The sequence below is a fragment of the Pyrus communis genome, chromosome 11 (genome assembly GCF_041283825.1).
Source record: "Pyrus communis isolate YQ-2024b chromosome 11, ASM4128382v1, whole genome shotgun sequence".
NCBI lineage: Eukaryota > Viridiplantae > Streptophyta > Magnoliopsida > Rosales > Rosaceae > Pyrus > Pyrus communis.
Window position 1 is genome coordinate 22,907,125 of NC_142575.1, and position 61,904 is coordinate 22,969,028.

General features: G+C 37.2%; 4 protein-coding genes, 1 long non-coding RNA gene and 1 pseudogene across 6 annotated transcripts; 1 reads left to right on the plus strand and 5 right to left on the minus strand.

Moving 5' to 3' along the window:
• Nucleotides 1–4,651: 4,651 nt before the first annotated feature.
• Nucleotides 4,652–5,482, minus strand: LOC137738669 (uncharacterized). The gene is made up of 3 exons (XM_088680408.1): nt 5,465–5,482; nt 5,300–5,380; nt 4,652–5,198 (listed from the first exon to the last, which is right to left on the minus strand). Exons 2-3 carry the CDS (start codon nt 5,351–5,353, stop codon nt 4,758–4,760), a joined length of 495 nt encoding a protein of 164 aa, XP_088536534.1. The 5' UTR covers nt 5,354–5,380; nt 5,465–5,482; the 3' UTR covers nt 4,652–4,757.
• An 18,679-nt stretch (nt 5,483–24,161) lies between these two features.
• On the minus strand, nt 24,162–25,304 carry LOC137741511 (heavy metal-associated isoprenylated plant protein 47-like). The gene is made up of 3 exons (XM_068481216.2): nt 25,041–25,304; nt 24,751–24,829; nt 24,162–24,603 (listed from the first exon to the last, which is right to left on the minus strand). Exons 1-3 carry the CDS (start codon nt 25,044–25,046, stop codon nt 24,464–24,466), a joined length of 225 nt encoding a protein of 74 aa, XP_068337317.1. The 5' UTR covers nt 25,047–25,304; the 3' UTR covers nt 24,162–24,463.
• Nucleotides 25,305–34,040: 8,736 nt separating this feature from the next.
• On the minus strand, nt 34,041–36,133 carry LOC148693105 (uncharacterized; annotated as a pseudogene).
• A 2,149-nt stretch (nt 36,134–38,282) lies between these two features.
• LOC137743633 (uncharacterized) lies at nt 38,283–41,433 on the minus strand. The gene is made up of 2 exons (XR_011069509.2): nt 41,282–41,433; nt 38,283–41,201 (listed from the first exon to the last, which is right to left on the minus strand). It is a non-coding gene; the product is annotated as an uncharacterized LOC137743633 (long non-coding RNA).
• A 1,139-nt stretch (nt 41,434–42,572) lies between these two features.
• On the minus strand, nt 42,573–46,179 carry LOC137743508 (Mitochondrial transcription termination factor family protein). Of its 2 annotated transcripts, none has more exons than XM_088678947.1 (5): nt 45,803–46,179; nt 45,131–45,322; nt 44,329–45,021; nt 43,791–44,202; nt 42,573–43,261 (listed from the first exon to the last, which is right to left on the minus strand). In XM_088678947.1, exons 1-4 carry the CDS (start codon nt 46,088–46,090, stop codon nt 43,885–43,887), a joined length of 1,491 nt encoding a protein of 496 aa, XP_088535073.1. In that variant the 5' UTR covers nt 46,091–46,179; the 3' UTR covers nt 42,573–43,261; nt 43,791–43,884. The 2 variants fall into 2 exon arrangements, with proteins under 2 accessions (XP_088535073.1, XP_068339512.1); XM_068483411.2 differs by having other exon boundaries at nt 43,487–44,202.
• A 7,936-nt stretch (nt 46,180–54,115) lies between these two features.
• Nucleotides 54,116–55,405, plus strand: LOC137743704 (uncharacterized). Its single transcript, XM_068483636.2, has 4 exons — nt 54,116–54,436; nt 54,539–54,588; nt 54,709–54,790; nt 55,091–55,405. The coding sequence occupies exons 1-4, from the start codon at nt 54,199–54,201 to the stop codon at nt 55,135–55,137; spliced, it is 417 nt and encodes a 138-aa protein (XP_068339737.1). The 5' UTR covers nt 54,116–54,198; the 3' UTR covers nt 55,138–55,405.
• Nucleotides 55,406–61,904: the final 6,499 nt, after the last annotated feature.

Below are 61,904 nucleotides of genomic sequence, written 5' to 3' on the forward strand. Positions count from 1 at the left end.
GGTATAACGCTTAGATGTCTAAGAGGGGCCTATGTGGTTTTTTTATTTATTTTTATAAATTTTATAAATTGTATCAGGATACATCAATTGCAAAATATAAATTATGAAGTACTAGAATAAGAAAAGGAGAAGCCGGCCGGTTGTGTTTTAGAGATTCTCTATGTAAGCTGTTCATCCGTTAAAAAAACCTCAACAAAGTTGAGTAGTAGTGAGGTTTTCTCAACGCTCCCTATCTTGAACGCCTACACAGAACCAAACTTTTTATGATATATTGCCCATGTTACAGATATTTCCCCTCTTTTCATCTAAGACGCTTCATTTTTCCGTCACCAAATGATATGTAGACGTGATTAAACGATACAGAATATGGTTGGGATTCATTTGTACACTGACCAGATCACACACTGGACTCGGAAAGGAACATAAGATACTGCTTCTGATCATCCTGGTACATATTATAATTACATTGTTAATGCTTCCTCAATATAACTAGTAGATCTAACTAGAACTATATATATATATATATATTTAACAATAACATTACAAAGCGATGAACCATCAGTACGTACAAGCAGCTTCACAGGCGAAGAGAAGTGTCGACATCTGAATCATCAAAATTGTCTGTTCTGCAGATGACTGGAACTGAACTTGAACCTACGTTCCCCATGTCCCGAGTCTCATCAGAAACCTGCAGATAACTAGATTGCTTGCTCTGCAAGTTAGGTTGGAGATACATTGAGTACAGGGGTTGGTGAGGAGGTGGCTTACTGTTGTGAGAAACTGTCAATCCAGATTGGAGAAACAACCCAGTTGGCTCGTAATATGCGGCCGGAGTACAAATCCTGTCTGATTCAGAAAGTATCTGCCTCAAGAGCTCTCTCTCCTGCCTAATCTCCTTTGCTCTCTGCAATTGTCGAAACCTCTCTTGCAATAAGACAATGGAAGAATGAACTGCTGTGCCATCTTTGCCTTGCCTAGCCATAAAGAGGGGCTGTAATTATATTTCAATTGCCTTTTGAGGTGACCTTGTGGGGGTTGTATACCTATATATATATCTAGTGCATGATGAGTAATTAGGAAAATGTTTATTTATTTATTTTATTGAAATTAGGCTGCCATCCATCAGATTCTAATGATGTGAACAAAGAAGAAGTATCTGCATCTTTGATGCAAAGTCCAAGAAGGCAAAGCTTTGTAGCTAAATATTCTCTTAAGTTGGGGTTGGTGAATGGGAGTATAGGCCGCAGTAAGCTTCGATAGGGAGAAAATGGTGGGGAAAAGAGTCCAAATGGTGTGTAAGGTAGCCTTTGGAAATCTTTTTGGAGGAATATATGGAGGGGGTGAAGCTTTGTCGGCTTGTCTCCAAGAGTTGATGTCGCTAGCTTTGGAGATGATGTTGCCTCTCTGGGTAAGGCTTTCGTGGGATCTTGTTATTATTCTTTTGGAAAATTATCTAACTGTTTATGGGTAAGGGGTCTTCCTCACGTACATACTACATTTTGATACGTGTGCAACTATTGATCCATTATGGGCTTACATAAACATAATTTCAATCTTATTTAGCAAAAAAACTGTTAATCACCCTTTTCCTGCTTTTGGCTTTAATGAGAAATCCTTTTTGAGAAGATAACTAGTACAAATGAGTGGGAATTAGAAACCCTTTTCCTAAACACAAGTGAAGTACAAGAAACATATGTTGCTTGGATGAAAAGTTTGATAAAGTTATTGTAAGATGAAAATTGGAATTGAGAAAAAATTGAGATAACAATTCACTTAAAATTTTAGTTGAAATGACAAATTAAGAAGAAAAACGAAGTGTAAATTCATATGACATTTCAAAACAAATTCTAAAAAATAATGTAGAGGATGAGGATGAAGAAAGTTGAGATTCTATCATTAAACTAATTGACAATATGAGAAATAGTCCAATTACTTATAAGCACATACAAGATTCTCTATCACATCAATATAGGGTTTATTCTTACCGGACGATAAATATGGGGGGCATGACATAATGACAACTGACAAGAGTCGAAGGAAATTTGATTGTTTTGTACCTTTTTATAGAAAGGAGAGAAAGAGAACCTACCAAAAGCACAATTAAAGCTAAACATGTCCCTCCAATTAGAGTGGGAAAGGCTCTTTTTTTCCCTCTTAACTTTCTGGTTTGTTTTCAAGTTGTTGGATGAAAATGCATCATGGTTGGTTCTAGTTTGATGCTTCTGTTTAACGCCACAAATCCATTTGTTAGTCGTTAAAGGGGTAAAACAAATGAAATAACTAAATAGCCAATATAATACAAGTGGAGCACGCCAAGAAAGCAAAGTTAGCTATACCTATGATTATATTTAAATGTAGGTAAATATATGCTATGATTTTGTATAGTATTTTAGTACATAAACATTATCTTGTACAATCTCAAGGTGACCAAACAGAAAAACATTCCTCCAATTTATTATGTAAAACTTTGCGAAGATGTATAAAAAGTTGCAAAACAACGCTTTTGAATGAGTTTTTCTTGACAATACAATATAGAGAAATATTATGGAGACTCCCTCAAACGCGATTCTCCATGAATGTTTTGTCATCTTATATTTTTAGCACAATGTTTTATAATGTTAGCACGATAATTGACGTTAAACTATGAGATAAAATAGAGTCCATAAAAAGTCCCACTTTGAGAGAGTCTCCTTAACATTTCTCTACAATATATTAGGGTTAGATTAATTAATAACATGAATACGCATGATCATTTGGGGTTGCAAAATGTTGTATTCGTTCAAAAATCAAACCCCACCAGTGAAATTGTTGTGTGCAAGTAAGGCTTAACACCTTGTGCAATTATTCACCACCAAAAATAAAACGCAGGCTGATAAACTTTTGCAGTTCGATCGACAATTTGTGTAGTAATGTAGAAAATCTAAAAAGTGCAAAACTCGAGTCCCTATCCCAATATCATTTGCATTAAGTTTTTTATCTTAAGAAATAGAAAAGAAGTAACCACTTGCGACCACCTGCAAACAAACAACGAAGAAACGGTAGAGGCGAATCTAGCTTCGTTCTTCACGACAGCAAGCTTCACACACAGTCAATTCGTTGGCTACACACACACACCTTCTTTTTTTCAATATCAATGACAACTAAACATACTGATCCAAACTAGGCAAACAAACAACAAAGAAGCGGGAGAGGCGAAGAAGGACATACAAACTAAGTAGATCAAACTCCGAAAGATCAAACCTGCTATGATACCAAGTTGAATAATAGAGTAACCAATTAGAAATAACAAACTAACAAACCTAATAACAAATCGATTACAAACATATTATTTTATTAATTGTAAATAAAGATTGCCATGATGACTACATAACTCGAAGGGACTAAATTGTGACAAACTTACTTCTCAAACTAAATTACAAGCTATATTAATAGTGACATAAACCTAAGAAAACCAAAAATACTCTAATAAAAAATCAAGTCGTATCTCTAATTAATTTGCTAAATAAACTAATAAATTCCAACAAATATAGCGGCACTAAATAGTGTATGAGTACTACACAATTACTATTGTGACAAACAAGTACTAATCATATAGTAATGAACAACAAAGCCTTAGAAGATAAACATGAGGAAATAATTAATACTAAAAATATGACTTCATCCCTTGAAATTTAATTTTTTTTTTACATAAAACCCGATATAAGTTTTTTACTTAAATAAAACTCATTGACTAGACTCCACATAAGCAAGTTCATTAATTATGTTTGACTTTACACATTTAAAATTTTTGGATGCCTAAAATACCCTTATTTGAATGCCTGAAGTAAACAATTAATTCCATATGGATTGTAAAGGGTAATTAATGATTTAGGGACTTGTTGGTTTGGATCATTTAATATCAATTATTAATCATTTTTCAATTGGCACAAAGTTTGTTGGTTCAATCTTTCCTCCTTCTTTTATTTTATTTTTTATTTTTTATCTCTTCCTTCCTCAAAAAGGAGACACTAGTAAAAAAACACTTTGCGCGACGTAGGTACTTTTGTCGCGCAAAGTAAAAAATCGTTGCCTAAGGGTTTGCGCGACGCAACCTTCGTCGCGCATTAATCGTCGCGCAAAGTCTGAGACGCTAGGGTTTGAGCGACGGCCCACGGGGCGTGCGTCGCGCAAAGTGGGTTTGCGCGATGGCCACGGCGTGCGTCGCGCAAAGTTGGTTTACGCGACCAACGGAGTGCGTCACGCAAATCCACTTTGCGCGACTACCGAAGTGCGTCGCGCAACTCACTTTGCGCGACGCACTTCGTTGGTCGTCGCGCAAACCCACTTTGCGTGACTAACAGAGTGTGTCGCGCAAACCCACTTTGCACTACCCACTTTGTGCGTCGCGCAAACCCACTTTGCGTGACTAACGAAGTGCGTCGCGCAAACCCACTTTGTGCGTCACGCAAACCCACTTTGCGTGACTAACGGAGTGCGTCGCGCAAACCCACTTTGCGCGACGTACGCATGAGTCACGCAAAGTGGGTTTGCGCGACGAAGCCATGTGTCATGCAAAGTGATTGGTCGTGCACAGTGGGGAGTAGTTTTGGTCAAACTTTTTTTTTTTTTAATTCATGATAAATATTGTAATTAAATTCGAAAGAATAATTAATTAACCAAGCAAAAGTATTTAATTATAAAATATATGAAAATGTACATACAAGATCCGAACAAAAAAGAAAAAACTAAAAGTGAACTAGGTTTAATACATCAAGCTACTAGGTATCAGCAGGACGAGGTGGCTCTGAGGTCGAAGGTGGACCAAGATGAAGTGCTGGTAGTGAGATTTGAAGGCCGGACATCTGTATGGCTTGTACAAGGTCTCTCCACGCCCCGGCATATGACCTCATCTCCTCGCCCTGGGCCCTCAGTTGCTCCTTCATCTGCTCGCCCTGGGCCTTTAGGGTTGTCACTTCCTCCTTCAATGCATCTACCTCTGCGTTTGATCTGGAAGAAGAGGCACCCGTTTCACGAATCTGTGCTTTCCCCATACACCGAACAACCTTGCCACGACGACGACCTAAGTTCTGATCCAGGACATCAGTCATGATCTGAAAACCTACATCCTCAGGTATCGTGACGTCCTCGATCGGGGTCTCCGGGGGAAGCTGCGATGTTGCTTCTTGGAGAACAGAAGTGCTCTTTTCCACCATAGTAGCCTATAATAATAAAGAAAAAACATATAATGTTTAATAACAAAATATAAATAATATTTGAATGATTCATACATATAAGAATAATAATAATTACATATACTTACATGAAACTGCTCAGTAATCTCCTGACCAGGTCGAACGTAAACGTCCTTGAGCATGTCGATTGCTGGGAACTTAGAACCCTCCTGAAGAAAAAAAACAGTAAGAAAATTTTATTAATCAATAATAATAATAAATTGTATAAAATTTCAAAGTTAATATACTTTTACCTCACGTCGTGTCTGAAGCCTATAGTTTTGGCACACTCGAACTCCAATTTACCATTACAATGTGTCCCTATTATATATATATATATATATATATATATATATATATATATATAGGTAAATCATAAAAATATATAAATTAGTGGGCATAAAAATATACAAAATGTAGGTAAATTGATAATTACGTACATAATTTACCTACTTTCTCTTAATGTACCTACTATTATATTATAGGTAAATTACCAACAGAATATGAGAATATTATTAGAATATATCGTAGGTAAATTGTTCAGAGAAAAAAAAATATCATAGGTAAATTGCCAAAAAGATATGAGAATATTTTTTGTATATACTGTGGTAAGTTACCTACAATATGGCAATATTATTTATATTATTGTTGACCCTAAAAACTACCAAGCCTATGTGGTGCGCAGCTTGAGTAATTAATAAGCTAACTATGTCATTTGGTTGTGTGTAGGGCGTGCCAACTCATCGGTCGAGTTTAGCCGGTGAGTAAAATATGTTGATGTGGCGTTGGACGCGCTGCTGACTTCTTGATCTTGCGACTACGGCCGAGGAAGGAAGACGTCTCGGCCTTCGGGTTGTAGAGCATGAAGACAGGGCTACTAGTTTTGCGAAGTTCAATACCAAATTCGGCTTTCAATGTGCCGAATGTAGTAACCTATAACACCTCACTTCGTCAAGAAGGCTAATGAGATGACCTCTGCCAATAAGAATTCGAAAATCCTTCTCAACTGAGACTTGGATAGATAACTAGTCGGCCTTGACGCAATGCTGTTTATCCAAACTGAAGGAGCTTCGCGGTCGGCTGATTCTACGGCAACAGTGCTGTTTATCCAAACTGAAGATGTCACTGGTTGCCTTCACAGTGTTGTTTATCCAAACTGAAGATGTGTTGGCGGAAAAAGAAAATAAAAATCTCAAGGTTGTTGAGAGGTTCGCGTAGAGTGAGAGTTTGTGCATAGCAGTTTGTGTGTTGAATTGGAGGGGGTCCTAATGTTGTCACTGCCTCTGTATTTATAATTCACCAGTAACCCTAGGATTGCCATCGTAAGTTATGAAATAATAGGAATATTCTCTCAAATATGCATGATCCCGCTTGGCGTGGCCTTGATGATTTCATAGAAACCAACCAAGACTCAAACTCTCAAAAGCCTAAGCCTACTTAGACTTCTTATTGCTAATTATCCCAAATATCCATGTTGAGTGAATTTGGCTCCATGAACAACCACATGCTGACCCACGATGCAAAAGCTTATACCAATATGCTAAATCATTTAGCATAATTAGCAAGATAATTGTTGCCATCTTATCACCACCACGTGTAGAATCATCTTTCAAGCACATCACCATTTTTACTTCACCTTTATCCCATTGTTCCACGTGGTTCTGCATGCGCATCCATTCAAATATGAAACACATGCAACTGACTAGATACCAAGCTGCACATAACTCTCCTTACTGCCACATTTATTGTAAAGGGTTAGCAAGCAGCCAGCTGTGCAATCTTTTTTAATTTCTCCATGATCCAATAAAACTTTTGATAATCTGCAAAAGAATCCCACGAGTATCTCTGCAAGCTTTAAGGATATTTTCCAAGATAATTACTATGATTAAAATTAATAGTAATTCCAAGAAAAATCTCTTAATTTCATAATCATCCGATGGCTTCGACCACTTGGGCAGAAATTGTAAAATCGGGTCCAAACAATTACATAAATTAGTAGAGACATTTTTACTATTATATATAAGAGAATAATTTACCTTGAAAAATAATGTTGTCAGGATTTAAGGTAATGCATTAGATTGTTGTAGAGATAAAAAAAAAATACTAAAAAACATGGAAGATTAATCAGATTTTAAAGCAAAATTGTAAATAATTTGTAATAGTAGGATACTTACATTATTCTTATGTGGCAATTTATTAGACGTTTGAGTTTTTATTGGATGTTTAATTATAAGTGGGTTTATGTTTAGAAAACATGAGTTGTGAGGACCAATATCTAAACAACCCTAATAAAAAAAAGTTCTCCCCTGCTCACAATTTTACCTGCTCACATATTGTGTGCACATGGGTTGTGCATGGCCCCTGGTTAATTTATGATGCCATGACGACACTCTAATAACAACAATCTGCTTCCTACCTAGGCCCCCTGCCTATGCGGACTAAGTGGATTTAAGTGGATATATTATATACCATATAAATAAAGTGCCTTTATATTTAAAAAATTATACTTGTGTTGAGAATTTGGGTTTATTATTATATAACACCTACGTGCAGATTACATTATACACAACTCTTCATGTATAGGTGGCAAAGGTTCTCATTCTCCTTTTGTCCTATCCAATGTGTAATTCTCATTCCCTTAAGTTCAATTACCACTAAATGAGAATTTGAACCACGTTATTGTTAGTCCATTGTGAGACTAATTCCACCCCTTCCCTTAGTGTACATAATATTGTTTATTCAATATATATATATATATATATATATATATATATATATATATATATATATATATATATATATAGAAGTGTTATAAATAGGTAAAAGTTAGAGAGATAACCTTTACTAGTGACAAGAGCGAAGCAGGTGTAAAATATCACACTATAATTGTAACACAAGGAATGATTAATAAAAGTGGGAGGAATAGATACTGATGTTAATTATCTTTCCTTTCTTTCTCTTTTCTATATCTATTGATAGCAATCAGAGTGCTCAATTTATAGAGCAACTCCATATTATTACATGTTGAAAATTTACAACACACCTTTTGAAAAATGACCTCCTTCATTTCCAAGTCCACATATCAACACTGCCAATGTTTTCATTCATCTGCCAATGTTGCAAATCCAATCTGTGTGGTTATTGAAAAAAATCTACCAAGGTTTTCAATATTACTGTGGGCATTCATTAACCCATTAGCATTTTCAACACTCCCCCTTGGATGCCCACATATCAACATCAGTTGCCTCATTAAAACCTTGCTTGGAAAAACCTAGTAGGAAAAAACCATAGCGAAGGAAAAAAGTACAACTTTACTTGGATTGCTATGCTTATGTTGCCTCGTTAAAACGTTGATAGGAAAAACCCAGTGGGAAAAATCCTAGTCAAATGAAAAAGAGTACAACATGCATGTATCATGGATGCTCCCTGGATATATATCTCCCCCTGATTCTGCATTCTCCAAATTTATCTGATTGGTAAGTCGACGTAATCCGATACTTTGCACTATCTTCTGAAACGTGCATTTTGGTAGAGATTTGGTGAACAAGTTTGCCAGATTTTCATTGGAACGGATTTGTTTGACTTCAATAACTTTAGCCTTCTGAAGCTCATGTGCACTGAAAAACTTGGGAGATATGTGTTTTGTCTTATCGCCCTTGATGAATCCTTCCTTCATTTGGGCAACACAGGCTGCATTATCTTCATGGATGACAGTTGGAATGTATGTCTTTGAAGGTAAACCACATGAATTCCGAGTATGATGAATCATTGATCTTAACCAAGAACATTCACGACTTGCTTCATGTAAATCAAGTATTTCTGAATGATTTGAAGATGTAGCAACTAATGTTTGCTTTGTTGAACACCATGAGATTGTTGTATCTTCATTCTTGAACACATATCCAATTTGTGAGCGGGCTTTATGGGGATCAGAGAGAAAACCAGCATCTGCATATCCAACAAGGATCTGGTCATTTGTGGATTTCTTTGAGTAGAAGAGACCCATGTCTGTTGTCCCACGAAGGTATCACAATACATCTTTGACTCCCTTTCAATGACGAATTGTTGGAGCAGAGCTATACCTTACTAACAAGTTGATTGAAAAAGCTAAATCTGATCTAGTACATTGTGCTAAATACAATAAAGCACCTATTGCACTCAAATATGGTACTTCTGGACCAAGGACCAGTTCATCATCTTCTTTTGGATGGAATTGATCTTTCTTAATGTCCAAAGAATGAACGACCATTGGCGTGCTGAGTGGATAAGCCTTGTCCATGCCAAATTGCTTTAGGATTTTTTCAATGTAAGTTGATTGGTGGACCAAAATTCCATTAGCACAATGCTTGATTTGCAAGCCGAGACAAAATTTTGTTTTTCCAAGGTCTTTCATTTCAAATTCGCTTTTCAGGTATTTAGCAGTTTTATTGAGCTCTTTAGGGGTTCTAACTAGGTTCATATCATCGACATATACTGTCACTATAGCAAATCCAGAATTGGATTTCTTAAGGGCAAATGACATTGTTGATATATCCTTCTTTAATCAGATACTCACTGAGACGATTATACCACATTCGTCCAGATAATTTCATCCTATACAATGATTGCCTTAATTTGATATACCGCATACCTCATGGTTTGTTAGTTGTTTCAAGCAACTTAAGTCATTCTGGGACTTTCATATATATGTTAGCATCTAATTCTCCATATAGTTACACGGTGATGACATCCATAAATCGCATGTCAAGTTTTTCTGAAACCACTAAACTTGTTAAGTAATGGAATGTAATTGCATCCATTACATGGGAGTATGTCTCCTCACAATCAATTCCAGGTCTTTGCGAAAAGCCTTGTGCAATGAATCGTGCTTTATATCTTGCAATCTCGTTTTTCTCATTGTGTTTCCTTGTGAATACCCATTTGTAACCTATGGGGTTTACACCAGGCGGGGTTTGGACTACTAGTCCAAAAACATTTCGCCTTTCCAAAGAATTTAATTATGCCTGGATTGCATCTTTCCACTTAGACCAATCTTGTCTCTGTTTGCATTCATCAACAGAGCGGGGCTCAAGATCATCACTTAATATGATTTCAGTGGCTACTGCGAATGCGAACATGTCGTCGATGATTATTTCATTCTGATCCCACAATTCATTAGTACAAGCATAATTTATGGAGATTTCTTTGCTTTCATGTACCTCTGATTCTTTAGGTACATGTGTCTCATCAAGGACATTTTCTTTTTCAGAAAGTACAAAATCATGAATTGTGGATGTGTTATTCATTTTTTCTTCTTGAATGATTTCATTTGGATTCAGTTGTGCCCTCGACTTTCTTTTTCGATGAGCTAAATCTTTTGAACCTAGAGGTCTACCATGCTTCAGGCGTGCAACAGATGAATCATTTGCTGCCACTTTATTTTGTCCAACAGGGACATCAATTCTTGCAGGTGCATTTGTAACTGGTATATGTGATTTTGTCACTTTTATAGCATCATTAAATACATCTGGCATTTGATTAGCAATACTTTGAAGATGAACGATCGTTTTCACTTCATTTTCACATTGAGTGCTACATGGATCAAAATGAGATAAGGTGGGAACAACCCATGTCAGCTCTTTCTGTTCTTCTGGAATGGTCTTTTCTCCCCCTAATGACGAAAATACTGTCTCATCAAAGTGACAATCAGCAAAACTAGCTGTAAACATATCACATGTCAAGGGTTCCAAATATCTAATGATAGATGGTGAATCAAAACTCACGTAAATTTCCAGTCGACTCTGAGGTCCCATTTTAGTGCGTTGTGATGGTGTAATAGGGACATAAACAACACAACCAAAAACTCATAAATGTGAAATGTTTGGCTGATGCCTAAACACATGTTGTATTGATGAGTATTGGTGGTTGGTTATAGGTCTCAATCGAACCAATGATGCAGCATTTAAGATGGCATGTCCCTATGTAAAAATTGGCAATTTTGTTTTCATAAGCAGAGTGTGGGCTAGTAACTGAAGTCGCGTGATCAATGTTTCTGCTAAACCATTTTGAGTATGGACATGAGGAACGGGGTGTTCAACATCAATGCTTAATGTCATGCAGTAATCATCAAAGGTTTGAGACGTAAATTCCCCAGCGTTATCAAGTCGGATTGACATAATGGGGTAATCTAGGAACTGTGCTCACAACTTAATTAGCTGAGCAAGAAGTCTCGCAAAAGCTACATTTCGAGTAGACAAGATATAAACATGTGACCATCGGGTAGATGCATCAACCAAAACCATAAAATATCGAAATGGTCCACACAATGGTTGAATAGGCCCACAAATATCCCCTTGAATTCTTTGTAGAAATGATGGGGATTTAGCATCAACCTTTAGTTGTGATGGTTTAATTACCAACTTCCCTTGAGAACAAGCCTTGCAAGGATTATCATTTGAGATAGCAACGTGTCTGCTCAATCATGGATGTCCATTAGAGTTGGTAATGATTCTACGCATCATGGTAGATCCTGGGTGACCCAGATGATCATGCCAAAACATGTAAACTTTTGAATCAATGAACTTCTGGTTCATGACAGTATGTGATTCAACTGTCTTTATGTATGTATAATACAATCCACTCGTCAAACCACACAACGTCTCCAATATACGCTTTTGGGTATCATTGGAGGTAATGCATAGATACTCTACATTTTCTGCACTTTTTGTTTCAATGTGGTATCCATTTAAACGTATGTCTTTAAAACTCAACAAATTTTGAGTAGATCAAGTATCGTACAATGCATTCTGTATGGTCAATATTGTTCCATTTAGTAACATAATCTGGGCTTTCCCTGAGCCTTCAATCACATCTGATTGCCCTAATATTATTGTTACCCTTACTTTTGTAAGCATCAATCTTGAGAAATACTTTCGATCTCGAAGTATTGTATGCGTGGTTGCGCTGTTTGCAAGACAAATATCTCCGCCATTTCTCATGTTTTGAGAATGATCATAGTTTTTATCCATGCTTTCTAAGTAAGGGAATCACAGTTAAAAGCAATTTATAACAGGAAATTTAAATGCCACTTTTATTGAATCTAAAATGCTAGTTTTTAAATTACAAGTTCAGCATAATAAAAGTACATCAAACATCAATGATTCAATCAGATCGGTATACTTCATTTCCCTTTTCCGCCATGAAGTCTGAGACCTCTAAGTGGGTTATGTTCAACTGCCCTGATAAGTCACACACTGGATCAGGTATATCCATTGGTTTAGCTTGGTCGAGAAAATTGGTCTCGACACCCTTCTCCTTGAGGGAAGCTTGATATAGATCCACTAGATGTTTTGGGGTACGACAGGTATGCGCCCAGTGTCTATCGCCACCACACATATGGCATGCTCCATCAGAGTTTCTAGGAGCATTGTTCATATGAGCTTTGCCTTTGTGGCGATTTCCATTTTTGAAGCTCGGGCCTGAATTATGCCTCGGAACCTAGTTGTGAAACTGGACACCATGATTATTGCCCTTCCCGTTCCACCGTCCTCACCTGTGGCCACGTCCACATTTATGATTATTACCATAAGAGGATGTGGCGTTCACTTCAAAGGAAGCAGGATTCACTTTTGGGAATAATGTAGATCCAGTAGGTCGGGACTGATGATTTTTCATCAGGAGCTCATTGTTTTGTTCAGCAACTAGGAGCACAGAGATCAGCTGGTTGTATTCAGTGAAGCCTCGCGCTCTATACTGTTGCTGGAGAAGCACGTTAGAGGTATGAAATGTGCTAAAAGTCTTTTCCACCATATCCTTCTCAGTAATGGTATCCCCACAAAGCTTCATTTAAGAGGTAATTCTGAACAACGCAGAATTGTACTCAGCCATTGACTTGAAATCATAGATCCTTAGGTGAGTCCGTTCATAGTGAGCCCTTGGAAGAATCACCGTTGTCTGGTGATTGTATCTGTTTCTCAATGCCTTCTAGAGAGCTAATAGATCTTCAACCGTTAAGTACTCACTCTTTAGTCCCTCATCAAGATGGCGATGAATAAAGATCATGGCCTTCGCCCGATCTTGAGAGGATGAGTTATTTTCTTCCCTAATGGTATCTCCAAGATTCCCTGCTTCCAGATGGATCTTGGTATCCAGTATCCAGGTAAGGTAATTTTTCCCAGTAATGTCTAGGGCAGCAAAATCAAGCTTTGCCAAGTTTGCCATTTTCTTTTCTTTCTGAAAGAAAAATGAGATGTGTAGGAACTTGCAATAATATGTATTTCTGGAGGTATGTAGTGTTAGAACTTCTAGTTCTTACAATTTTTTCATTTTGATCTTCAGGCCAAAATGATAAGCACTCGAAACTTCTGGCTCGAGATTTACATGATGAATGAGGAGGGTGATTGTACCGCACCATTCTCATTCAAATAACATAACATAGGATGAGCGATTATTCCGCACCACTCAAGTAACAGGAAAATTTAAATATGCAAAGCAGGGTGGTCGATTATACCGCACCACCTAAAATTGCAATGAAATTAAACAGCAGACAAATTTAAATACGCAGGGTAGGATGGGCGATTATACTGCTTCACCTAAAATTTGCAGTAAAATTAGATCTGTAGTCCAAGATAGGCGACGATACCGCACCAACATGGATTGCAGTAAGATTAAATTTGTAGTTCAAGATGGACGATTGTACCGCACCATCTTGGATGCAGTAAAATTAACATAAATAAACACTGGGTTAGTAATCAAGATCTACACCAAACAAGAAATCAAAGATATATGTAACTTTCGGTGAAGAGAAATGATTTCTTTCAGCGAAGAGAAATGAGGAATAGTTATATTTACAGAGTCGTACTGATAACGTGTTATTAATAGGTAAAAGTTAGAGAGATAACCTTTACTAATGACAGGAGCGAAGCAGGTGTAAAATATTACACTATAATTGTAACACAAGGGAATGATTAATAAAAGTGGGAGGAATAGATACTGATGTTATTTATGTTTCTTTTCTTTCTCTTTTCTATATCTATTGATAGCAATCGGAGTGCTCTATTTATAGAGCAACTCCATATTATTACATATTGAAAATTTACAACACACCTTTTGAAAAATGACCTCCTTCATTTCCAAGTCCACATATCAACATTGCCAACGTTTTCATTCATCTGCCAATGTTGCAAATCCAATCTGTGTGGGTATTAAAAAAATCTACCAAAGTTTTCAATATTACTGTGGGCATTCATTAACCCACTAGCATTTTCAACAAGAAGAATATAATTGAGGAGGGTTTCCAAATGGTTTCCTTCTTCAATCGCATATTCTTTCATTCATTTAGAAGTCACGACTTTCTTTCCGTAGATTGGCTTTTATCCAAGCTTCTAACGCTTCTTTCTCTAGATAGGTAACTTCATGTAGCTTATATATTATATATGTTGTATGAATTTTGCTCTGTTTTCTTTCATATAATATTTACAGGGGTCTAACTAACAACTTGGCAATGTTATTAGAATGTATTTAGTTTTTTAGTTTATTTTATTATTTATTTTATTTATTTTTTATACATTTGCCGTCATTGTTAACGGTGTAAATATACACTTGGTCATTTTTACTGTCATTATTGTATGATTGTATTCTTAGAGATGTGAACTGGTGCTAAATGAGAGTTAATGAAGTTAATTTTAGTAATATGTTTACGAAATTGGAGTAAAAGGAAAGATGTGGCAACCCATTGTTTTTTTTTATTTATTTATTTTTTATTTAGAAAGAATTCTAAACAACAATTGCACATTTATTTTTGTAAAAATCAAAATATCTGTTGATGCACAAAATCGGCGTGAACTTTGGTACAACAGAAACTGTCAAGCTTGTGACCTTCGCCAGATTGCTCCGGTCACCAGTGTGGATAAGTATATAAATGGATAGAGACAGGGAAGCAAACAACACAAGATCTACGTGGTTCACCCAGAATGGCTACGTCCATGGAGTAGAGGAGTTCTTATTAGTTGTGAAGGGTTTACACAAATACATAGGTTCAAGCTCTCATTTAGTGAGTTCTAGTGAATAGTTTAGTACAAATGACATTAGGGATTATTGTGAGAGAATGATCCCCTTTTATAGAAGAGAGTTTCTAGCTTTGTCCTGACATTGACACGTGTTGTGCTATGATTGGCCTCTGATATCGACACGTGTTGCGTTGTGATTGGTCTCTAATATCGACACTTGTCGTGTTGTGATTGGCCTCCTGGTTTGAAGGAAACTCTTGTGGATCCTTGATGGTATGCTATTGACCGGTGCTTAGTAGTTTCGAGATTGGTCAAGTATGGTACAAACAGTGCTCCTGTAAGTTCCCGAGTGAGGGAAGCTCCTCAGTTGGGGACTTGCAAGATCTAAGCCATTAAGTAATTGCGAAACTTCTAAGTATCGAAGTATGATAACATTTTCACTTACCTCTGCCTCATAGGTTGATGTGGCCTCTTCTCTGGAAGTACTTTTCCTTCATCCAGGAATGGTATCTTTAGCTGATGTTGATGCACAAAGTAATGCATCATTTTCATTTGAAGCTTACTTGTAGTTTCGGGCTTGGTCAAGTGCGATATGAACCCTATAGTAGGAGTCCCCTAAGTCTCTAAGCAAGGAGATCTATCCAAAAAGGTGATAGACAAGGTATCAATCAGTGTTCCAAGTAATCAGCCTTAGATCGGAAGCTTGATCTTGGGTTCTGGCTAATTGGTCTCCTTCTTCTTGTCTCTCATTTAGCACTAGGGACAAAGAAAAGGACAGGGAGAAGAGATGATATAAGATACTCTTGTTTTTGGAGAAGTAACGGATGAATCGGCACGTGCTTTGTTGTACTTGACTTTCCACAGGTGTATTCTTGAACTGGGCTGGAGGGTTTTCTGGTTTCCTTCAGAGCGAGTCGACTCCAAAATTTGAGGGTCAAAACAAAGCCGTCAAATCTGGAGTATGTTCGATCCTGATGATATGAGATACTTCTGCTGTTTGACAAAGTAGTGGATGTGGTATGACGAGGCTTTGTTTTTCGACGACGGTGCTAGCAAAAGGTTGTTGAGGCTTTTCGATCTCTTCAATTAGAGCAATGCTGCCGAGCTTGGATTTGACTTAAACTCCTCCGTCTGGATTGTGCAGTTCCACAGGAAGGGCGTTTGCTGTAGTGATCTGTTCTAGCTCGTCGTTGAACCTTCTGCTTCAATCTTTTGTATAACAGAAATGGTGTGTAACCTTTGCATTTAAATGGTCATTCAAAGCACTACTTCTCAGTGACTCATCCATGCTTGGCAGCTTCAGTGTAAAGAGCCAATATCGTACCAACTGTTCTGAGGTATTTGCCGAAGGAATTCATAACCTTGACAACAGTTGAGGATGAGTACTCGAGAGCAATGCTAGGCAAGCAACCAGGCAAAGGTTCCGGGCAATCAGTTTTAGATCGGAAATTTGATTTTAGGTTCCGATTGATTGCATTCTTTCTCCTTGTTCTGTAGGTAAGAGCAAGGGCAAGGGAAAAGACAGGGAAAAAGCATGATATGGGATACTTTTGCTTTCAACCCTGATGATATGAGATATTCTTGCTCTTATGTGGCTAATTGGTAGGGGTATTATCGAGGGGGAAGCAAACAGAGTATTTCGAGAGGCCATATTGGGAGTGCCCTTTCGGATGTGAGGAAGGGTTGAGCATTTTTTGCAAGTCTGCATGGCTGTTGAGGATGAAGGTCGACATATATAGGAATTCTTCCAATAACGAGTACCGATGCTATTCCTTTACCCTTCTCGGTCAGAGCAATGTAGTGGCTGCTGCAAGATTCACGTGTTTTAACTTTGTCAGAGCACTTTGAAAAAATGGCCCGTGGTATCCAAAAAGCTGATGTTGCGTGTGAACATTGTAGACAAATTTTATCTAAGGAAATCTGGCTCTCAAAGTTCGAAGAGCGGTGCCTTTTCAATTTTCGGAACAAACAATCTTACTGGGGATCTGGTTCTCGAGATTCGGAAAGCGGTGCCTCTTCGATTTTTGAGCAAGCAATCTTGTTGGGGATCTGGTTCTCGAGATTCGGAGAGTGGTGCCTCTTTGATCTCTGATCAAGCAATCTTGTTGGGAGTGCTTTCTCGGATTTGGAGAAAGGTTGGGCATTTTTGCCACGGAGCACGGAGGTTAACACACATAATGATTTTCCAGTTATCAAGCAGTGGTGCTGTTCTTTTACCCTTGTGGGTAATAGTAACATAGCTGGACCTTCAAAATTTACGTGTCTTAACTTTGTTAGAGTTCTTTGGCAAAGTTATTCTTGGTGTCTGAGGAACTGATGTCGCGTGTGAAGATTGCTAATAAATCTTACTCAGGAAAAGCCTATTTGATTTTGGACAAATGGCCCTGTTGCCTTTTCTTTTATAGGGGCACCAATTGTGTTCAAGAATTACGTTCAGAGAGTTACTGCTTGTAGGAATTCCTCCTTTATTTTCATACTTTTGAGATTTACTGTACCTTATTTTTTTCTTCATCATTTCTGAAAATGTTTGGCCCGTCCAACCGTCGTTTGGACTTGAATGCTATGGAAGAGGTAGCCATGTCTCCTTAAGATAACATATGGCACCCATCCTTCTTATCTCCTACTGGTCCCCTTACTATCGGGGACTCTGTGATGAAGAATGACATGACTGTTTCGTTGGTGGCTAAGAATTTTCTCATTCCCAAAGATAACAGACTACTTTCCAAACGGTCCGATGAGTTGGCTGTTAAGGGTTCTTTGGATCTCAGTGTTCAATGTGCGAGTTTAGTGTCTAATATGGCCCAACGCCTATTTGCTCTAACCTGCCAAGTTGAATCGTTGGCGGCTGAAGTGATAAGTTTCAAATAGAAGATCAAAAGGCTTAAGCACGAGAATAAACAGTTGCACATGCTCGCACATAGCTATGCTACAAACATGAAGAGAAAGCTTGACCAGTTACAGGAATTCGAGGGTTAGATTTTAAGTGATCATCAGAGGTTTATGAGTTTGTTCGAAAGGCATTTATTGCCTTTGTCCTCTGGGGCTGTACCACGTACTGAAGCTCCAAATGATCAACCTCCAGTGCCTCATCTTTTTGGGGTCCTGCCTAGTACTGAGGCTCCAAATGACCACCCTCCGGTGCCTTCTATTTTTGAGGCTTTGCCGAGTGCTAAGACTTTTCCTAAGCAACCTTTGTGAAGGACCCTTCTGTTTGTTTGTTTTGATTCATGTGTATGCATGTATTTGTAATTTATCGAGGATATCAATAAATAAGCTTTACTTCATTCAACATGTTGTGTTAAATACACTAAGGCATCATTCACTAAGTTCTTTGAATTTTTTCTTTTGTTGAAGTTTGAATGTTGAAACTTCGTGGGTGGATCCTGTAAGTTGAAACAGTGTTCCCTTAATTTCCTGAGTAAGGAAAACTTCTTGGTTAGGGACTTGAAAGATCTAAGTCACTGAGTAGTCGTGAACCTTTCGAGTATCGAAGTGCAGTAGCATATGGTAGGAGTCCCCCAAGTCTCCGGTTGAGGGAGTTGACGAAGGAGGTGTCTTGCTAGTAGCCAATTTTCCAAACAAAACTTCACCATTTTCCTTTCTAAGTGGTTCCCCAAACTCCTCCTTCATATATACTTGGTATGAAAGTTGTTAGGCCCAAAAAAGGGGAGGCCTAGGCCCCTTTCTTTCTTTTTTTTTTGTTTTTTTTTTTGTTTTTTTTTTTTGTTTTTTTTTTTGTTTTTTTTTTGTTTTTGTTTTTTTTTTTTTTTTTGTTAATTGGCGAAGCTTTGATGTTGAAGCTTTGTAGGTGAAGCTTTTGTGTTGAAACTTTGTAGGTGAAGCTTTGGTGTTGAAGCTTTTGTGTTGAAGCTTTGTAGGTGAAGCTTTTGTTAGGCACCATAAATTGATTTTGCTTCACACTATCTTGATCAAGAGTGTGTGAAGCTTTTGAGAATTGTAGTTGCTCTCCATTGATGAAGCTTTGTAAGTGAAGCTTTTGTTGGGCACTATAAATTGATTTTGCTTCACATTATCTTGATCAAGAGTCTGTGAAGCTTTTGAGAATTGTAGTTGCTCTCTATTGATGAAGCTTTGTTTGATGTTGAAGCTTTGTAGGTGAAGCTTTTATGTTGAAGATTTATGTTGGTCACCATAAATTGATTTTGCTTCACACTATCTTGATGAAGAGTGTGTGAGGCTTTTGACATTTGTTGTTGCCCTTCCATTGATGAAGTTGTTGTGTTCCCCCTCCTATTTTTTTTTTTTTTTTGGAGTGGGGGAACTGAAAATTTGAAGTTTGAAACTCTCTAGCTTGTGTTGAAGTTTGAAGACTTTCCATGTGAGGCTTTCCCATGGTTTGAATTTGAATTTTGCATTTCTTTGGTCCTGTGGAACTTCTATAAGAAGGATAAGTTTCCACTCCTTACCTTGCCTTCATTTTCTCATTTTGTAGTAATTTTTGAAGACAGAGTGTTCTTTAGTTGAGAGGGATTCCGACATTTCTTTGCACCATCTTCAGGTTGGTAGTCTTCTCCACTAGATCGCATGCTTTCATTCTTGTTGAATTGTTTGAGTGTTCTTAGAAGCAGACTTAGGATCCAAGAAGATTATGTTGGCATTTTTTTGTGGTAGACAATAACTTTTCTTATGGGGGCGTTGCTGGAAAGGGACTAGATACACCAGAGTTTGTTTATACCATCTACCTTTCACCAACAAGTTGTTTATCATGAAACCACTACTGCAGAATAAGGATTTGGGGAGATGGTGGAGGTTGAGTCACGGTCATTTCTCCCCATAGCTAATGTTGCTAAGGCTAATTTCTACAATCCTAATGTTGGGATCCTACAATGTCTAAATGTTGATCAGAACGGTCGCCCTACTAAGGTGATGGTCCAAAAGCTCTTAGAACAAGGACTTTCTCTTACTCAAGAGAAATAGGATAGACCTCATATTATCCCTACCCGCCAACTTCAATGATGACAGATCCAAAGAGAAAGGACCAGGTGGTAGTAGTTAGGTCCTTAATCAAGAGACTGCTGGATTATGGAAGATAACAAAGAGAGATCAAGGAAAGTTCAGCTAAAGAAATAGCAGAGTGGGGAAAGGGAACTTCAGGCACTAAAGATGATCAAGGAAGAGAAATTTTGGAAGAAGAAATGAAGGCAGCCATCCACATGGCAGAATGTATATATGACTTGGATTGGCCAGAGGATGAGCTCGAGGCTACAAAGCCAGTAGAATTTTTGTCTACAGAGCCCGATAAGCCAGCACCCGAAGTTCAAGATCCCTTAAAAACCATTAATTTGGGAACTGAGAAGGATCCAAGGCCATAGTGGCCTGCTATAAACTGTAGATCGGGCAAAGATAGTTAATCTTTTGCACGAATTCAAAGACTGTTTTCCATGGCATTACACAGAAATACTAGGATTAGACTCCAGCTTAGTAGAACATAGAATGCCTATTAAAAAGAGGTACAGACCTGTAAAACAAGCACCAAGGAGGATGTCAAAAGAAATAGAAGAAAAAGTCAAGGAAGAAATTGAGAAGCTAGTAAAGGCAGGCTTTGTTAGGCTTGCAAAATATGTATTGTAGTTGAGCTGTAACTAATGTCATTCAATGTTGTGTCGATTATAGAAACATTAATGAAGTAACTCCTAAGGATGAATACCCTATGCCTATGGCTAACTTATCCATTGATGCAATTGTAAAACACAAAGTATTATCTTTTATGGATGGAAATGCTGGATATAATCAGATAAAAATGGCTAGGACATATAGCATTTCCATCCATATAGGAGCTTATGAATACGTAGTCATGCCCTTTGAGCTGAAAAATGTTGGTGCTACTTATCAAATGGTGATGAATGCTAATTTGCATGATTTGATCTGGCATAACATGGAGGTATACATTGATGACATCGTGGTGAAGTCTAGAACTGAAGACCAACACTTGGAAGACCTTAGACAAGCTTTGCGGAGAATGAAAACCCACAAATTGAATATGAATCCTAGAAAGTGTGCCTTCGGGGTTAGATCAGGCAACTTTCTAGGGTTCTTGGTCTATCAAAAAGGTGTGGAAGTGGACAAGAACAAAATTAAGGCTATAATGGAATCACCTACCCCGACTAACAAAGTGCAATTGTAAAAGGAGACGACGTCTTAGATACAAACCGTCTAGAATGTTTCTAATTGTGCCATTTGGACTCCACATTGATTTCAACCCAAACTCCTTCATTCTGGCCTCATCTACAAGGTACGTATATGAGAAAATGAAATTAGATGAGACAACATTTAAATGTCTAGGCAGAGCAGAAAGATCATCTTATTGCTAAGGAAAGTATCTGAGTAGCCATAATGTCCATCGTAAAAGATTCAAGGTCCTCGTGATAATACATACAAAACAACATTATAGAAAAGCAAAAACAACTAACCAGGGGCTATTGTAGCACATTACACAGCAACATTTTGCCTACAAGGCATAAAAGGTTAAAATCAAACATATAGAAGAAGCGAAAAATAACAATTCAAAGGTAAGAAATACAAAGACACTAAACAAATTCTGAATCAAACTACTCACTTAATAGTGGCTGTAACACTCTCTACTGCAAATCTGTCATCGGTCGCATCACGATTCAAAATCTCTAAAGCATAGTACTTTATATCCAAGTCCAGATAGGGAAAAATAAGCAGTAATAGCATACAAATGAAAAACTCGGATTAAATCAAATAAATTCTACAACAAAAGCATCAGTAAACTAAAATTCACATTGAAATGTATATCACACTTTGCCCTTAATCGTTTTCTTTATGATCCTCATCCTTACATCACCTAATTGACAAAATAATACCACAATTAATACAGTACACTGTCACAACAGCCAAAATTACAAAAAAAAATAGCTCCAATTACAAAAAAATCCACCAAAAATATTAGCAAGTAATGATGAAGTAAAACCACAAAAAAAGGGGGAAAACCCCTAAATAACAAGAGAACTTATGGAGAATAGATAGGATGGGAATTTGAAGAAAAATGATGAAACAACACCAACAAAAAACAAATTATTCTACCCGAATGAGAAGAGATGATGTTGAATTCGACTTTCTAGAAGCAAAAAGAAAGAATTGAGAGATGACGAAAAAATTAGGGATAGGGAAAGGGGAGATTTGAGAGAGGGAACAAGAATCATAAACCCTTACCTGGTTCAATTGTGGCTCAGTATCAATGGTTATGGCGAGAGTGGCAGAGAAGGTTTTAAGCTTTTGAAGAGAGGGAGATAGACGCAAAGCAAGAAGGAGAGAGGCAAAGAGCTAGAGGGAGACTCGAGCGTCTGAGTCTCATTTGAATTTTTTCTTTTCTTTTCTCTTTTAGCGCAGAACAAAGCGCCAAATCTAAGCGCACAGAAAATTTTAGTGAAATTTAATATTTATTGTGAGGGCCGCCTTACACGTCGCAAATGCCATCTTTTCTTATAGTGTTAGTTACTCGGTCTGTGCGCCACATAGGTTTGGTAGTTTTTAGAGTCAACCATTTGTTTATGAAATTGAAGTAAAAGGAAAGATGCAGCAACCCCCATTGTTTTTTCACAAAGAATTCAGAAAAACAATTGCAAATTTAAATTTTGTAAAAATCACAATATATGAGCTACGACAATCACCATGTCGCTAACTATTATGAAAAAGGCGACGGAGCATGATTGCAACAGCTTCTACTGTCACTAATATGTAGCGATGGCTCTCTGCCGCTGCAAAAGAGCATGAACGTTGCTACCTATTTGGTCCCCCAATTGCGTCGCCATGCCGTCACAAAAGCGTTTGGCGACAGCAGAATGATATTTTGACTGCAATCTGCCATCGCAAATGTAATTTTTGCCCAGTAGTGATATGAAAAGATCAAGATGCATCTCCTATTTCAATGTAACCCTAACCACGCATGCATCAACGAAAATAGGGGCATAAATTGGTACAAGGGCATAATAACTCTGCAGTGTTCTTAACCAAAAGTTGAATAGATTCTTAGTAGCTTAAGTACCCAAGATCTCCCCATATATCACCAATGTGGGATTGAGATATTGCAAGCTAAAAGTCAACCTCCATGTCAAAATGATTCTCTCTTTTTTACAAGGAACAATATAGTGGTATTTCATTATTCATCTCAAGTAAATACAAGGGTGTCATTGGGTACGTTATTCCAGTGACCAATAAATTGATCTGGAGTGAATTTCCACAGTAAACCCTAAAAGGATACCACAAGCACAATTGCTACCAGTACTGATATGTCACAATAAACGATAGATGCAATAGAGTTATACTATCCACATTGGTCATCGCTAAATAGTGGGGCCACATAAAGTTATTGCAGTAGAGTTAGACCACATCAAGTTATCATTGACATACGTTACCACATAACTCATCGCTCAAAGTGGAAGACCAAATCTGCCATCACGACAACACGACCATGACACTAACAAGGCGAGCAAAACACAACTGCACAACTCCGAGAAAGGAACCACTGGTCAGCTCATCTCCATAAAGGACAAGGACACTCATGCCAAGGCCCCTTGCAACTTCGCCGCTCTAATGAGATTCTGGTTTCCACTGGTCAACTCATGTTAGTGAAGGACAAGGACACTCATGGCAAGACCCCCTGCAACTTCACCGCTCTAGTGGATTTCGCTTTCCACACGTCAAGCGCCCTACAATCTAATCGCATAACGCAGCTAAGCCACCAAATCCAATGGCACCAGCCCCAACCTTAAGATCTAATCGCATAAGGCAGGAGATGCCAGATCCGAAACGCATAATAAAGTGGAGTTGATAGATCCGAGTGCACTAGTCCGTGCAGCCACAAAATCAGTCGAGATAGTAGGCTATGGTTTTTTTTTTTCTTTTTTTCTTTTTTTGCTGTTTTTTTTTTCTTTTTTATTTTTTATTTTTTATTTTTTTTATTTGAAAGGGGAGAGAGAGATGGCTCGGAAAGAGAGATTTTTTTTTTTTTTTTTTTGACAAAATGATTATGACTTCCCAACAAACAAACTAGTCGGTGTTACATTAAGTGTTCAACTACAAATCTAGTACTAAATTTAAAATACGATTATGACTTCCAAACAAACAGTCATTTCCCTGAAAATGATGCAAGTTCCCCTACAAAATGGTGCAAGCACTCGTTCGTGGTGGCTTATTGATGTAGAATTCCAACTGGTGAGGGTGGTGACAGAAAGTTTTTCTCTTGTATCATATGCATGCATGATTTTGTTTTCTTTTTATGGTTCACTTTTCTTCTACACTCAGCAAGTCTGCATGGCCAAGCTTCTTCCTCAATGACTTGGCCAACCCCGCTGCATCAACTCCGTCTCCAGTAATCACCAGTTGATCTCTATTGGCCCCCTTAAAGGCCACTGATGTTACACCTGCAACATTATATACAATTGAAAAACATTTTATCATACAAAAATTTAACAAATTTGATTAATTAGCTTACAATAGTTTTCTTTTGTTTTGCACTTTGTTGATCAAATTAACATGAACACATATACTCTAAGGAGTACAAAACACACCGTCTTCTGCAACAGCTATTTCCATGGCCTTGGACCGACATTTTGCACATCTAAACTGCGCCTCAATGGTTATGGTTTGCTGTAGCAGATCATGCAACCAACCAGACAAACATGTCAAAATCAAGTTATGAATATCAACCATATGAACTAAAGATGTAAACTTTCAAGGGATTTAGACCATTAAACCTTTCAAATGAAAATGAAGAAAGGGTTAATTTTTCCGGGAAAATCATATTAGCTATGAAGTACAAACAAAACATACATGTTTCGGGATTAGTGTATATACATACCTTCATATTCTCCACTAGTATTAGTACTGAACAAAACCAAGATTTTGGGTTTTCCAAGAAGATCTAGTCGTATGTCGTATATGGATGGATGTTCTTATTCTGTAAGAATGCGAGTGAAGAGAAAACTGATCAGTGTAGGTTTCTTTTATAGGGTCCACCATTCTAGTACAGCTGCTTGTGATTTCGTCTGATGGTGTGAATGCACCTTGACGAACGAATGGCGATCCACGTTTTGCGGTTTGAACGTACACTGGTGACCTTCCAGACTATGCCACCCGTTTTTGCTTACTCATTTTCTATAATTTAAGAAGACGACTTCGACCAATAAAGAGAAGACGACTTCGAAAGTCAATTTAAGCAAGTCAATTAGTAACTTAGCATATAAGGAATAAGTCAGCAGCTATCGTACAAAGAATATAGAGGTATTTGTTGATTTGCCCCATGAAATTGTATGCAGCTGCCAATTTCTCCGTTGAACTTTTTTAATTAGCCAATTTCCCCCTTGAATTTGAATTTTAGTCGATTACCCCCTTGAATTTTTATAAATAGCCAATAACCCCCCCCCCCCCCCTGAAGTTAGATTTTAAAAAACTTTCATTCAGTTTTTCATCCATCCAATTTTTCATCATTTTTGCCCTCATACAGTTTGTCATGTGTTGTTTCCATGATCAAGATGGATGGAAAATTGGATGAAAATTTCTAAAATCTAACACCAGGGGGAAATTGATTATTTATAAAAGTTCAAGGGGGTAATCTGCTAAAATTATAGTTCAAGGGAGAAATTGCCTAATTATATAAGTTCAAGGGAGTAATCAACTAAAATTAAAGTTCAGGGGGCAAATTGGCAGCTCTATACAAGTTCATGGGGTAAATCGACAAATATGCCAAGAATATAAGGTAAAATACTCGGAAACCTAATTATAAAAGTTCAAGGGAGTAATCGACTAAAATTAAAGTTCAGGGTGCAAATTGGTATCTCCACACAAGTTCAGGGGTAAATCGACAAATATGCCAAAAATATAAGGTAAAATACTCGGAAAAGGCATCACATGCTAGCCCCAACTTAGCCATAGAATGTTAGGTTTCTTCTCGTGCATCCCGAGTTTAAATCTATCCCTTCTCTTAAATTATTATAATAGTTTCAAACTAATAAGACGGGCTTTAAAACTCTGAGTTTTAATCAAAAGTCATCCTATAACTTTATTTAATGATAAGGACAAGATAATGAAAAGAAAAAAAAAACCTAGGTAAAGCACCTACAGTACTTCATCATCGCCTCATTATTCTTCATCTCCTTCTCCTCCATCAACTACTCTCCCTAACAACAACACCTCTCCTCTTTCTCTCTAACAATTTTATATTTTCCAATATTTTCTTCGCATTTGTATTAGACTAGTGCTTGTTCACGAATTTAGTCAAATTCGTCCCTTGTAGATTATATCCACAGAAGTAGGATTAGGAATTTTCTATTGTTTTTACACACACATAGAGATATACAAACACATATATATATATATATATATATATATATATATATATTAAATAACTACATATATAATTAATCTTCATCTACAGTTAAGTTTCATAAAAAGTGTGTATGAGGATGCGGGGTCTGCGCGTCATTTTTCTTATAATTTTTTTAATATTAAAATTATATATTTTTTTTCATTAAAATTTAAGTTATTTTGTCATTTTTATTAAAATTTAAGAGTTTTTCATTAAAATTTAAGTCTTTTTTATTAAATAAAGTTATAGCATGATTTTTTTATTAAAATAAACTTAGCCCAACCCTTTTTCATAAATTGACAGGCACCAATTCTCTTGTTTGGATTCATAAACATATAAATTTAGAATTTCCGCGTGGAAAAAAAAAACTTGTTATTTGGGACCTCCAAATCCCAAGTTCAAATTTCATGTAAATAGGTGTCATTTCTCAATTTCTATGATTGAGAGTTTAAAAATAACAAATTCTGTATTCAATTCCATTGTTTTTTTAGGTTAACCAAACAAGAAAATTTACAAATTCTAGAAAATAAAATCTCGTCATTTCAATTTCCGTCATTTTTAAATTCCTTAGTAATCTTAAATTTCTTCACCCAAACATAGTAACTTAGCAATATAAGTAATAAGTCAGCACAGCTATAGTACACAGAATATAAGGTAAAGGTACTTGGAAAAAGCATCACATGCTAGCCCCAACTTAGCTATAGAATGTTAGGTCTCTACTCGTGCGTCCCAAGTTTAAATCTTCCCCTCTCTTAAATTATTATAATAGTTTCGAACTCTCTCATACTCTTTAATCATAATAATTATTTTTGTTAAAAAAAATTGTATAATCAAATTTGTACTAGCCCCAATATTTTTGCCGCTCAATGCGTTGGCTGGGGTGGTCGATGAGAACCGATGTCATTAATGAACGCCATTTGTGACGCAAGTGCTGCAGGAAAGTTTGAGTTTGAATAGGTGATAATTTTATAGGTGCAAATTTTATTTTGTCATTTATTTTAGGTTTTTATGACAAATGGTCTATAACATTGAGCTAACTTTTCATTTTAGTTTGTTAATTTCAAGATCAATTAATTTTGTGTGAGAAATTTGTTGTCGCAAATCAATTTGGTCATTCTGTTTCAATTTCGTTTATTATATTAATGTGGCACAAATGTAGGGTTCTACAAACCTAATAGTAGTATGTGTTGACCCTAAAAATCACAAAACCTGCATGGCGCACAAGCCGAGTAACTATGACCTAATTATGTCCTTTTTATGAATGCGGACATGCCAACTTGCAACCAAGCTCAGCCGGGCGAGTAAAATAGATGCGGTGGTGGTGGTAGTTTCGAATGCGCTGCTAACTTCCCTACTCGAGTGATTATGGCCAAGGAAGGAACACGTGGTTCGGCTGCCTCCATCATATTTGTTAGAGTATAGGAGTGCCGAATCAGTATTGAGCTAGAAGGACACATGTATTTAAAGGAGATGAGTGTTTTGATGGTGAACATGATTCGGCCGTCTGAATGTCAAACTGAAAAATGCACTTGAGAGTAACCAATCATAGAACACTCCACTTCACTGGGAAGCTAATGAAATGACTTCTTTCAGTGAATAAGCTAAAAGCTTCTTCACCGACTGAGACTTGGATAGATAACCAACCAACTAGAAGCAATTCTATTTGTCTAAACTGAAGATGCTCCTTTGATCGCTTGATTCTACAACTCCAATGTTGTTAGTCCAAACTGAAGATGTCATCAGTTGTCAACACAATCATATTAACTTATCTGAATTGAAGATGTGTTAACGGAAGGGTTAGGATAGTATTTTTTTTTCCTCAAAAAATGTATGAAGGACTTCATGTAGAGCGTTTTAAGTTGTTTGTTAAGTTGAAGGGGGTTTTCTACGTTGCAAAACATCTTGTGTTTATAGGGGGTGAATTCCTTGATGGCCAAATCTATCGAATGATATAGTTTTGATAATATATCAATTCTTCGACATATTCTCTGAATATACTCGGAATTATTCTCGATCAAAACATTACTACCTCCAAATCTCGTCGCCTTCAACTAGGATTCTTAACCTAGATTTATTATGCAATTGATTCAATTTTTATCCGAAAACCAATCCTGATTCTTAACGTATGGGCCGAGAGCGTGCAAAGTTGGGTCCAAACATTGCCCCAAGTTTTCGTGACCTTCTGCTTGCACGCCAAATGGTTAAGGAAATTAATCTTGTCTCTAGTTGATCACCGAACACATCACCCTTATTTTCTAGTATCGTCTTGTGAAACAAAATGAAATTTATTGATGTTTAGAGAAACAATAATATGAACCTTTTCACCGAATAAACCAACTCGTCCACATGAAGGTCTAACAATTAAAGTGGATGGCCATTAAAATTGTACTCTTTCTTTTTTTTTTTGGGCAGACAACCGCTTGTTGCCCCTTTATTTTCTTAATTATCAATCTAAACAGTAGGATAGTTAAGAAAATAAAAGTTATTATTTTCCTAGCAAACGAAACCAAAAATGGCCGAACCATTATGAGGAGCAGGTCAATGATGTTTTATTCCGAGCTGAGATTTTTTATATCAACGTTTTTACTTTGATTTCGCTTCAGGCCTAATAAAGGATCATCTTCAAATATTCTTGACTTGGCCAAATATTTTTTATTCTCGGCCGCCAAATTCGTTGAGCTATTGTATACCCCAAGCATAATCATGTTGCCAATTTTGGCTTTTAACTTGAATAATTCAGCCAAACGGGATCTCTTCGTATCGGCGAAACTACCAACAACCATATCAATGAGATGGTTTCTTCATCTGAGCCTGTGTTTCGGCTTTGTTTGTATTGAAAAATTCCTTTCACAAAACATCAAAAATGTTTGCTTCTAAGCCAACCAAATTTTTTGTCTCAACAAAAAAATAGCTGGCCTAACTTTTTCTTCTATGCCAACCAAATTTTCAATTTTAGACGAAAGAACAAGTGGCCTAACTTCTTCCTCAAATAAATTGACAATCCTCTTAGACTGAGGCTTGATTGGGGATGGAACAAAAAAATTCCCTCCGGCCTTTTGATATAACTATTCTTTAAATGGCATGGAATTATACTTAGGAACATAAGGAAAGTGTTCCTCATCCAAAAAAATATTAAATCGAGCCTTGTCTTTCTTTACCCATTGTTCTTGTAGGATACTTGGAGCTTTTATTTTCACCATTAGGCGAAGAATCTTCGCATCTCTTCATGGGCATCAAGAAACTTTAGCATTAAAGAGAGCACTGCATGCATGCATGCATGCACTTTTTTTTCCAATGGCTATGTCTTGAAAATTTTCATTCTCCACTACTAATGTTGTTCTTTGTATCCATATATCCAACTTTCATTAAGAATAACTACGTCAAAAAATAATTTTGTAACTATAACTCTATTAAGCAATAAATTTCCTATTGTCATAAAATGGGTTTAGTTCCAACATTATGACTATATAATTCGTTTTACTTGTATAAATATTTTTGTGATTAAGCACCAAAAAATGATTAGGAAGTATGAATGTGCAACGCATTGGAGAATACAAGGACTAGGGCCATTCCAGTGACTTGTCCATAATTGTTATTTCAAATTGTTGAGTTATTTTACTTGATATTTATTCTAAAAAAAAAGTTTGAGATTTAAAGAATTTTTTGTATAGAATTTTGTCTGTCCTTCTAACCGTATGATCATTTTAACACAGATGCAACTATTTGAACTTTTTGACTCAAGCAGGAGAAATCGAATTTGGAACATCTTAGAAATAGATAAATATTTTTAACCAATTGAACGACAATTTCTTGCATAAATAATGATTTTACGCAACAGGCAGGTAAGAAAAGTTCGTAAATTAAGCATGGTGGCTGGATAGGCCGCCTTTGGCATTCAATATCACACAATCAACGAAAACAAAAATAAAAATAGTCAGGCTTAATAGAACATCCGTTGAAGATCTACATACATAACCATAAACCGCTTTGTAGCACCATATATGGATAAAGTTATGATTACCACCAATATGAAGATGCTTGAGCATGATATAAAATCGATGATTTTATCCATGCATGCAGATCAAATTGGCATATATGATATCTATGGCTCCTCTTTTTTTCTTTTTTCCTTTTTTCAGTTTCTCAAATATCATATATCTTCCAGTACTATTTCTTCCACAGTCACTAAGGTAGCATGGCCAACCTTCTTCCTCAGAGAGAGAGCTAGCTGCATCAATTCCATCTCCAATTATCACCATCTGGTCTTTCTTTTCCTCATTGAAAGCCAATGAATTAACACCTACAAATATTATACATAACGAATTTCATTCTTAAATCCCCGTAAAAATATGTTTACGTGCCATAATTCTTTTGCTTTTTGTAAATTAATGAAGTACATATACTATCAAATTTTTTAAAGGAACTTTAACGAAAAATTATCAGTACTATTCACTTTAACGAAAAACCACATTTTTACACTAAAAAGTCAATCTTGGTACTATTCATTTTACCCTTTATTTTGTCATTGTCGTTAAAACTCAAAGTTTTCAAGCATTTTTCATTAGTTTTCCTATTTTTTAAAAATGATGAAGACATAAAAAAATATGAGCAGAAGTAGTATAGGCACCATCAGCGACAGCAGCTATCTTCATGGCCTTGGCACGACGTCTTCTGCTTCTCATCTGCACCTCAATGACAATCTTTTGCTGCGGAATTAATTCAAACATATGATCATTTTAGTCATATAAAACATACTCTCCTGGTACGACATAACTTAATTGTTTTTTTTTTTTTTTTTTTGTAATTCTAGGCTTCTAGCCTTGTGTTGAAATAACTAACAAAATTATTTTTAAATTGATCGAAACGTACTCATAAGTCTTTCAATCCATGACGAAAAAGAGCAAAATTGATCAATCTTTTATATGGAGAGAGAGAGAAGGAAATAGATGGAGAATTTTCAACAAAAAAAATAATATATATATATATAAATATACTTTAGGAAACGATTAGTTAGTTTCTTTAATCATAAATAGAAAATAATCAGCAAACTTTTTAACATATGTTGACAAAATATAGGAGAATTGTCAGTTGTCAAACTATAATTAAGATTATTATAACCATCACATAGATCAACAACTGACAGTTAACACGTACGCAAGCATGAGTGTCGATTTTGAACTGATTGGTTACTCTTAACAGTATTGAATTAAAATACCAGAAGAACAGAAGTAAAGAGAAGCAGAAAGAATTTAGAGAGAGAGAGAGAGATTGAGAGAGAAGAAATGAGAGATTGTATTGATAGAGTTGTAGTCGATAAGTACAATGTGTTGCTCACAGCCTTTTTTATACACAACTCACACATTTCATTTCTCTAACTAACTCTTTTATACAGTTAGCTTTCTCATAACCTCTGTAACTAACTATTAACTATTTTCTTGATGACATGGCATATGATGTGGCATCTTCACAATCGATATGAGTCAACATCCCCCCCTCAATCTCAACTAGGGTAACCTAGTTTGAGATTGAAATAATATCTAGTAAACACAAGATTGTGTAATCCCTTAGTATGAACATCAACTGTCTGTTCATCCGTAGGCAAATATTCAATCACTAAATCACCATTATGTACTCTCTATCCCTTACGAAATGGTAGTCAGTATCAAGGTGTTTAATCCTTGAATGATACACAGGATTAGCACTAAGTGCTATGGCAAACATATTGTCACAGTTTATGGTTAATGGAACAGATAACACAACCCTCAAGTCCTTCAAGATTAATCTAATCCAAGCTACATCTACTGCAGTGTGTGCCAATGCCTTGTATTCTACTTCTGTTGAGCTTCTCAAAATAGAAGTTTGCTTCTTAGATTGCCACGAAATAAGATTGTTACCAAGGTAAACAACATAACCAGTTACTGACCTCCTTGTATTTAGATCAGCTGCCCAATCTGCATCCGAGAATGCTGTTAAGTTCACCTCTGTGTCAGAAGAATAATTGACTCCACATTCTGCAGTCCCTTGTAGATATCTGATAATTCGTTTGACAGCACACAAATGCACATCTATTGGTGATGTCATGAACTGGCACACTGAATTCATAGCATAGGCTATGTCTAGATGCGTGAATGTTAAGTACTGTAAAGAACCAACCATGCTTCTGTACAAAGTAGGATCCTGCAATGGTTTGCCCTCATTGAGAAAAACATTCTTTATATCTAATTGCCTCAATTCCCATTTATATATAGCTGCCAAAGATAATATTAACCTTACTGTAGTGTGTCTCACTACTGGACTGAAGGTTTTTTTAATAATCTAGACCTTGTTCTTGTGAAAACCCTTTAGCCACTAATCTGGCTTTGTACCTAGAAACACTTCCATCAAGATTTTTCTTGATTTTATAAACCCACTTACTCCCAATGATTGATCTGTCACGTGGAGGATGAACTAACCACTATATCCCTTGAGCCTTGAGGACATCATACTCATCCTACATTGCAGTTTGCCAATGAAGAATGGTAGATGCTTTTCTAAATGTTGAAGGCTTCTGAATCTTTGATTGCAGCATGGAAGAAAATCCACCAGAAAACTCATATTCATCATTCAATTGCAAGGTTTGTAATTCTGGATATGAAGCACTGAAACCAGTATATGATCTCTTTGTAATTGCACCTGACTTTAATCTTGTAACCATAGGATGACTTGAATCTTCAGGAATAACTGATGATGATGAAGAATGAGAGAGTGATAGGATTACCTCCAATTGTGAAGCTTCATGGACAAGTAACAATGATATTGTACCTTAAGTAGATGCTGAAGGAGAAGTTGCAGAGGACCCATGAGATGCATTCTGAGAATCTGCCAAAGCTTGAACTGAAGAACTTGACCCCTATGTACTGTACCTGAACTGTTCTCCAATAGGTTCTGGACTTGTGCTTTGTTGCCCTCGAGATTGAGAAGCCTCTACTTGTGAATTTGTACTAGAGGTGGACAACTGAACAACAATAGGAGATATCCTTGTATTCTATGGCATACTTGTATTCCCAGTGAATGTTGTATCTTTATTCTTGTAAGGAAACATATTTTCATCATGAATCACATGTCTAGAAAGAATTAGCTTATTACTACTTCTGTCGTAACCAATGTATTAAAAGCGTGAGGCGTGGGCGAGGCGTCTGAGGCGAAGCCTAGCCTAGGCGTGAGGCGTGAGGCGTGAGGCGTGAGGCGAAGCCTTACAGGATTTAATTTTTATATATATATATATGTTTTATATATTATACATATAATTGTATAAAAAATAATACTATGTAAAATAAACATCCATTCTCAATTTTTCATTCAAATCCATAGTCATTCAAAAGATAATATCATTTAAATTCATCATTCAAAGGTAATATCACCCAAAATCATCATTCAAAAGGTAATACAAACAAAGAAAACAATCATTCATCCAAATCATCTTCATATAAATCAAAGTACAAACAAAGATATAAATCATTCATCTAAATCCTCTTCATCTAAATAAAAGGCAACATCATCCTCTTCATTGCCAACTCTAGATGAACTTGTCGGGTATCTCATCATTTCATCAAAAGAATCTTCCGAATCATATTCCACACTTCTTCTAGTTCTACTTGAGGATTCTTCATTACCCCGTTTTCTTTTGTATGTAATAGGACCCCGAGGTTGAGTAGGCTTGCGAGGAGAAGGAGGAGGAGTAGGCTCACGAGGAGGAGGAGTAGGCTCACGAAGAGGAGGAGGAGGAGGAGGAGGAGAAGACTCTCTAGGCTCTCGAATGTATGAGCCACCTTCATAAACCGGGGTTGGCACATTCCTTACGGCCTCAACATTATACAATAACTCATCCTCAAGCCATGTAGGATCTTCGGGAATAACGGGATCTTCTATCTCTGTTATCCATTCATCATCGGAGGCAATTTCTTCCACAACAATAGGATCATACTTCTCCATCCTTTTCTTACTTCTTTGTTGTAAAGCCAAATTGTACTTGACATAGGCTAAAGCATTAAGCCTTTTGTGTTCAAGCCTATTCCTTCGTTTTGTATGAATCTACAAATAAATCAATTCTATTATTCAAGTCTAAACATTTTAAGCAAAAATGACACTTAAGATACTAATAATATATTTACTTACCATTGAAAATGTGCTCCAATTCCTCACATCCCGATGCACTACAAGTAAGGCTTAGAACTCGGATAGCAAATTTCGTTAACTCGGGTGTTTTATGCCCAAAGCGCTCCCACCAAGCCGCTAAAAAAACAATATTAATAAGGTAAGTAATTTAAAGGTTAATGATAAAAAGATATTAACAATTAACTAATTAAATCTTACTTGGTATTCGCTTTTTCCTAGTTTGCATAGCCATAGAATCCGCAAATGGACCACGCTCATGAGTAAATAAATCCAATTGAACATCGGCCTCTTCACGTTCTTTCCCTTTCCCAAGCAACCTATCCATGCAAGCAAACAACCCATTTCGTACTTCATCAGTATCTGAGAAATTATCCTCATATCGAAATTATGGGTTTAAGTAATAGCCCGCCGCATGTAGTGGTTGATGAAGTTGATCGTCCCATCTACGATCTATCTTTCTCCAAATAGGCATATATTTTTTTCTCCACTTTGTTAAGATTGCTTGCAATTTTCTCTTTTGTGGCATCCATCAACTCATATATAAAACCCATGGGAGGGTCTCTCCTCCGAATCAACCTCTCTCAAAACACAAACAAGAGGAAGAACGCCCTTAATGCAAAAGGAAACTCGACCCCAAAACTCACGATCATATAACACATGATGCTTAGCCAACTTTGCTTCACGGGATTTTGCATAGGTACTTTCCGACCATTCTTGAAAGGTAAACAAAGCAACAAGATTTTCCTTTTACTTTTGTAAGCTTTGTAGTGTAAGGAAAGAAGTGGCAAACCTAGTGACCGCCGGACGAAGAATTTCCGAATTGTTAGTGTACTTTCTCATCAAAGCTAGTACCCATTGATGCCCATATAGATACTTTGAAATACACCTAGCACGTTTGAGTGTGTCATCAAATCATGCCATCTTAGAAATATCTTCTAGCATCAAATCAATGCAATGAGCCGCACATGGAGTCCACCACACCTTCTCTTTCCTCTCCATAAGTTTTGCCCCGGCATTCTTGTAGTTCGAAGCATTGTCAGATATAACTTGAACCACATTCTCCTCCCCAATTTCTTGAATAACGTCATCCAAATAGCCATACAACAAATCTCCATTCTTAATAGAGGCCGATGCATCAACCGATTTCAAGAACCAAGTACCTTGAGGGCTATTGACAAGAAAGTTGATTAAACATCTACTTTTGCCATCCGACCATCCATTCGACATAATAGTGCATCCATATCTCTTCCAAGCCTTTTGATGTTCTTTCATCATACTTTGTACATCATCAACTTCTTCTTTGAGCATCCAAGTTCTATATTCATGGCTTGTAGGAGCATCAAAGCCGGGACCAAAATTGGACACCAATTTCATTGCATTAACACAATATTCATTGTTTGCCGCATTGAATGGAATGGCACTAGTGTAGAACCATTGGGCCAATGCTTGGGAGTCTTGTCTTCTTTCCTCTTTTTTGAAAGGTGCATTCAACGTGGTTTGACGAGCTTCCGATGTAACATACCTATCAAGTGGTCCCCTTGACCTAGGTGGTAGAAAAGAACCGGTTTGTTGTGAATGTGTGGCACTCGCACTCCCACTCCCACTACTTACATATGTTGTCCTTGTTGTGCCCATATCGACACTTGCACTTTCTTCTCCACCACCACGACACAACTCATGACTAGCTTTCCTCTTTTCTTTAGTTCCCATAACATTAGCAATACATTCTTCCTTCACATTGGGTGGGACTTTTTTACAACTTATCATTCCTCCCGAACTTACACCACCCAAGTGATGCTTGAATCTAGAAATTGAACCCGTGCATTTGTGGTTACAAAAAACACAATAGAAGTGCTTAGTGACAGGATCCAAATCTTTTGTCCATTGCCAAGCAAAATTTTTCTTAGAAGAAGAAGCCATATTCTTCAATACCCTAAACAATAAACAATAGATGCATGCATACAATTAATGAACCAACAATTTATTAATTAATTTATATACCAACAATTTCTAACAATTTATCAATTAATTTATATACCCCTTTAGTGCCAATTTCTAACAATTTATTAATTTATTTATATAACCCTTTAGTGCCAATTTCTAACAATTTCTAACAATTTATTAATTAATTTATATACCCCTTTAGTGCCAATTTCTAACAATTTATTAATTAATTTATATACCCTTTTAGTGCCAATTTCTAACAATTTCTAACAATTTCTAACAATTTATTAATTAATTTATATACCCCTTTAGTGCCAATTTCTAACAATTTCTAACAATTTTTCTAAGTGCCAATTTATGGCACATGGACACAATTTATGGCAACAATTTATGGCAGCCAGGAGCATTAAATTTATGGTATAATTGCACAACAGTTTATGGTATAATACTATAATTGCATAATTGCAAAACAGTTTATGGTTTAATTGCAAAACAGACAAATAAAACCGTGGGCTTATAGCCTTATTCCCCTATTTTCTACTCTGCGTCTTTCTCTCTGTCTCTCTCTCTATCTCTCTCGCAGAATTCAGAAATCATCCTTCCCCAGAAAATGCAAAACCTTCCCCAAAACCAGAAAACTAAATCCTTCCTCAGAAAACGAAATCCTTCCCCAGAAAATGCAAAACCTTCCCTAGAAAACTAAATCCCTAATTTCAGAAACCCTAACCTTTGGGATCTTGCTGACGGCGCTGGGGTTGGGCTGATGGTGCTGAGGTGACGGCGGCGGGGTGATGGCGGCGTGGCGGCGTGGTGACTGAACTGGTGTTCTAAGCCTCTGGGCTTCTGGCGCGCGGGAGAAGAAGACGCAACAAGGCAGAAGGCAAAAGGCAGAGGCAGGAAAAATGGGATCGAATTCGAAGGTATGGTAGAAGACTGAAAATCCTTACCCAAACGACGTTGTTTTGGGTTTGGATGGTTTTTTTTTAAAAAAAAAAAAAAAAAAAAAAAGGTATGACAAGGCGTCCAGACGCCTTGAGGCGCGCCTCCGCCACCTCGGCGTCTCCGGCGAAGCATTTCGCCTACTCCAGCAAAACTGAGGCGTTTGCCTCTCCGCTCAGCCTCAAAGGCGCCCTAGGCGCGCCCCGAGGCGAGTTCTTTAAAACATTGGTCGTAACAGACAACACCCTTATAACTAGCAGCAAATCCTAAAAACATACACATTTTTTACCTTGATTGAAGCTTATGTTGATTGTATGGCCTTAAGAATGGATATACACCAAATCCAAAAAAATTTCAAAGTAAGCAAATCTAGATCTTTTTGAAACAATAACTGATAAGGTGATTTCATACCCAAGTTTTTACAGGGCATTCTATTGATCATAAAAGTAGCATGATTACAAGCAAAATTCCAAAACTATAATGGAACACTAGCTTCTGTCAATAAGGTTATTGCTATCTCAACCAAGTGCCTATGTTTCCTCTCAGCAAGGCAATTTTGCTGAGGAGTGTAAGGACATGACACAGAGTGTATAATGCCTTTTGATGCTAAGAAAGCTTGAAACTTGTTACTCATATATTTAGATCCACCATCAGTTTGTAAACACTTGATATATTGAACTGTGTTGCAACAAATGAATAGAAATTGACAAATACTTGGAATATGTCTGATTTATTTATAACCGGAAAAATCCACAGAAACCTTGAAAACTCATCAATGAAGCTTACATAGTACCGAAAACCTTCTAGAGACTTAGTTGGAGCTAGCCCCCATATATCAGAATGTACTTTATCAAAGATAGAACTAGCTCTAGTTTCTTTTATAGAGAATGGTTGTCTACACATTTTTCCATACATACAAGAAGAACATACTGAAGGTAGAGAATCCTCATTAATAGAATGTCTAAAATTCCTTATCATAGTAGAAAGTACTTCCTCAGATGGGTGCCTGAGTCTCTTGTGCCAAATTGAGACATTCACAAGCTTTTCCAATTAGTGCAACCGCCTTATTTGAACCAACAACAAATCTCCTTGAAAGAACATTCAGTGGAATCTCATATAGCTCTCCTCTACTCCTGCCTTGGTACAATATCATTCTTGTTACCTTATCCTGTATGAAAAACACAATTTCATCACAAATGAACCAACATTCATTATCCTTGCAAAGTTTCTTTACAAATAAAAGATTGATTCTAATAGCTGGAACATGAAATATATTTCTTAAATGCAATGAATGATGTGGAGTAGAAAGAGTTGCATAACCAATGTGTTTAACCGTCAAACCTTCACCATTACCGATAGTGATCTTCTCATCCCCATTATATGTCATTGGTTGATTTAGATTGCCAAGGTTTAGTGTCATGTGATGAGAGGCACCAGTGTCTAGAATCCAAGTATCAGCAGCAGGAATTCCTTGAGCTTGTTGTCCAAATTCAGCTGCAGAGACCTGTGTAGATGCTTGAGCTGAATAGGCAGTGAGTGAAGAAGGTGGAGGTGCACCTTAATAGGAATAGTTATTTCGATGTCTACATTCCAAAGCACTGTGACCCTTTTTCCCACAGATTTGACAAAGAGTCACCTGATAGCCACTATATGATGATCCATTATCACTCCTATTTGGACAGTTTGGAGCCGTATGACCCTTGCGAGAACAAATCTGGCATTCAACCACAGTCCCAGCTTTGAAGTTTGTATTACCATTCCAAGAATTTCTATTTCCAGTATTAGAATAGCCATTATAGTTGTTACTCCCTCTCTGTCTATTCCCATTGTAGTAAGGCCTTGAGTTACTGAATCAGCCATAACCATTTCTATTGTAGAACTGAGAAGTATTGTACCCATTTCTATTCTGAAACGTGTTATTCCCTTGATACCCCTGATTATCAACAGATCTGGATCCTGCATTTGAACTTTCACCTTGTGAATACCTCGAATTTTGGTTGCCACCTTTGGATTGTTCTCCCTGAACATACATCGCAGCCACTTGCCAAAATATTGATCCTTGCTTCTATCACAGATTCAGCACCAATCAGCTGTGCTTGAAAATCTTTCGGAGGACTAGAGCTCTCTCTTGCCAAAACAACAGTCTTCACCATATCAAACTCAGGTGGTAATCCGGAAAAAGCAGTTATGACCAAATCATTATCAGTAATTCTCCCCCCTGCAGACAAAAGTTGATCAAGAATAGCTTTCAGTCTAAGGAAATACTTATCAATAGAGTCACTTCCCTTTTGAATTGTATGGAAATCAATTTTAAGTTGATTTATACTGGCCCTTGACACAGAAGCATATCTTTCCTGTAAATTTTTCCAAGCCTCATGTGATGTTTACACCTTATTACATATTCCATAGCATCATCTGACAACGTAGCAATCAACAGACTTAACAGTACCATATCCTTCTGAACCCAAGATTTATAAGCTTCTGTTATTTCTTTAGTCACTCCACTCTCAGTATCAATCACAAACTTTGGTGGACACAGAGCTTCACTAGTAAAGAACTCCAACTTTATAACCTCGTAAAACTGACTGAAACTGATAGTTCCACTTAACAAAATTGTCATCTTGCAATTTCACAGTTAACATGCCAAGCAAATTCTCAATTCGTATTGATTTATCCGACATCTTGATTACTTAATTCTTTTCACACCAATCAACAATCTTCAACAACTGATCACAAAATACAAATACCAATTCTTCAACACACACCAATCTTTCAAGAAAAATCACAATTTGAAAAGCAACTTCAACAACTGATCACAATAGACAAATGCCAATCTTTCACCAATTATCAACTTCACAATATACCAACAATCAACAATAATGAGTAATCTTTCAACATCAGTCTTCAACAATGATCAACATCCCAAAGCAACAAGCTCAGGCATTTAGCATTTAACTGTCTTGGCATCGGCCTTCTTGGCTCCATTCTTTACAATTTTCTCAGTAATGACACAAATCAGTGAGTCCATTCCTTATCACAAACACACATACACTTCTTCTACCATCAACAATTCTTGACATCGGCCTTAATCATACACAGAAGAGAACCCAGATACAAACAACCAAACAAAACACCCAAAATCGCCATAACTCTTCACTGATGCAAAAACACAAACACTTGGTGTGCAGAAAATAAGAAAGAAAGGAATCGACCTGATATCCAATTCAGCAACCCAAGAATTAAAGAAATCCGATCAGCAAGTCTCCAAGAACTGCATCGAACTCGTCAGCGGAAGAAATAGCACCAAGGATCGTCCGGGCGATTGATACCATCTTAACAGTTTGAATTAGAATACCAAAAGAACAGAAGTAAAGAGAAGCAGAAAGAATTTAGAGAGAGAGAGAGAGAGATTGAGAGAGAAGAAATGAGAGATTGTATTGATAGAGATTGTAGTTAATAAGTACAATGCGTTGCTCACAGGCTTTTTATACACACCTCACACATTTCATTTCTCTAACTCTCTTATACAGTCAGCTTTCTCATAACCTCTCCAACTAACTATTAACTGTTTTCTTGATGACATGGCATATGATGTGGCATCTCACAACCAAAATGGCTCTGCAAGAGTACAAATGATTTGTTTAGCAATTCTAGCTAGGAAGAAGAAGATGAAGAAGTAGAAATATTTGTTCAGTCACCTTATTTATATTTGATGCCAACCATTCTCACATCGCAAGTAATCTACATGTATAAGTAGCATCCAAGTAATCAGCACGTGGTTTTTGTACATGAGGCTGGCGATCCACTTTTTGAGGGTTCAAAGTATGTACACCCTAGCCAAATAGCAAAGAATGTTATATATGCTTATGACTCTTTTCTGCTACCGACCCTGGAGTGGATAAGTAAGCTTCTACCCGCAGACTGGATCAAAGGCCTGCAGTTTCGTTAAGACAATTACATTGAAGGACTTCACAACAAGGGTTATATTTTCAAAACCCTTGCACTAATTGTGTTCGCACTTTTGCTATGGCTAGATGTGATTTTTTGTGAGTAATAAGTTATGTGGCCGGTCAAGTCTTTTAACGATGATTCTATAGTCTCGCCCTTTGTAATAACTTTATATCTCGTTCTTCAGCGATGACCGATGTGTCCGCTGGTATAAGTTTGTGGCGTCTACCATTTGTAACGGAATCTAAACTAGTGGCGATGGTACGGATGTGTTTCTAGTAGTCATATAAGGGTTTTACTCAGTTTGTGTGTCCCTGTAAATTTACTCCAGATCAATTTTCTTATCACTGAAGCCAAGATGTTATTCACATCTCTGTATTTTTATGTGTTGACCAATAAAATGCTACTCTTATCTTTGCTTGTGAAAAAAAAATAAAGGGTTTAGAAAAAAAGGTATAAGATAATTTGGAAGCCAACTGTGAGATCATGAGCTGAGGTCATCTAATTCTAGGCTTACCAGCCAGCCGAAAGCTTGTCACTCCGTATTAGGTTCTGCAAACCGATGGGAAGGCAATTTAGGCTAATCAAATGACTTGAAATTGTGAACTAGAAACTTGTTATATATTAATTGTGTAGGTATTTGGAAGTAGATGTGAATCTTTTTGCGTTAGGAATTAGTAAGTTTCCTTAACGAGTAATCAATCTACATTAGGTTAGGACAAAAAATTTCATTTTTTCTTCAGTATAACTTGAGTACATATAGAATTCAGCACAAATCATAGACACTAAACAAGTCCGTAGTCTGACAGTAGGAAATTTGAGATGGTTGTACAATTTTCGTCTAAATTTACCATATCAAGGTATGAAAAGAAGAAAGCGTCTGCGTGGTTAAGTTTTAGAAAATGATTTTTGAAGAACTGTTGCAAAAAGGAAACGATAAATAAGAATTTTCATTTTTAAGATATGAGCATGCTATAGTTGTTTAATTCGGTATAATTTTTTTAGAAATGAAATTTTTAAAATGTGTCAGGTGCCAATGTCTAAAATGCTAAAGAAATATATGTACGTAGTAAATTTGTTATTGGTAGTAATGTTTTTGTAATATAAATTCAAAGCACTGATTGGGTGATACAGACATCGACTGGGGGCTAGATCATGGTCGGAGGAGCTAGCGAGCACGGCGACTGCCTGCGTAGTGAAGGGATTGAGCCAAGTAGAGGAGGGGTTTAGGGTTGCGGGCCTTGCGACAGTGTTAGGGGTGGTAGCTGGGCCTTACAAAGGCTCTCCTCTGGTTTGAATCTCTAAAGCCTCAACAGTTCCAACACATATATGAACCAACAGTCAGTAGAAAACACGATGCTCCAAGTCACATTTCTGCAGAAAGGCAGTCAGAGATCTCAGGTTTTTATATGACCAACCACACATGAAACTTGGACTGGAAATACAGCTCTACATTCTATGCCAAACACATCAGTCTGGTTACTAACAATATAAACAGAAACTTCGGAAGTGCATGTTACAGATCAATACATGCAAAACTTTTAGCAGAAAAGAGAGATAAAAAGGTTTATAAGCTACACGTCCTGGTCTTCGGCGTATCGTTAAGGATGAACAACAAGAATCATCCTACTGACAAAACAAGAGTGGCCCTTGTGTTTTAAATCAAATGCAGTTAGTAACGCCTCTCGTTTGTCCTCTTGAGTGTCGAGAAGATACAAATACACTACAACCTGCAATGAATTGATTCATCATTAGAAACTATGAAATCATATAAAACAACGTAAGGAGAAAATATCTAAAGGCAAGCCAGTCAATGGAACAATGTAACAGAATGTTGTAATTGTTTACTAACATGAAGGAATACAGCAAGGATAAATAAATATGTTAACATTCATATGGCAGACCAATTATTCCTCAAACAACTAATGTTTCTTGTTCAATTAGAAATAAATTACCTTAAAAGTATAAACTCCACGATGAGTGTCTTTTGTCTTTTCCGTCACAAGCAGTTAAAGCCTAAAAATTAATACTCATCTAGATGCTTCGACCTCAGAGCATAACCTTGTACACAAAACTGGAGCAGCTCCTGTATAAACAAATAATGGCACGGGAGTGCCGCAACGACAGCCTATATACTCTATACGAGAAACAAGCTAGCCACCCAAACAAAAAACTGAAAAACCTGGAAATTTTCTTATTCCAGATTCGTGATAAGCGGGGACTCTCAACTTCATGGCAACTTTGTTAACAATGTCATACCTTGAAATTCACCGGCAGAAGTTGCTAAGGGAGGATTCTCAGATCATCAAACACGTGTGTCAGTTAACTCACACATACTTCAAGGGGGAGGGTGTTATCCCTTTCTTTCATATTTTTTTGCAAACTCCTTGAGCAGTAAGCTCTGGCGGAAAGCCATATATTTATCTAAGCTAGTTCCAGCCCATTGTTGACAGAAGCATTCATCAGTTGGGACCAATGAACTTAGAGGAAATGGTCCCTTAGGAGCTTTCTTCAGAGAAACCAAGAATCTATGTCGAGGGCGAATTCTCTGGTCCAATGACAAGCTTAGGTACATAGGATATTTGGTCAAGGAATGCACTTCGTTATGAAGTTCATTTATCAAGTACTTGTACTTCGGCTTTAAATTATCCTCCAGTGATAGGGATAGTACCTGCAAGGATATATGTCAGAAATCCAAAAATTGGTCAAGATTCAGAAATTAACTTGTGAAGTGGGAAACATCCAAATAGACAGAATGCATCAATACTTTAATGGGCATAACATAAAGTAAGCATACCTGCGTTAGACTAGTTAAAACTTTCAAGATGTCAGAATTACACATCCCAATACTCCTAAGGAAATTGATCCTGGGCAGTAGCCCATCATCAATGCTATAGTGGAGGAACTGCGGATGTTTTTTAACCATCTTCACTATACTATCTCTGGGTGCTCCTATCTCCTTAGAAAGAAATAGCAAACGAGTATTCCATGATATATCAATCCTCTGAACCAGAATTTGAGGGCTTAACTGCACAACTTTACCTAAATCTTTTTCCTTAATCCCGACCTCTTCAACTAAGTATCTCACAGTCGGTTTCAACGAGTTCTCAACACTATAGGAGAACAGGGATGGTGTAGCAGCAATAATCTGCCCGACCCTGGAACTTGGAATGCCCAGATTCATCAGGAAAGCAACATGGGACTTCAAATTGTTCTCAACGGTATATTCAAGGATCTGTGGCTGCCTCAAAATCATTCTTCTTACATCTCTCTGTTTGACACCAACACTCAACAAATATTCCAACCTTTCCTTTGCTGAGCACACATTTATTTGAAGAGAAGGCATATGCCTCTCATACATTTGAATAAAGTGTGATTCCCTTAGCCCAAATGTGCTTAGATAATCAATAAGGGGTAACCATTTCTCATCCAATTCGACATCTTCTGACAGCCGAGGGAATCTATCCTCCATAGCCTTCCTTGTTGATAGCTGCAATCAAAGAAAAAAAATCAGCACTTTCGTACCAAATGGTGTACAAATGTTTTAGTACAGTTGATCATAGAATTCGAAATCTCTTCACATCAATCCACAAAGCTACCTTTCCCTTGCGAGGTACATCCCCGGAAGTGACTTCCTTTGTTTTGCTTGGACTATGATAGTAGTCTTCCTTACTACTCTTCTCTAGAGTGCGCTTGCTGTTTCTGCCATCCAAATGACCGTTGGAAAATCCCTTGTGGGATTTGGGCCTCTTTCTATTCACATCAAAGTCTGAAATTTCCGCAAAGTCATCCTGGAGAAGCAATACACACAGAAAATTCAGACGATGTTCAAACAAACAAAAAGCAAGGTTCTTGTGTCATATATACATTCATACCAAACTAACATTTCATTCATCAGCGTATCACGTATAAACAACTGATCAGTGATCACAGCCCAAGAATCAATTTTCCCAACATTGGGTGACGATATGCGAAATTCTTTCGAACTCATCGTCTTTCATTATACATTTAGCTTGTTATATACATTTTCAAGAACCCACAAAAGCAAACTTTTTGAAAGGGCAAAGAAAAACCCCCATAAAACCAGTATTAACCTCAATCCAATAAGCAACAAAATCAATAATTCTAAAAGAAAAAAACTTGAATCTACAAATTGACCTATACAAACAAATGGGTACACAAAAGTCAGCATAACTGAAGCAACAGCGTTCTTGTTATCCATGCCTCGAATTAATGAAAAACAAACAACTGGGGGTGCATAATTTACTCACATTGAGCAACCAATCGTCGTCAGACACGTCAGTAACACGAGAGACCTCGTCGTCGTCGTCTTGGTCGTAGGGGGAGAGAGGCTGGCCATAGCGGGAGCGGCGGTTGGACTTGAGAATTTTGGGGTTGGAGTGGGCGGAGAGCACCACGAAGCGGCAGCTGGAATCGGACCTTCTTTTGTGCCCAGAGAGATTGGAGAGGGTGGTAATGGTGAACTGGGAGTGAGAGAAGAGTTTCAGACAAGAAGAAGAAGAGGAGGAGGAGGAGGAGGAAAGAGAGAAAGATACCATTTTACTAGATACAGAAAGAGAGACGAAGAATATACTCTAAAACCCTCTACAGAATTATCTACATTATCATTATCTTCTTCTGCTTTCAAAATACATCTTTTTTGGGTTCTGATTTCAGACACAAAATTAAATATCCTCCTTTTTTTTTTTTTTCCTTGATCATTTTTAACTTGTAAGATTAACTGATTTTCATGCACGATTTTTAATTTTTTGACATCTGTTGTTTAAATCGAATACAATTAGCAAATATAATAAAATATGAGTGTATATGAGGAAAATGTCGTAGGCCTAATTTACTGAATCATATAAAGGATAAAGAAAGGGAGTGCGGCACATAAAGAGAGAAGAGAGAGATATGTAATTGTGAGGTGTGTGTTATCTCACCCTATTGTGCCTTTATTTATAGTAGTAGGGAAGGTTAGTACTCAAACAAATGGCGCATCAGGTCTTCACAATGAAGTAGATCAGTTGATTAAGTCGTCGGCACAATGAGTGAATGCGAGCCTCAAATCAACAAAAGAATGCATAAAAGGTAAAACTAACAAAACTCCACTATGGTAAAATCCAACGTGGGAGAAAAACCCATAGACAAAGGTGAAAAGTGAGAAGTTGCATTAAGTTAAAACTATACGCCTTTTGGACGCAAGTAGAATAGCTCACAAGGATATGACCAGCCCAGGATGGGTGTCTCATCAAAACCTAGTTAGGTAGCAAAAGCCCAGTGGGAAAAATGCTCATAATAGTAGGGAAAAAGAGTACATTACGATCAAAAAAGTATACTTCTGGATACTAATGAAAACTACAAGCATTGCATATGAATAGTTAGACATACCAATTCCTCGGACAAGCTTCTGGAAGGTCGACGTTGGTAGTGACGTCATGTAGAGGTTGGCAAAGTTGTCCAGGATCAGCTTGCATGACTTTAATCTCCTAATGCTTTGCTGATATAGATGTAGACACAATATGTCTTGGCTTGACTTCGTTCATGTATCATCTCTTGGTTGGGTTGATACATGTGGCAGATTCTTCATGGATCGTCGTTGGGACTTAACGATAGATGAAAACAGCAAGTACTTCGAATATGCTTAACAAGAGCTCTCAACTATGTCTCACGTATGGCGTAGTGAAGTAAGGTGAGTCTTGGAACAATTCAAAGATATCACAATTGAGGTCATATTGTGGACCTCCAAGATATTGCGATATCCCTAACGGTAAAGACATAACCATTTGGGGATGTGCCTTGTGCAAGTTTGATAAGTAACATGCGTCAGCATAACAAACAAGGCAAACATTATTTCGAGGATCAAGGGGGATCGGATCCACTCGGGATGCATTGGGATTAGCCTAAGTTCGTAGTACCTTTAAGGTAGCGAAAAAAAGTTTTTAATAGCAATTCAACGGTTACGTGTAGGCGCAGTGTTGTTTCTTTACCAATAGATCAACAGTGAATGAGATGTCCTTTCTAATTGCAATGAGGTAAGTATAACAAAGCGCAAAGTTAAACTCAAATATAGAACTTCGGATTTCATAACCTCTTCAAGGGTCTCATTTGCATATAGTGTTGGAAGATCATAGGTATAGTCAAAAGGTAACACCTTCGGGGTGTAGTTCAACTGGTCGACCAAAGTACCGTCAGAACAATGCTTCAACTTCAGGTCAAGGCATAAATGAGTTTTCCCAATATCCTTTATTTCAAAATTTGTCTTCAGGTGCAAGGCAGTTTTCTCAAGCTCTTCCAAAGTCTTAGTGAGATTCATGTCATGAAAATAAACTGTAACTCTAGCAATTCAGAATAAAACTTCATAATTTAACATGTAAGGGCATTCATTCATATCCCTGACTAATCAAATAATCACTTCGACAGGTATACCACATCCACTGGATTGCTTCAATCCATAAATGAATGCCTTAAAATGAGTTGAAATGGTGTTCCATGGTTTTGGAACTATTTGAACCAGTCTATGCAATTCTTCGGGAACTTACATGTAATCTTTGTATCTATATCCCTATGGAGAAACACTAACCACATTTGTAATGCTGCAATCAAACATAGGGAGTTTGAGAGATACCTTGCGCCATAAGGCGTGCATCATATCACATTATTTCATTCATCTCATTACGCTTCCTTTCCCATTAGTAACAAGACAAGGTTACCTTGAGTAATGTAGGAATGATAAGTCGAAACACACTTTGGTAAGGATTTTAACCTAGATTATAATTTTGGTTGCCCAATTAGTTCTACGTTGTCACTAATCAACAGAACACGGTTCGATACCGTCTTTTTTCATTTATGTCGGTAGCTACCATATAAGTGAAAACATCATCGATGATAATCTTATTCCAATTCCATTATCTCATCCAAACTAGTATACTGGACTAAGAACTTTAAGTCTCAGGAGTAATCCTGATTAATCTCATGAGATGAAAATGATTTGAGATAGCGATCGAGTATAAATTCATGTTGTGTCGTGACCTTCCTCTTTTAAGGAAGTGAATCCTATGAACTAAGTGATCTATCATGCTTCATGCCAAGAATGATTGATTGGCTATCCACCGGTGTACCGGGTTATCCAACACGGGCGGCCAAACCGCCCTTCAGGGGTGGCGCACACTTCAGGGATGTTGACTCAATGTCCATTAATTACGTTTATTCTTGCAGGCATGTTTACAGCTGGTATATGATCTCGTCATTTTAGCTTGATCAAAGGAATGCGTCTGGAGTAACATTCTGAAAGCTAGAATTCATCAGATATCGAGATGAGACACAGTGGGTAACATCCACGTAAATTCGCGCCACTCTACAAAAACGTTGACGTTTTTATCTCCCCCTAATGGCAGGAAGACTGTCTCATAGAAGTGACAATCCGCAAATGAGCGATACAGATATCACTTGCAAGGGGCTCTAAGAGAGCTAGTGTGAAGGAGAATTATATTCAACAAAGATTCACAACCTTCTGTGATGACCCAAATTGGTAAGTTACAGCACAACTTAGCACAGAAAATGCACACCCAAAACACATAAATACGAAGCAACATGTTTGTACCCAATAACCAACTGTAACACCAAAAATGGTTGGGTGGCAATGGGCCTTAAAGTGGACCGACATAGATGTGTTCAATATTACATAGCCCTAGGCAGAAACCGAAGGCTTGGTGCGTTCACCAACGTCTAGGCGATCATTGAAATTTCACTTTATGATCACTTTGCAAGGCTGTTTTAGGATGAACATGGGAATTTGATGTTCAATTATAAACCCAAAAGACGTGCAATACTTATCGAAAACCATCAATATAAACTCTTCACCATTATTTAGTCTTCCAGACTTTATGGGATAATTAGGGTGGTGAACCCTTATAGTTGGCCAGGAGATTTGGCAACAATATGTATGGACAAATATGCGACAAGTTTGTCAATTTATCAACCAAAGCCATAAGTATTTATATGGTCCGCATTTTGGTTGGATTAGTCCACATATATTCCCTTGAATCCACTGTGAAAAGAGGGTCGTTTCATATCTTTACTAGGATGATTTAAAAATCAATTTTCCTAACGAGCAAGCTTGGCAAAGTGTGCTTGTACGCACAAGATCTTTACTTCGAGTAAGGAGATGCGTCGTGGCATCATTGTTCAACCAAAGTGTCTGTCGTGCCAAAGCAAGTAAACTACTTGAATAACCTGGCTCCAAACCAGCCACACGTGGTGTGTTCCCAGTTGAGAGATAGCCCATTGGCCCCAAAGCAAAGCTTCAAGCTCATTTTTGGAGGTGGTACAAAGATATTCAACTCTATTTTCTTCAATAGTTTCATTTATGATCATTATCATCTTGAATATCCTTAAAACTCAACGACGTTCTTTCAGAACGGAGAGAATATAAGGTTTCTTAAATGGTAATTTAGTACCATTCATACAATGAGGAGCATGCCAATGCTTTTAATCAGGTTTGATATACCTGAATTCATTGCTAGAGATGTGATTTAAGTATAAAGTTAGTGTGCGTAGTATCATATTCATCCAGACAACTAACTTTCCCACTTTCGTACCTAATCCCAAGTTTAATTGAATTTGGTCACATGCATATAAGAAACATGATTCAATTAACTTATATTCGAGAACAATATCAATAAAATTATCCATAACTAAAAGAAACACCAAAGTTGAATCCAAGAACATAAAAAAATGTTCACAAAGTAAACCAAAGTTACTAAGGGGATTCAGCAAACATGACCATTCATGTCAAAATTCTCCTCTTCCAACGGTGTTCGGTGGAGCAAAATTAGTCTCACATATTGACTACTAGAATGGTACTTCTCAACGACATTGGTAGGGGCATGAATAGGTGCTTAACCAATGATTTATTTCATCAAGGTAGAAGTAGATTCTGCAGGGTTGAGGTTTGGGAACAATATCCCTTATTCTTGAAGTTTTAGGTCTTAGATGCCAAGGATCACACTTTGCGCGTGATGCCACACTTTGGCAGCCCTTGATTCTACCATACGTTGTAAAAACAAACCTTGAAGTAGGTGAGAAAGAGACAAACAGACCCAGACTTAGGTTTGGTAGGCTCCAGGCAAAGCTGGAGAGGTCTGTTCGGTAGGCCTCTGCCGAAGCAGAGCAATACCATTCGATGGGCCCTAGTCGAAACTGGGAATCACCATATTGACCGAACTGGGTAAAGCCATTTGGTAAACTCCAACTGAGCTGGGTCTATGCTATTTGGTAGACTCCAGCCGAAGATGGGTCTATAACTTTTCTCACATTTATGGTAGTAATCAGATTCGTGAATGTGGCAAACTTTTGCTCTCTACATTGCTGCTTCAGGAAAGAGTTAGAAACATGGAAGGATGAGAAAAGTATTCTCTAGTTAAAATTCGATCGGATTTATAAACTTCATAATCGTACTAATTCATGGACGTAATCATTGTGTGCTTCAGTCAATATCTTTCATGATTAGACGGTCCGTAGAAGCAAACCAAAGAGCCATGGAATCCTCGTTCAAGATGTATTTCCATTTGTTATGCTTCGAGCATAAGTCTTCTTATGAAGATCATGGCGGAGGCTTATTCAGCTCTTCCATGTCATTGTTAGCTACAATGGCTTCTCAACTTCTTGATAGTCAAGTGGAGATTCACGTCTTGTACTCCACATAAAGTGGTTTCTATTAGAAATGTACACATTAGTGAAATTGAACTTGTTACAGTTCGACAATCCACTGAATGGAGGGAACAAAATTGTGATTGGTGTTATGGAAAATAAAATATCCATAAGCATCAAAGTTAGAACATTCATGTTCTAAGACATGGTTTACATGAAAAATTCGAGTTTTCATGGGGGTATTATTTTATGAAAACTAGGGGTTTCAAAGGCACTAAATTCAAAACTACAGGTTTGAGTTTAGTTATGAATCTTATGGTTCGTAAAAAGGAGGTACCTTTAAGAACACATAATACAATATACAACTAAGTGTAGTGGATTTGGGTTGCTTTAGGAACTCAAGTGTGAGCGCTTACGAAAAAGAATCAGCGGTTCAAAGAAAAAAAATAAAATATTGAATCGTTAATGTCCAAAAGTGGGTTTTAGGCCAATAATTTTGGATGTCTTGTCGGATTAGTGGATTGCTGATCACTTTAATTAATTCAATAAATCGAGACCATTCGGTGTCGATTGTAGAAGCAAAATAATATAAAGATTCAAGCCTATGCATAGAAGTCATGTTGGCTGCAGGCCAATTAGAAGGCAGCCCAAAAAAATTTGGGCTCAAATCTGCTGTGGGCAGCCCCAGCCTAAGTAGGGTTGAGGGCCAAATCAAAAGGGAAGCCCAATTGGACTTGGTTTGTGAGCCGCTATGGTGGCGACAATATCAGTCTAAAACTAAGGTCCGAATCCTCAGAAACATCGATGGGAAAATAATCGTGATGTCAGATAGGTCCAAAAACCTCAAATATTCTTTGGGATTCTCTCAAATCTGTTCGAAGACAAAAATCTACCCACGAAGACAACTACAGGTCGTCGAGTTTTGTGAAAATAATTTATCCATGAACAACTTAAAGAAGTCAGAGATCAAAGGTCTCGTCGGGAAAATCACAGAACGGAAAGATCGAACAACGTCGTTCAACCTGTGCATCTGGGTTATAAGATAGAGTTGGCTTGCCTCAGCTCAGTGGATTGGCTTGACCTTGGCACGAACGTGTGGCTCCAGCGATTGGCTTGGCTTGGCAACGCAGCTGCAAGCCGTGAAGCAGCCAAGTTTTCCCTTTTTTTTTTCTTTTCAATTTTTCTAATTTCTATTATTTAGGGTTTTTAGAACCCCAAAAAATAAAATAAAAAATCATGCTTCTATTTTATTTAGATTCTTTGACTCGCAAATTTCACATAGCTAATTTATAATTGTGTAATGCATGAACGTGTGTGTCTATATATATATGTCGGAAGGAAAATATAAATGTAGGGGGTTCATGCATCATGTGAAATATTTTCATGTTTCACAGTCGTTTCAAATATCTTAATTTATTTTAAAAGAACCTAATTGGCAGAAAACAATTAAGCTTTTGAATTTGTAGAAGATCCTTCTCGGAAAGCCGAAATTGCATCTCCAATGCATTGTATCACATTCAACAAAGAAAAATTAAATTGAATCAATAGCATGTAGATCAATTCAATAAAAGAATAAATTAATCATAAAAAGAATGATTGAAGATCAAACTCTTTGTAGCACAACGTCAAGAAGGTGCTGATAACGTGTTGTAGGGCTAATTTACTGAATCATATAAAGGATAGAGAGAGGGGTGCAGCACATAGAGAGATAAGAAATAGATGTGTAATTGTAAGGTGTGTGTTATCTCACCACATTGTGCTTTTATTTATAGTAGTAGGGAAGGTTAAATCCTTACCCTAATAGGATTACAACTCTAATAGGATAATATATAGTCTAAGAGATATGGTAGAATCCTATAAGGATATCCTAGATATATTAGGATTTACATAATCACATTCCTAATCTAATAAGACGGCAACAAAAAATAGTTTTTTCATTATAATTTTACGGAAATCGAATTCTCTTTTTGTTGGCCGAATTCTTTTGGTCATAGTTTTTTCATTTTAATTTTCACTAATTTTTAGCTATGCCTCCTGAAATTCGATTTTAATCTTATTTTGCTCTATGTAACTCAAAAGTTATCACTTTACTCCCTAAAACTCAAAGTTCGCTCCACTTAAACCCCTGGAACTCGATTTTGATCCCACTTTGCCCCCTGAAACTAGAAAATCGTCTCTATAAAACTCGAAATTCATTCCACACTGCCTTAGATTTGTTAATTTCTTATGTGAATTTGATTTGAATGCAGTAGACTAATCAATTTCTATTTTATCTTTTTCATCTCTTCAATTCTTTTAAACAAAATATTCTATGATTGTTAAATGTTACGCATAATGGAGATTATAGTCAAATTGTTTATATGTTTCGTGATGGGCTTTAGTTGTTTTTGTATTTTGTCTCTCTTTAAAATATTTAAAAACTAGTGAAATTGTTTAAAATATATTATATATTTGTCTTTATATGTAAGACTCTCTAATTGAACCAATTCGTCTAGCTATAAAAAATAATATACGTGCATTAATAATAAGGCATATGAACCATATTATTCACGTAAGATGTGAAATGTTAAAATACGTTACTTATGTTCTCAATTCTCTCTATTGAAAATTTGAAATAAGACATCCTTAAAAATAAACTGTAGAGTACTTTAACCCTAAATTATAGAAAACTTTAACGAAAAGTTTCCGGTATTGTTCACTTTAACGAAAAGTTATATTTTTACACTAAAAAATCAATTTTGGTACTATTCAATTTACCCCTCATTTTTTTCTTATCGTTAAAACTCAAAGTTTTCAAAACATTTTCATTAGTTTTCCTTAAATTATATGTGTGATCCACATTTATTTTCTAATGAGTGGGTGAGTCTGTGTTGAGCAACGTGGCCCAATATGCAACGGTGGTGACTAGTATCAGCCCATCTCCTCTCTCTCTCCCTGTGTGTGTGTGTGTGTGTGTGTGTAAAGTCGCACCCCCGCCAGTGCCCGTGCCTGAGTGGCATCCTTTCTCGTCGTGGCAATGGAAGCCTCAGTTTCTTCCTCAATACTCATGAAAAATCCAAGCATTTCCAACAGCAGTCTATTGTTTGAAAGCAGAAACATTGCAAAGTGTGCAAGCTTTACCAGAAAACCACAGAAACTTGCGATACAAAAACCAAGCAAAAAAGCTTGGAGGATTGCAGCAATCGACGATGTTTCAGCTGTAGCTGATCCGACCCCGGTCGTCATCACCTGGCAAATTGTTGTCGGAGCTATAGGTATGTATATATATGTGTGTGTGTGTGTGTGTGTTTATTCTTACATCTTATATAAGTGCTTTATTACTTTTAGTGATTTCAATTTTGTTAATATTTTTGCAGCTGGAGTAACACCTTTTGTGGTCGCTGGAATTGAATTCAGCAAAAGAATAGTAAGTTCAGGAATATTACATGAATTCATGTACAAAAATGAGTTTATTATCCAATAAATCATATGTTATTAAGTGAAAATATGTTATTGATTATGATTTATGCAAATGTGGTATTGGTAGATCGCACAGAAAAGATGCGAGGTATGCAGAGGGTCAGGACTTGTTTTGACCAAAGACAACTATGTGAAATGTCCTGAATGTGGTATGCTTCATACTCCATTTATTTGCTTCTATATATTATCAAGGGACCGAAATTCTATATAGGTTCTTTTATTTTTGGGACGTGATTTTCCGGTTTTCTCCTTTTGCGTTTCTTCTCTTGTCTCCGTCTTTTTATTCTTTTTTAAGTTATTCAATTCAAAAGTTAAAAGAAAAAAAATGAAGTGTAGGAGAAGAAAAGGGATGTGCAAATATTTTTACTCTTATTCTTCTTGGACTGAAAATTTAGCGGTTTTTTTGTAAGTTAATTTATTTCCTTTTTGTTTTTGAATTCTTCTTTCAGGTGGATTTCTCCCTTGGCAATCATGGAAAAGATTCTTTTCTGGCTAAGATCCAATAATTTTTAGCATTAACACATTTTCTATAAGGTTCGATGGAGGATGTTTGATCCAATTTTATGATGCAACTATTGAAGCATAAGTTGCTTTGTACATGTTGGTGTGTGATTTCGTGGGATAAGACAGCAATGTGAAAGCTTGTAGAATTTGGAGGGGAAAGATCACAATCTGCCAGGCAGAATGGGATCTGTGAATAATGTTTTGTGCCTGTATGCTTGCAGTGCATTGAACAACTGTTATATAAACAGGTCAATTCCTAAGCCCATGTTCAATGATTTAGGGTAGATTATCGTATAGTTTGTTTAAAAAATAAAAAAAAAAAAAGTAGGCAATCCAAATACAATTTTGAGCCTATTTGATGAGAAATAAAACATCCGGAAGAATGCCCTTGCTAGTCATAATTTTTTTAGCTCACATTACAAATAAGCTGGTCACTTCATGAAAGCAGAAAGACTCATGAACTACATTCTGTCGGAATTTGTAGGGTGGAAAATAAATTTTACAAACTCTCTTTAAGATCTTTAATCCTAAGGTTGATGTATTCACTTATATGAGATAGAAACTATACACCTTTTGGGGCACTACCTTTATTTTCATCAAGCTTGGTCGCCCTAAGGTAGGGCCTTCTTCCTTTCCATGCATGCTCCATCTCCAAAGATCGAGAACACCCTTTGTAGATTTCGGTTGCACCTAGCAATCGTATGAGTAGATTGTCTACGCACTCTGTTTCCAACAAAGATCAAACCGCGTAGTTCACCTTTAGAACTAAGGTGAGAATGGAGAAGGATGGTTTTGGTGGTGGTAGTGTTTTCTCTCTTCTAGAGAGAGAAAAAAACTCACTGAAAATATTAATTTTTTCTACTTGGTTATAGAGGATGACCAGTACTTGTCTTTCTTCTAAGGATGTGTGGAAGACAAACTCTTACACATGCATGTGTGTCAAGAAGGCCTTGAACTTCTTGTGAAAGTTTCACATCTTTCCACTCTTCCTCTACACACCACCATATAAGGGCAAACTTGAATTTATCATCACTTTTCATATCACATCCTTTCAAAATGGGTAATGAGCCATCATTACCCATTTTGGACCATTAGTGCACTCCAAATCATCTTAGAACTTGTAACAATCCCAATGGGTTTGGGCCTATGGACCTAACAACTCTTAAAACTATTTCGATGCCCATTTTAGACATATAACAACCACTATAATTAATTAAACAGTTTAATTAATTATTTAACCAAACTAATTAATCTAATTAATTATTTCCATCACCTTAATCCTAGAATAGAGTGTGCGATCTTTTTAAGTTCTTATTAATGATTTTTATTTTTTAATACAACAATATATTTTACACCAGAGGAAGGGAGGAGTTCACCTAAACCACATAATGGACAACCTAATTTAGTATCAAATTCGCCATCTACGAGATTCAAACCTAAGACCTCTCACTAACAAGTGAAGATGAATACCACCAGACTAAGTGACGGTTATGAGATGAATTAGACTCTTTAATTATTTTACCAAGTTTAAAACTCACCTTTTAATCCACCTTTTTTGTGAAGACAACAATGATTGTCTTTGAGGATCGCATAGACCATGTCATGCGCCTAGTCGCATGTCATGTTCTCCTAGTCAATGTACTATATATGGGATAACATATTCAATTCCAAATTATAATGCAATACAGTCATTTTCTAATACAATTCTCTCGAATACTATTTAGGCTATTTCATGTCAAGTGCCTAAGCGACCAACTCATGATTCAACTGGATAGATTTGAAACTTCATTCCAAATCACAACTTTTTTGCCAAAGACTTCTAATCCATGTCGATGAGCATTCTCCTTCAATTGTGAAGGTTAGAGATTCATTTTTGTACATTCACTGGCCTCCATGATTAGGTAGTTTAACCCCAACAATGTCGTGGGCACCCTCTCACATCAAAGTGCCTTTAATATAATCAAAGATTAAGGACCTAACCACAAGACAATTGTGATGCCTCGGGTCAAAGGGCTAATTTGCAATATTACAACGATCGAGCTACTATTACATGACCATGTATCTAGCATGCATACATAAGATCTCGAGGAAATCACGTTCAATGAACTTAATCTTTATTAACAGATACACATTTGTCTTAGTGACTCTCACTAATGGCTTAGACTAGCCATGCATCCCGTCTTACAATGTGCAGAATAATGTCTACCAGTTTTACCGGATTAGAAGATATCCACTAGAATAATCCAACGAACAAGAACAATGTTTATCATAAACACATATTAAAAAGGTCTCTTTAACGTTATCTCATAAGTTACCTCTTACATATGTTTATAATCATTATCCATGCACTCACTAATGAGATTGCCTTGAAAATCTACCTACAGTGATCTTGCCAATGATTAGATTATGAACTAATCCCTAAATTACCTGAAGCAATCCACTAACCTTGATTGCTTTTACGGTATACATCCAACACATTGGGCACCATGAAAGTACAATAGATAACAAAAGTTCTTGGCTAAGATCTCACACTACTAGAATTTTGAACTCAATACTAGAGTTAAAATTAAAAGTTTCCACTTATAAGTATGGAAGAATGCTATAAGACCGTAGTGCTAAATAACTTCAACTGACCTATGTTAAAAAAAATAAAATGTCCATCAACCTATACGGAAATATTAAAAATTATTTATTGACCCAAACTAAATTTTTGTAATATAATACTAAGAACAACCAACACTTTCAATTTCACCTACATATTTCCATTGATCCAAATTAGCTTCCATTCACTTATAATAATAATATGTCACATCTATGTGAAATAATTGAGGAGAACAAATTTCACACCAATAAGAATTACAACTAAATTCATGCAACTAAGAAAAGAACATACAAGTTTAACTTTGTCACACCGATGTAGTACGTGTCAAGAGCTCTCTTATACTGTAGTATTGGAATCCTTGGAGTTTCCAACAATAAAAAGTATTATTAAACTAAGGAATTGCTACAACTAGTATAATGCATTTGTCCTTGAAATCTAAGACTTCCTTTATCTCCGAGTGAGAGTTTTTCTCTCCTATTGAGAGTCTTTCTCACCTTCTGGTGTGAGTCTTCAAAAATCAAGAAATCCCAGTGGTATCGACCCTAGCCTCAACCGGGGTCAATCATCGTTCCCTCCCTTCTCTTTTTCTCTTCTCTGCTCTTCACTTCTACTGCTCTCTCTCCATGCTTTCTACCCCGATCTTGTCTATCCCTCTTGCTCAATTGGTATCCCTCATTTTGTTCATTAAATTTTTTATTTTCAGCCATGAATATTGTTGAGATCGTGTGTAGAGCTTCGGTGTTTTCACCGGCTCCGGTGTTTTTAACACCACCACCTTCTCCTGGTTATCTGCTTTTACCGGCAGCGTTGTTCGTGGGCTTCCATGAACTTCATCCCGATAGTTGGCTGCCTTCGTTCAGGTGTTGGCTATCTTTTCTTTGTGGCTGTGCTCGTGAAGCTGATCGGAATTGGATGAAACGTCTGAAAAGACGATACTCGATTGTGGATAAGGATTTGGACAGATTGAGGTTTACTGTGGCGACGATGGATGTAGTGGATGGTTCTAGAATCTATAATTTTGTTTGTGTGTTTGGGCTTCAACAGTTGGTTGGTCCCGTTGTCCTCTGTTTGTCTTGGCCCACTTTTTGCTTGTCCATATGTTAGCTTTGGGCTTTGGTTGTATTTTTGTTTGCTTCTAGTTAGTAATAAAAGTAGCACTTTGACCCAAAAAAACAAAAAAAAAAAAAAAAAAAAAGGGAAAAAAAGGGAAAAAAAAAAGTATTATTAAACTTTATCATGGGTGCTAAAAGTCCCCATTATGATTAGATTTTCTCCTTTTAATTTGGAGGTCTAATTCGCTGACTTTGGAGGATACATTTTGGGTACAAAAGCTTCCTTTCCCTCATGAGAGACTCTCTCTATCTGAGAGTCATTTCTCATTGGTTGTGTGAGTGGACCTAATCTCCACAAATTCCAGAGCTGCCGACCCTAGCTATGGCTAGGGGCAGTGGCAGTCATTTCCTCCTGCCCTTTGTCTTCTCTTTTCTTTCCTGATTTTGCTTTATCCCCCTGCTCCCCACCCCGATTTGGCTTGTCCTTCACATCACAATGGCGTTCATCATCTTTGACCATCTCCACTTCGTTCTGTAGTCACTGTTTCATCGAGAGAGTGTGTTGAGTTTCAATGTTCCCACCAACTCGAGTGTTCACAACACCACCACTTTCTATGGTTGCTGGCTTTGTCGGTAGCGTTGCTTGGGTATTGTGACGAGCTTCTTCCACTTTGTGATTGGTTTTTTCCTTTGTGGCTGTGTTCGAAAAGTTGCTTGCAGCTGGTTGATGCGATTAGAGAGGTGTTCGTCGACTGGAGGCGTGAAAGCTTGCAGATCGTGTTGGTTCACTGTAGTAGAGGCAATGGAAGTAGAAGACTAAGGTTTCTTTTGCAAGTTTCTGGTTTGGGCCTGAATTCTTATTTAGGCTTTTTTTGTTTAACTTTATTGGTTCAATTTTGCTTGTACTTCTTTGACTTAGACCTTTGTTGTTTAAACTTAAGTTGTTGGTAATGGAATTGTTTACCTTTGTACCAAAAAAATAATATTGGCTGACTGTGAAGAGCCGTACATTCTTCCAAACCCTCAACTTCAAATAATATTCGCTGACTTTGCTAGATCTTGTACATTTGTCAAAATATATCACCTTCACATATTCTAGTTCTATCAATTTCTAATAAAAGGTCCAAAATTATGTGCTGGTGTTGTTTTTGATTGATTAGTCTGACTTTATGATCTAGCAAACTAGAAAATGACGGTAGCTACCTAACCATGACCACATTTTTCATTCTTTAAAATGTGCATGATATATAATAAGAACAATCTCACTCAAATTTACGGGAACACACATGATCATAACCAAAATAGGGATTTTTTGTGAGGGTTAGAGGTCTATTATCTTTTACATTGACGCGTGTAAGGAAGTGAGGGATCCTAAAATGATTATTTTTGTAATTTTATTTTAATTTTTTTAAATGGTTAAATACGAATAATTGCGCACCTTTAGGGGTGATTGTCACATCCCGACCCGGGCGGGACCACTTCCTGGGCCCGCACCACCACCGTAGCACAATATTGTCCGCTTTGGGCCCCAACTATGCCCTCACGGTTTTGTTTCTGGGAACTCACACGAGAACTTCCCAATGGGTCACCCATCCTTGGAATGCTCTCGCGCGCTACTCGCTTAACTTCGGAGTTCCTACAGAACCCGAAGCCAGTGAGCTCCCAAAAGGCCTCGTGCTAGGTAGGGATGAGAATATACATATAAGGATCACTCCCCTGGGCGATGTGGGATATCACAATCCACCCCCCTTAGGGGTCTGATGTCCTCGTCGGCACACACGCAACCAGGGTTAGGCTCATCTGAACGACGTGGCTCACTTCGAGGCGGTATAGTTCTGACAGAAGACACAAAGAAATTCTCAAGATATACAGGACTGCAACCTAGGCTCTGATACCAAATTGTCACATCCCGACCCGGGCGGGACCACTTCCTGGGCCCACTCCACCACTGTAGCATGATATTGTCCGCTTTGGGCCCCGACTACGCCCTCACGATTTTGTTTCTGGGAACTCACATGAGAACTTCCCAATGGGTCACCCATCCTAGGAATGCTTTCGCGCGCTACTCGCTTAACTTCTGAGTTCCTACGGAACCCGAAGCCAGTGAGGTCCCAAAATGCCTCGTGCTAGGTAGGGATGGGAATATACATATAAGGATCACTCCTTTGGGCGATTGTGAGATTGTGACATCCCACATCGCCCATGGGAGTGATCTTTATATGTATATTCTCATTCCTACCTAGCACGAGGCCTTTTGGGAGCTTACTGGCTTCGGGTTCCGTAAGAACTCCGAAGTTAAGTGAGTAGCACTCGAGGGCATTCCCAGGATGGGTGACCCATTGGGAAGTTCTCGTGTGAGTTCCCAGAAACAAAACCATGAGGACGTAGTCGGGGCCCAAAACGGATAATATCGTGCTACGGTGGTGGAGCGGGCCCGGGCGTGCCAGCACGCCCTCCTTAGGACAGGGTGTGTTAGTGATGCCAAATTATCTCAATACCTTCCTATACCTACCTAACATTTAGAAAGAATGGACACTTGTTAGGTCACCAATGCTAAGTGATGATGTCATCACCGTTAATTGATAATGCCTTTAATGTTAAGTGATGGCATAGACAAATATGGAAGTTGATTTTCACTTACTTATGGAATTTTGAATCCTCAAATGAACAATTCTTAGCCAAGATAAATGTTATATTTGTCTACTTAAAAGGATCAGTTTATAGATTTAGATCTTTATAGATGACGTGAGAATGAAGCACGATTCAATACTTATCCAGGTCATCACTTAATGTTGATGACCTAATGAATGTCCAATTCCCGAAAACATTAGGTTGTCATTGGAACATATTAAAAGGTCGGGACCAATTTGAAATTACCACTTAAGATTGGGTAGTTATTTGTAGTTAACCGCAAAAAAAATTGTAGCACTTATTAAACATTTCATTTGATATATGGAGAATGTTAGCAACATTTTTGTCTTTCTTTTTTGTTCTACAATATTGCATGATAATATAACCATTTATTTTTTAAGTCACCCTTTAAAGATCATATGTGCAAAACTAAATTTGAATTCGTTTAGTCATCTAATGGTTATCCAATATATA

Bases quoted from the DNA above. Each gene is read 5' to 3' on its own strand.
- LOC137743704 (XM_068483636.2), top strand. From the start codon at position 54,199: ATGGAAGCCTCAGTTTCTTCCTCAATACTCATGAAAAATCCAAGCATT. The intron at 54,437-54,538 runs GTATGTATATAT...ATATTTTTGCAG, and splicing joins AATTGTTGTCGGAGCTATAG to CTGGAGTAACACCTTTTGTG. The intron at 54,791-55,090 runs GTATGCTTCATA...TTCTTCTTTCAG, and splicing joins TGTGAAATGTCCTGAATGTG to GTGGATTTCTCCCTTGGCAA.
- LOC137743508 (XM_088678947.1), bottom strand. From the start codon at position 46,090: ATGGTATCTTTCTCTCTTTCCTCCTCCTCCTCCTCCTCTTCTTCTTCT. The intron at 45,323-45,802 runs GTGAGTAAATTA...TTGCTTCTCCAG, and splicing joins ACGACGATTGGTTGCTCAAT to GATGACTTTGCGGAAATTTC. The intron at 44,203-44,328 runs GTATGCTTACTT...ATATCCTTGCAG, and splicing joins TTTTAACTAGTCTAACGCAG to GTACTATCCCTATCACTGGA.
- LOC137741511 (XM_068481216.2), bottom strand. The intron at 24,604-24,750 runs GTGTGTTTTGTA...ATAATGTTGCAG, and splicing joins AATAGCTGTTGCAGAAGACG to GTGTAACATCAGTGGCCTTT.
- LOC137738669 (XM_088680408.1), bottom strand. From the start codon at position 5,353: ATGCTCAAGGACGTTTACGTTCGACCTGGTCAGGAGATTACTGAGCAG. The intron at 5,199-5,299 runs GTAAGTATATGT...TTATTATTATAG, and splicing joins AGATTACTGAGCAGTTTCAT to GCTACTATGGTGGAAAAGAG.